This window comes from Melanotaenia boesemani, chromosome 4 (assembly GCF_017639745.1).
Source record: "Melanotaenia boesemani isolate fMelBoe1 chromosome 4, fMelBoe1.pri, whole genome shotgun sequence".
Taxonomy (NCBI): Eukaryota; Metazoa; Chordata; class Actinopteri; order Atheriniformes; family Melanotaeniidae; genus Melanotaenia; species Melanotaenia boesemani.
The window spans coordinates 31759771-31810568 of NC_055685.1; the positions used below are offsets into that span (position 1 = coordinate 31759771).

A 50798-nucleotide genomic window follows, 5' to 3' on the forward strand; every position below is an offset into this window, starting at 1 on the left:
GAAATTGATGCATTACAGTGCTATTTTAAGGGAAAGCACACTCACAGACACACACACTATTTAACCTAGTCAATGCAGTTCCAATGAGGTCATCACTCCATCATATGAGTAACACTGGAGCCAGACACTGCAGTGGAGTGGAGTGTGGATTGCCATGCAAGCACAAGTAGATCATGCTAACTCCACAAAAGAACCCACCACCTGACAAGCAGGTTTGTTTTTGTTTTGTTTTTTCTGTTTTCTTCCTTCTGCTAGATCCCCATGCAGTCTCTTAAATTTAATTGTCCATATTTGTTTTCTGCTCACTTTGGACGGACGCTACTTGTAACCTCCTACATATTCAAACATGTTAAACAGCTTTTACTGTGTAAAGTGTTTCATCCTTTTAGGTAGGCAGCTTAAACAGTTTTCAGAGCAAATAGCATGGCTTACTTTGATTGAAAGGCAATTTGAAACCAAACACAAACAGTGTGCACCAATAATATAAAACCCCTATATAATAATTGTAAATTACTTATGTTTTAAAAAACAACGTTCGCAGTCAGCAACAGATTCCATTAGATTTAACACACTTATCCTCTGATTTATCACATCAGAAATAAGACATCTGAGAGTTCTTGAGCTAAACTGTCAGCCAATCAACAGGCAGTGGGGATTATCTTCTGTTTTTCAGAGATTACAGTATTGTTGGTCTATATCCATCCATCAGCTCAGATAAATATGTATTAGAGTTGGCTCAGATTTCTTCTTTTCCATCACAGCAGGACTTATCGTCACCTCCTAAATAATCAGAAACAAGGAAGTGTTATATGCAGATAAATAAGATAATCCTCTTTTAGTCCCTCAGATTGGAAATGATCTATAAAATAAGCCAAGGTTAAGCTTTCAAATGTTCTTCCTTACCTCAGTTTAATTATTCTGTAGCTTTTTTTGTTTCTTTGTTGTTCTTGTGTGAGCACGTCTTCTGACTATCCAACACATCAGTCTTCACCTGACCCAGAGTTTGTAGCAAGCACATGGTGTCAAACCCCTCTCCGCCAGCCTGTTGCAACAACTCCAGCACCTGTTAATGACAAATGTGAACTTTATGTCATAAAAAAAGCTTCAGTAAAAAACAAGTGACTAAACTGGACCTAAAGTGTTAATGTTGAGGCTCACCTGCAGGCACTTATATGACTTCAATTCGCTCAGATTCTCTCGCAGAAACAGCAAATAGATACTGAGATCGTTGTAAATGGGTGTGACCACACCCAAAGCACCAAATCCAGGCAGCATTTCATAAGGTCGAAGGAAGCTGGAGCTCTGCCTCGCTGGTCCAAGAGCAGCATACACCACCAACGGAGTGAGGAGCACATACACACCCAGGTTGATGTAGCTGAGCAGCCTGAAGACACCCACTGCGATAAGCTTGCACTGAACAGCAGATGGCACCATGCTGTCGTTCTTCAGGACACCTGTCCGCAGGTCACATGGAAACTCGTCGGTGAGAGAAGCCAGCAGGATGTAGTAGGCGAGGAACAGGCTTGCCAGCAGGAGGGTCAGCAGTGTCAGACCCCGACACGCCATGTACTTAACTACAAGGCTGCGAGAGAAGCGTTTAGTCTTCAGATACTGCTCCACTAAAGGGTATTTAAAGCAGCCTTCAGTCAGCTCTAAAGCAGCGCTGCAGAAAAATGGACATAAAACAAGAGGTTAAATTTAGCTTAGCATACTATGTTTAAGTAAAACAAGAACTAACTGAATGCTAATTAAACTGTATCATCTTTAGAACTGCCAATGAGGACAACAAAGACTGAGAAAGTCCAGCTGTGCTCATTTGCAGATGCAATGCGATGCTGTTTTCAGCTGTAAGAATCATCTGTGTGCAAACTGTTGTAAAGAAAATGTGATTATCTGTGATTTTCTTATTTATTCTTAAGTGCACCATCACCAGGTTATCTCATAGTCTAATTGCTGTGAATATGCGGTTGAAGATAAACTCTCTTGTCAGGTTTTTTTGGGGTCGTTTTCCTCATTTTGTCTTTTATTTGGGTCAATATGACCTCTTATCCACTTCTTTTCCCCATCTTTCTGTCTTATTTAAGATTATTAATATTCTGCTTTTGTGTTTTTCAAATGTCTTTATTTTGCATTATTCTTTTCAAACTATTTAGAAATGTCAGAGATTTACCTTGGGGTGTCTTCGGATGCATCCTTTCCATCTAATGACGCAAGATTCTTGGCTAGTTTAATGGCACGATTATAAAAGCGGTCCAGCTCCTCCATGATGAAGCTGAGGTCAGAAGAAAGGTGCGGAGCTGCAGTGAAACGCCACAGCAAGGCAGGGATGTACATGAGGATGGCCAAAGAGAGCAGGATGTATGGAAAGAACTGAGGGTGTTAGAGAAAACAGAACACAGGAAGGTGTTAAAGGGAAAAAAAGCCCAACTTTGATTTGTAGAAATAATTTTATGCATTATGATTTTAGCTTGATGAAACAGACCATATCTAAAGCTTTAATCTTAAAGTTTTGTTATGTAATCTTGATGTAATGATTTCAACTTTGTCCATCCATAAATTTTCTATACCAGTTTTATCCTATGTAGGAGAAAAGGAGGCTGGAGTCTATCCCAGCAGCTATCAGGCTGCTCACATTCACTTCTAGGGTCAGTTTAAAATTATAAGTTAACTTCATGTGTATGCATGATGACAGATGCTGGAATATCCGGAGTCCAGATATGGACAGGGAGGCATCCCAGCTGAGACTCAACCCAGGCTATTTTAAAATTTGAAATAAAAAAAAATAAAAAAAATTAAATTTGATATTTTTTTCTCATTTTAGTTGGCTTCGCATTGGCTTCTAGTTTTATTTTGAGCTCACGTTTGTCCTTCCTCATTTCTGTTTCTTTGCTTCACACCTGTTTTGTGTTGATTTGAACCCCCACTTCCATCCACACCTGGTTGTAATCAATCATCACTCTCTCTCTACAGATTATCCCCAGTTTCTGCTGTTCTTTTCCTCAGGTGGAAATGATGGGTTGTTCCTTCCATGTTGGGAGGGAGTCTGTGTCTTGAGGAGAAGAGTTTAAGTAACTTGGGCTCTTGCTCATGATGGGGGCAAGGGAAACAGTGAGAGAGACTGGGGCAGCTACCACAGTTATATATATGTTATATCTGCCATGATGAAGCTCAGTCACCTGCACCTCCACTGAAAGGAGCCATCTTGGGAGCCATCTCCAGCAGGACTGTGGCCCTTTGATCCACTCCCAGACCACGGGCAGAAAAAGGATGGATGATTTCTGTTTACTCTGCCAAAGTGTCTGTCTCATTGCTTCCTCATGTGTGATTGACCTGTTTGTTTCTGGTTTTCATCTTGCTCTTGCCTGTGTAACGCATTCCTGGATTTTATTTTATTTTTTATTCTTTTAACACTTTTAACACTAATGCTATGTTTTTTTTTTATCCTGTTTTCAAATTCCACCTTGTGGACTAATTACCTCTACTCTTTGATGAATCTAATCTTCCTGGATTGTACACTGACAGTGTCCTGCACTTGGTTCTTCCTGACATCTATCTATCACGTGCATCTTTACAGATGTATACAGTTGCAGTACGGTTATACAGTTATGTTGGTGCCTCATAGCGGGCAATTCTCCTTCAAGCCTGTACCTTGTGTAGCCATAGTGGTGAACTGTCAGCTTGTTGCTGCACTGCAGCCCAACAAAAAGAGTCCACATATGCAGCTTGTCTCCAAGAAAAGTTAGTGGGAGCAAAGCAGCTGATCTGGGTACCTGTGTAAAGAAAAAAGGGAAAGCATGAAACAGCAGGCACCTTAAAAATTTTGCAAATAGAAAAAAAAAACTGTCTGTCCTCATGGCCTGATTTGTTTCTGGATTGTTTGCAGCATACTGTGCATCAGTAATTAAGCCATCCCCAGTTACAGTGAGGGTACAATAGCAATTCAATAAAGCATGTACAATTCACAAATGACCTAGATTCTCAACACAAAGTTTTTATTTAGGCTGCTATAAGTGGTTACTATCTCCACAATGAGTTCCTATCTATCAAATGTTTTGGACATGCAAATCTCAGTGTTACAGCATTCATTTTGAGCTCCTGTTGTTAATGTATTAAACTTCTAGCATTCTCACATCCCTGCCAGTAACAAGATTTTCACTGTCCATACTCATCTGTGCCCAGTTTCTTGATTAGCCCTTCAGTATATACACAAATACTAATGCTCAACCATAAACTTTACACCATGTTATTGTTGAATTTATGTAATCGAAGAGCAATTTACTTTAAGAAACCCTAAAAATAAAATTAAAAGTGAAAACTGCTCCTGATGTCTGCCACAAACATTTTAGCTGTAACCAGCATCACTGGGTTAAACATTTTCTAAGTAAAAAAATAGCAATAAAAATTGACATTCTATAATTTCATATTTCATATTTCATGCACCTCCACTGGAATCTAAACTCTGCACCTGTGAGGGATGAAATTCCCTGTGTTAAAAAAGGAGAGAACAAATCCTGACACACTGGTAGGAAAAGCACAAAAACAAAGTTTTAGAGAAAAGGCTGAACTGCTCAAGCAGTCACCACAAGTGACAACTTAAGTTACAGTTAATAACGCTGAAAAAACACTTTTAAAATAGTTGATTTTACTCAAAGCAAAATTTCACATTGCCAGTGAAGCATAAGTATGTCATTCTAAGCATACGAATGGCAATAAAAAGAATATCATTGCCTGAATGCTTATATAAATTTAGCTTTACTTTTAACATTAAATGACCTCAGTTGTAATAATCAGTTTATTATTTCATCCAATCTGAACCACTCACCCATTTCCTTTTTAAAAGATCTCATGTACACCCCTCCCCAATCAAAAAATTTCTAGACTGGCCCCTGCAGACTCTGGTTCAAGGGAAATCTTAGCATCTCTGCATCTCATCCTTAATGGTTGCTTTAGTGCATTTGCTTGGAAGAAATCAATGCAAGAACTTGACCACAACATAATTCATTAATGGAAAGATGAAGGCCATTCTCTATCGCTAGAATCATGGAAACATGCTGTTTATCTATAGATACTCCAGCTATAGCTGGACTTTGCTTTATACAACGCCAAACTGGCTATTCTCTAAAAATGTCACCTAGGTTTGTGAAATGTTTATAAACATTTTCAGCTCATACTATGAGCCATGAAAGTAAATTTAATCGCGTTTGTGTGATATGTTATCTATCTCTTTGCACAACAACTTCATATTTCACCGGCTGGGATGTAAGTAGAAGCGTTTCTATAATCAGCAGCGGCTGTGCTATGAATCATGTCTGGGCGTGAAAAGGGTGGAGACAACCACAACTTCTCCACTTTTCACACCTCCTTACGCCCGTGGATAGTATCACATTGCTTCGCCTTCCACAGCATGTAAGTTTAAGTTAAACTGAATTAAAAGATACTTCCTTGCATTATTCCACATGAAACTGAAGATGCTCAGAATTCAACTCACCTACTGACACCTCCTGAGCGAAAGCGAGCGAGATGAGAAACAAAGGTAGTCCCACCGCCACAAACGTAACTATTTTGTCCACTGCTCGCTCCAGACGCACCCCTTTGTACTTCGCCTCCGTGGCATCTTTTAACAAAAAATCGGAAAAGACGTACTCGGTGGCTACAGTGGCTATCGCCATGGTGACTGGAACAAAAAGCCGCTGCTTACTGATTGATAAAAGAGGCAGCTTCCCCCCGTCTTCTTTTTTTCAGTTAACCGAGAGCTAATTTCGTCTGAGATGTACTAGCTTGTCGAGATAACCCACGTGGAGCAGAAATAACGATGATGAACGCAGGGGTGGAAGTATTGTTTGCCTTCCTCTGTTGACTACATCAGGATAAACGGTGCACCTGCTGTCCCGTTACTAAACCCAGACATCAGCGCGCGGGGGGTGTTACTCTGGGTGGTTGCCAACCGCTAGAGGGCGCTTCTCATCTGTTCAAGCACCTGTTAGACAACAATGCGGAATTTGTTTTGTTTTCAACCCTTTTTTGTTTTTTATTTTTTTGTTTGTTTGTTTTTTTGTTTTGTTTTTTTTGTTTTTTTTTTTAACCGAAGTTATTTCCAAAAATGATGGGACGTTGTGTAAAATGTAAATAAAAAAACGAATGCAGTTATTTACAAATCTCATTAATCCATATTTTATTCCCAATAGAACATAACTCTGAGTGGTCAATATTGATAGAAAAGCACCTTAGAAGTACAGTCTATTTACTCCTTATTTCATATTATCTTGCTCTCAAGGAGCCAGATGTTCTTCTAATCTTTTAAAAGGGTCTTGAGCAGTAATTATCTAGTTTATTATAAATTATAATAAAGTTTGTTTAAGACTATGTTGAAAAATAAAGGCAGTCATTCTTGATATTAACTATCGAGATCAATAGAAACAAACAAATCTGTTTTATATACTGTATGGGCTGTTTTCCTGACAATAAATAAATGAATGAGGAGTGGGTTTTTACACTACACTATGTTGAAATTGGAAAAAATGTAAAATGGAACTGTTGTCAAAGAATATTCTAACCTCCTGCATATTGTGCGGTAACTGCACAAAATATACAATCTCTAAAAATAGATAAAGCTAGTAAAATTTGATGAGTCACTTTGCATGTTGAGTAATTTGATGTCAAATACAATAACACTTAATAGACTGTGCAAATTTTACAGTATTTGGGATCCTTTTATTAAATTGTTGTTGATACAGAGAAAAAAACTACCAACAGGAGAAGTGTATATGATCTTTGACATTTGTTATTATCTGTGATTATGGATGAGATGGGGTTCTATGTCCATTTAATCCGTGTGTGCACTAGAGAGAGCATGTTTAGGTGCATGTGTGCTTTGACGTGTGGCTAATGCTTTAAAAATGCAAAAAAATGTTTTTTTTTATTATGTGAAGCACTTTGTGCTGCAATCCTATATGAAAAGTGCTATATAAATAAAGTTTGATTTGATCATTACATCAAAATACTCCTTTAAAAACATGGTTCTAAAAAAGGTAAAAATATTCTCTGGTGTCATTGTATTTGCTACTTTACCCCTTTATTACTATATCACCAAGATATAATTGCACCTGCAATCCGGTTGCATCATTCCGATTACGTTAGCTGTTGTTACCCAAAACTCATTAAAAAGGCCTTATCCCACGTGAAATTAGCTTAGTTTTTTTTTTTTTTTTTTGTAAACAAATCTCTCCTCCCCTTAAATATTAAAAAGTACAACAAAAAAAAGCATGACTCGTGGATAGTTCTAATGTGTTGTGCAGGCTTTTATAAAAGTCGTAACGAACAGCATAATTTACGACAGCTGATCCTACTTTCTGGCAGCTGCCGGTTACAAAAATGTGCGCGTTCCTAAGGAAACGAACAGAAGGGAAAAGATCTTTGAGGAAGATGTGAAAGAGGAGGCCTTTGCAGGTATATAGTTAAATTACTAACCGCTGTGAAATTTGGATGCTACCATAAAATAATGATTTTACCATAAACATATTTAATGGCTGCGACAGATGGCAGTTATTGTATATGGCTGGTCGAGCTAAAGGAATTGTGTTGTTAGCCAAAACAGCTACATACAGGTAATGTTAACTTTGTTAGAGAGCTCATTTCGGTTAGTAGGTAGGCAAGCTAGTTAACAGATACTAACAAAGTTAGCTCAAAAACCAATAACCTTAACTAGATGGTGGTTAACTTAATGTCAGGCGTTCGTTTTCATGGCTTGCTTTGAGAAACCCTAGCCTAGCTGTCGCATCAGCTTTATAAAATCATTCCAAGTTGCTATGTTTGTAAACGCGTTCAGCATCGAAAATCCTCTGTTGATATAAAGTTGTCCACGGAGCTGTGTTACGTCAGACACACTAACTGACAGACTTGTAAAACGAACCAAGGCTATGTATTCAGTAAGACCTACAATCACACCCATTTTCCAGTGCAATACCAAAGAACTTAAGTTAACCTTTCGCCGTCTTTACTTTGTATAGGAAAGCATGAGAGAGACTAGAGATGAAGGTATGGTGAAAGACCGCTGTGGTTTGTACGATGAAAGGACTGGGAAAGGAGAACTACATATGCAGCTCCAGACCTATCCCATGGCTCAGTGACTCCAAAACAGAGGCATCGACCCTGCTATGGAAACTCAAAGACTGCTTCTCCACAAACGAAACCGCATCAGCTCACCAGACAAATAAAGGAGTAGGTATTCATTCGTCTGTGGACATTTAAAGTGTCTGTACACAAATTTAGAGCACTGAGATTGAATGTTTGAGACTTCAAGAGTAAAATTAGAATATTTTAGGTACATTATTTGAGCATTTGTGTAATTCTTGTGTACAAATATAGCTAACATGCTTTACTTTTGTGAACATGTCTAAAGCTTGTTTGTTTTGTAGTGTAGTGAAATAAAAACTATATTTCAGTGGAAATGTAAAATCATTAGAAATATATAGTGAGCAACCATGATAACTGTAAGTAATGGGACTGTTAATTCAAAGACATTTGCATACAGTGGGCTTCTCTAAACACCAAAAATGCTCAAAATAGTGTGTGATGTGAGGCTGTTTGGACCTAGTGCTAATGTGTCTTAAATGATCTGATCACACAGAAATTGCACTACATACATGTTTGAATACACTCAGGAGGAATTTAAGGATGTAATGTGTATATATTTCCTTCCTGCTCTGCATCATTGCCTGTGCTGTTTCCCATTACAAGTTACTCCTTAAGAACCATTTAATTTTCTGTACTGTGTTCACCCATCACATGGCAGCTCCTTACTTTATTTGGGTTCAGCTGACTAATGTGAAGCCATTCAATATTTTTGAACAGTCTTTAAAAATCCACCAGACTAACTCTTGTGGTGTTTTTTGTTTTTGTGTGTGTGTGTGGGTTTTTTCCCCCCAAATATACATTTTAGAACAATTACATGGACAACAGAACGGGAGTACTGGAACTAAAGGATGTCCCTCCTCCGCCACACCCCCCTTCCCCTTCCCAGTTATCCCAGCCCTTCTCTGTTGCACCTCTCCCTCTGCCTCCTCCTTGCTTGCCGCCTCCTCCTCAACTTTCACAAGACTCCCACCAACAACAGCAAGAAGGGGTTTACCCCAAAGTAAGCATTTGCACCCACTGTGACTATTGCACAGATGGCAGTGGGTTGCTGGGTGGAAGAGGTGTTGGGCGCAGTAGCGGCATTGCTGAACTTGTTTCACATCATATAGCTCCAGGCTCTCAAGGTACACCCATCAGTAGCAGCAGGCCTGGGACTTGCTCTGGAGCCTCATCTGCTAATAATTTTAAACGTAACCTAAGTTTTGGCAGTGGAGTTGACATTCCTGATTCCTTGCTCAATCATGCTTATAAACCTTGCCTACCTTTTGCTGTTGCTACCTCTCAGCCTCTTTCATCACAACCCTACCATTCCTGCTGCTCAGGACTTCTACAAACCTGCTCCGTTGAGCCTCTTTCATGCAGTCAGCCCAGCATCTTTCCGTCTTCATCTTCTCTGGCTTCCTCTGTTTCCTCTTTACCTGCACCTTTGCATGGCTCTTGCTTGGTTTCTTCTGGTTTTTACAACTGTGGTGTGGACTGCAACCCATCACCCAGAAGATCCCAGAGAAGCGTGCACAGTGATCACCCAACTACCACCAGTTTTACTACTTCAGCCACCCCAGCACACTTTTGCTCTAATCCTTTGCACCTGAATGTAGAACCCACAGTTTGTGTGAAGGGGGCACACTACTGCCAGGAATGCTCATTGAAGGTTGGTAGAGTTTTTTATTCATAGTGCCTTTCTTTGTATTTGTGTTTCTGTATCATACATTTGTAGGTAACTATCTTTTACCCACTGGTGACAAAACTACATAGATTAACCAAGGTTTTGTAATCGAAGCAATATTTATACTTTTAATGTGGCGTTATATCCTGTAATGTTTAAATTATTTTCCTTATTTTCAGCCAGTGAATGGTGTGACTTCAGGGCTTGATAAGGTGTGGTCCAATGTTCCTATCCCTCAGACTGCTTCTGTCCCTGCCCCTATTTGTAATGGCTGTGGCACATCCTCAAATGGCAATGTCATCCTGTCTTCCACCAACCTTGGCAAGACTGGGCATAAATATGGTTAGTGAACTTTATAATCCAATTTTTATTTTCCACATGTCTTTGTGTTGAATTTACTGTGCCAACACTAAAATAATTTCAGTGATACTGTTAAGATTCTTAAGGTGTTGTTTAAACTGTCGGGTTCTTATTAGGTTCTCTAGATAGTAGTGGTCCTGAGAACATCCCTCCAGTAGGTGTATTTTGGGACATAGAAAACTGCAATGTGCCCAGTGGACGCTCTGCTGGAGCTGTGGTCCAGCGTATCCGCAGTCGTTTTTTCCAAGGACATCGTGAAGCAGAATTCATTTGTGTCTGTGATATCAGCAAGGAGAGCAAAGCTGTCATCGAAGAGCTCAACAACTGCCAGGTATCAGAAAAAAAAAAACAATTTCTCTCTATATGCGCCACTTAACAGGCACTTTAGTTTGGTTGGAAGACTTATTTTTACTTTTACAGTTCTTACATTAATCCAAATTGTGTATAAAATTAGCCCCTGTACATTGGAGGTTAAGAAAAAAATAATAAATTGCCTTTTTTATCAGGTCACTGTTGCACACATTAATGCCACATCAAAAAATGCAGCGGATGACAAGCTTCGTCAGAGCCTCCGACGTTTTGCTGAAACCCACACTGCACCTGCAACTGTTGTTCTAGTATCATGTGAGTTTTTAAGATGAGCTACAATCAACTGCAGCCATATCGCATATATGCCTGTACCTAATAAGTCTTTATTTTTTTTCCATTGTCAACAGCGGATGTGAATTTTGCAAGTGAGTTGAGTGACTTGCGTCATCGTCATGGTTTCCAAGTAATTCTGGTCCATGGCACCCATACGTCTTCAGCTCTTCTGCAGCATGCTCACTGCCATGTGGCCTTTCAGGAGATCACAGCTGGTCTACCACCACGAATGCTTGTGAAAGCCCAGGTAGGCCTCTCACATGGTCTTATTAAGGCGTAATTTCGTCTTTTGTCTTTTCTTTTTTTAATTTATGCTTAGTTTAATAAGGTAAGTAGATATTGCTGTCCAGAGTAACAAAGGAGAATATTGTAGCATGGACACTCCTAGAGGGTGAGGTAGTTTCAGCTTTCTCTTTAAGATTTTTTATTTATTTATTATTTTTTTTTTAAACACAGTGTTGACAGAACGTTTTCAGACCCTTGCCATTCTTGCATTGGGGTAATCTTCTTTGTTTATTTCCCCTCAAATTAAATTTTTGCACAATGTCAGAGCAAAACGGCTTCATGTTCTGTGTTGCCACATGGGCTTTCTGTGGTGAAAAAAATGTAGTGACAAGAGTTAGAAAAAAAAAAAATCTATGTTGAAGTATTTACACAAACCACAATGGATTTGAGTTGTTTTTAGATGGCAAAGTCGTCTTCTATTGTGCCTGAACTGAGCAGCAGTTGGTTTGGCTCATCCATCAGAAATCGTCCCTCAATTCTTCTAACTGGGATCATGCTAAAGCCTGTTACACACTCTGCAAGAAGCGAGAACTTTATTCTTGTTCTCGATGCCACGAGAGGTGGTTAGGGACTTCTGGCGGCTTGTTATCGATGCTTCTGCTGAGCAGAACTTTGGTCTCGTGGGGCTCCAAGAAGTATTTGTTAGACATTTGAGGTGACCGTGGTTAACATGGGAAGTTGTTTCTTCTGCATTTCTGCTGATGCAAGGTTGAACGGATAGCTTTAATTAACAGCTGATGGAGGTGTTGAAGGTACAAAAATTAATACAACATGCGGTATATAAATACACTGACATTACATACACTGACTGCATGCACAACCCTGCCTTGCCACGGACACTTTGAGTTTGAAATCACTGGGGTCAGTTACACATAAACACACAGACCCCCTCCACATTCCTCGCCCCATCGCAGACAAAGCTTCTCATGGAGTATGAATTGACCAGACCAAAACAACCTTTTTTTTTTTTTTTTTTTTTTTTTTTTTTTTTTCTTGTTCTTGTAGCCTTGAGAATAAGAACATAGTTCTTGCTTCTTGAGAGTATTTAACAAACTTGAACCCAGTATACTGGAGGTAAGATACTCAGTGCTGATACTTGCCTCATACGGGAATGATGCTACAATACAGTTTGACTGTAGGGGCATTATTAATGAAGCAAAGCCCATTCTCTGGCGTCCTCTGCTCACACATTTTTGGAAATTGTGGCCAAATTATATTTTTTAATCAGATGAAAGGAAAGGATGAAAGGTTTGAGTCATTAAGCTGCAGGCCACTTTGTCTTAAATGTCTCATTAATCTGTTACACAGATTGTTGTCCTCTAAATTTTTCATGTATCTACCAAAGAAAGCAGGCTCTTACTCATAATAACCACTGAGTTTATTTAGACTTCCCTGTCTAAGCCTGTTCATCTCCATTTACTGTGAAATTGGGCAGCTAGATCATGCCATTATGCATGGTTACAACCATACATACTTCTTTCTTGCATATATATATATATATATATATATATATATATATATATATATATATATATATATATATATATATATATATATATATATATATATATATTTTTTTTTTTAACCATCAAAATGGTAAAAATATAAACTTATGTCCTTGCTTTGTCATTGTGAAATATTGTATGTAAATTTATTTATTAGCTCATTTTGGCAGTTTAAACTGAAAAATTAGAGTCTGAAAACCTGCATATCATTGTCAGCCCTTCAACTCTTTTTTAAAATTTTGTTTTAAAGTAATGCAAACCAGACGGGCACAATGTTTCTTCCTCCCCTCCCTCAGCCCAGTTTCAACCTCCTCTATGTGCACAACCTCCCTGTCATCTGTGACAAGAGCCTGCGGAACGCAGTGAAGCTCAGGCTCCGCCGCCTGTCAGACAACTGTGGTGGCAAGGTGCTAGGCATGTCCCAGGGCACAGCAGTCCTCCGTTTTGGCAGCCCTGAGGCAGCGACACGGGCCCGCAAGCGAATGGAAAATGAGGATGTTTTTGGCCACCGAATCAGCCTTTCTTTTTCTCCAAGACCCAAAGGCGATGCAAGTGCTGAGGCTGAGCTCCAGTCTCAACCCCATCACTTGCCTCAGTCTCATCCCCAGACCTACCAAACCCAGGATTCAGTGTTCATCCCTCCCCCATCCATATCCTGCTTCTCTTTTTTTCCCCTGGAGAAGCCCAGGTCACCCAGGAGGCCACGGCGGGCAACCCGCCCATGCCTCACCCCTGGCCAAGTGCCTGAGAGGCCCTACAGCCCCAAGAGGGGGTCCAGTGGGCCTCCCGGTGGTGCTCCAGCCAAGTCCCATCAGGTCAGCAGACTCATCCATGCCTGCTTCCCCTCATCCTCCACTGCCCTCTGTCCTTGTCTGGGCTGCCATGTAAATCGCAATAACCCCCCCTCCCCCACTCTCCCTTTAATTGCTGCTTTACCTAACAACTTGCAACCGCTTGCTTGCCTTCATTTGTCTGCCTGTGCTAGTATGTAGCATGTATAATTTGTTGTTCATGCTTAATTTATTCCCTCCTGTCTTGCATGTTATTGGTCATTAATCATATTAATGTGTGAGTTGCTATATAGCTTTTATTATTTTATTTTTTTTGTGTGGCTTTTGTCCAGTATATCTGTACTGACATTTTTCTACTTTATGAGTAGCTACTTTTTGTCTAATGTATGATTTATCCTTCCACTTAGAGTGGTAATTTAGCATGTGATCATTTCAACCACATATTGCAGCCAAGGAAACCAATCTTAAACACTGGAGAAATCTGACAGATAAATCAATTAACTAGGGATGGGTATAGATTTATTGTATTATCCCATGGACTACAGTATTTCATTAAAGTAAAACAAATTCCCCCTAATTTTTTTTTTTTTTTTTTTTAACATTTTACAGGTCAGTATTTCCCACTGATTAAAAACTTGTGTGAATTAATTTTTGTTTTCAGTGTGTAAAACCCATCTGTTTCTCAGTTTGGTTTTATATGCCCTTCCAATTCTTACTAATCATTTGAGCATATGCATTTGTATAAACTGGTGCAAATTATCCAGAAATATGAATATCTCTTCCCCTGTACTTAATTCAGGAGCTGGTTAACACAGAAGGCAAGCCCAGAATGGGTCTACCACAGCTGGACAAAGGACGTGCTGCTTTCTTGTCATCCCACAGTGATAGTGAGCCAAGAGCACTGGAGTCCAAGTCTGGCCTCACTGGAGAATCCATGTACAGGAAGAGGTACACATGGGAATGTAGATTCAGGAATGCCTGATAATGAGATTAATAATTTTCGTCATACCTTACTCATACCTAAACCCTCCAGGAGGGTTATAATCCAGGCACAAAATATAGTGTTTATTCTAAGACTATATGATAAATCCTTTGAGTGATTCATGATAACACAAATGTCACATTTTAAAGAAAGATTACTATATCCATCATGTTAAGAGACCTCTATTATGTCTTGGAAATTATGATCTGATAACTGAGACTGTCCTGAAAAAAATGTCTAGATGTTGACTGCTTCAGAGAGTGGAGTTTCTTACATGCAGTTTTTTACCAAAAAAAAAAAAAAAAAATCTGGTGGAGCAGAAATAGCAAAAAAATAGCTTTGAGTTTTCCCAGAAGGACAATAATTAATCAACATAACTGTATGATATATCATAACACTGCAACATTTTGAATCCTGCTAACCCCCCCCAACCCCCAATATTCCTGTGTAGAAGAGAGGGCTCCAATCCTCGAAGTGTAACTGAATCGCCTGTAGAGAAAGGAGATAAAAGTTCTGGGGAGTTCCAGATTAGCACACCTTCAGCCTTCAGCAAGTTGAATCTTCACAGGAGCTTCAGTCCTCATGTTTCGTCTCGGGGCTCCTGGTCCTCCAGGTACTAATGCAGATAACATTTTCCAGCCCACCTTGAAGTAACATTAACCATGTACTTTAACCATATTCCATTCCTCCAACAAAAGGAGTGCATCCCCCTGCCTGTCCAGCCGCTCCTCTCCTCTTCTTGCCACTCCTCGAAGTCCTTGTCCAGAAGGCCCTCCTGAGCCTTTCTCAGAGGGGGCAGAGGTCCAGGTGGCCAATCTGGACTACAGAATGTCGCGTATGGATCTGCAGCAAACCCTGCAGGACACCTTCTCCCGATATGGACAGGTAAAGCTGGCTCTGTGGACACCATACAGTGTATGAATAAACCAAATGAAAGTTCAAAAGAAGACTGTTAATATGAAAATGCTATGATGATGGTTTATTCTTGTGGTCTGTGTTTTGTCTAGGTGAAAGCTGTGGAGCTGAGCCCCCACACTGACTATCAGCTGAAGGCCACAGTTCAGATGGCTTCTCTGCAGCAGGCTATTAGTGCTGTTAGTGGCCTGCACCGTTATAAGATTGGAGGCAAACGTATTCAGGTGTCTCTGATCACTGGAAGCAACAACAAATCTCTTGCCTTGTTCAGGTGAATATATTAGTCATAGTTTTAAATTTCAGGACTTTTGTGTTTCAGCCATGTTGTCAAATTTTACTTTTGTCATTTTACAGCACAGAGATCATCTGTATCCTTCAGGATGCTCCAGCCAATTGTCTTCCTCTATTCAAATTAACAGAGATCTATGAGAAGAAGTCAGTACCTATCCTAGCACTTTCACTTGAGCAATTCTGTCCCTTTTCGGCACTTGGATTCTTGCATTCACAAAATCGTAAAATTTGTCTCTTTTTTTTTCATATTTAGATATTCCCGTAAACTGGCAGCTGGTGACCTGTACAGACTACCAGATCTGGTTTCAGTGCGTGAACAGGGAGGCTCAAAGTTGGTTTGCCTTCTGCCCAACAGCCAAATTCGTCAGAGTCCACTGGGATCCTCTCAATCACAGGAGTGCTCGTCCTCTACAAGTGGGAGCCCTGTTGTGTTTGAGGAACTTGAGTACCATGAGCCTGTTTGTAGACAACATTATGGACAGCAGGACTTTTGGTATGGAAATGTGCATAAAATGTCCGTAGTAGGGATTAGCAGCCTGTCGCTTCTTACCACTTTACTGATTGGGATATTTTTCTTTTTGCAGTGAGGCAGACTTTGACCCAGACTCCTATAAAATCCCATTTGTCATCATGTCTCTGAGCACTTTGGCCTCTGAGGTCCAGAGTCTGTTGCAATCACATGACGGGACCCTTCCGCTCCTCAGGTAACAACCAGCTTCTTAGTCTGTGTATAAGTTTACCAAAAAAAAAAACATATTTATTTCCACACATTATAAAATAAATTTGGGTGTTTTTGTTTTCTTTGTTTTTCTTTTTGTTTTTATATAGTTTCCCTGACTGCTATGCAGCTAAATTCAGCCCTTTGCATCTTGGCAATGAGACACTGGATGGTGGTGTTCCCCTGGAGCATCTTATTACTTGTGTTCCTAGTATCACAATAGTCACAGCTCAGAATGGTTTCAAAGTCATAAAGTGGATCCACAACAAACCACCAGCACAAAACTCTGGTAAGAATATTTACAGATATCAGAATTTGGAGTTGATTGAAGTTAAATTTGTAAATTTCCGTTGGTGCTATGTCTACATAGTCTTTTATCAGATATGTGTTTCAAGCATTTGTGGGATAAAAAGTGTTTTCATGCAGAGCCATGGATTCAACGCTGCAAGAGTCCAGTTGGGAATCCACAGCTCATCCAGTTCAGCAGAGAGATTATCGACTTGTTGAAGAGTCAGCCATTTTGTATCATGCCAATCAGCAAATTCATACCATCATATCACCATCACTTTGCCAAGCAGTGCCGTGTCTCAGACTATGGTTTCTCCAAGTTGCTTGAGCTTCTGGAAGCTGTACCACATGTCTTGCAGGTACTGCAGTGGGGCTCACCTTTGATAAACACTTCAGTTTATACATTTTATTTTCACATTTGGTTTGTTTTATTTTTTAAATTATTATCTTCTATTATTAATTATTATTTTCTATTAACAACAGATCTTGGGTATGGGTACCAAGCGTTTACTGACATTGACCCATCGAGCCCAAGTGAAGCGCTTCACCCAAGACCTGCTTAAACTGCTTAAATTTCAAGCCAGCAAGCAAGTGGCAATCAAGGACTTCATGCAGGCCTATCATTGGTCAGTAAACATTTTTCTGACATTTTGCTGATGATGAGTATTTTGTGTTGCTTATTTTTATAATTTTTTGTGTTATCAGGTGCTTCTCCAGAGACTGGAGGGTAACTGACTATGGCGTATGTGACTTGATGGACCTACTGGCAGAGATCCCTGACACCACCATCACCATCTCACACCAGACCACTGACACACTCATCTCTGTTCCTAAGAGGGGTCAGTTAAAAATAGTTAACTCTTGATTTTGTTGTGAAAATGGGAACTGAGAGCGATAATGTTTTTTAAATTGCTATGTTGCTTACTTTAGTGTGTGTGAAGGCTTCTTTTACTTTTACTTTTGATTAAAAGTAGTTGCTTCTTATTTGCTAGAGCGTAGTGTTGAGGAAATGGAGCGTACCAAGCAATTTGGGAAGGAGGTGGTGGATCTTCTTCGTCACCAGCCTCACTGTCGAATGCCCTTCAGTAAGTTCATCCCCTCTTACCACCACCACTTTGGTCGTCAGTGCAAGCTCAGCTACTACGGATTCACCAAGCTTGTGGAGCTCTTTGAAGCAATTCCTGACATCCTGATGGTAAGTCATTAATTCTGCTTTGTGTTTTTGACCTAAAGGAGTGTATTGTGGTAACATTAATTGCATTAGATGCAGTTACAATTACCAATTCAGTCTGTCTTAAGTTAGTTTTACTAGCATGTGTTTTTCTCCATCAGGTGTTGGAATGTGGTGAGGAGAAGGTGTTGAGTCTGACTGAAGTTGAACGTGTCAAGGCTCTGGCAGCTCAGCTGGTCAAGCTGCTCCGGGCTCAGAAGAACTTCAGTCTCCCCGTCAGCCAGCTTCTCCCCCAGTACAGCAAGACCTTTGGTTATGGTATGCGCCTTCAGGATTATGATGCAGCCTCCCTGCCTGCTCTGCTGGCCAAACTCTGTCATGTTGTCAAGGTAAGAAGACAACAAACTGAATGCCTTCAGAGATTTGTCCACTTACTGGTTACATTAGTAAAAGTACCACGTACATACAGTGTTGTCACCAGACACTTCCCAGAAAATGCTTTGATTTTATTTATTTATTTTTTAATCTGAAAGGTTTGTTTTCCAGTGAGTAAAGACTACCAAAAGGTAGCTATTTGTCATGCCTATGATAGTCTGGGGGACTCTGTTTAATAAGGTGTAGAACACTGAGAAATTTTTGTTTGCTTTGACTCTGCACTTTTACTAAAGCGGATCAAACCGCTTGGACAACGTCCCGCCATTACAACTGCTCATTAGAGCCAGTATTTCCAAAATGACTGCTAACCAAGAAGCGGGGAAAAAACAGGAAGAAAACCCAGCTTTTTGATTGGCCAGGACCAAAAAATTAGCAAGCTATTACATTATCAATTGCTACACGCCAAATTTTTGTCACGTCGTCTGTGCTGTCCTATGTTCACTTCGCTGTCCTACCCACAAAGGCAATCACGGAAGTGATTGAAGTGCTCCTCAATGCACGGTTTTCCCCAATCAGAAGCCATGGGTAGACAGCACAGTTCTGTTCCTGCTAAAAGCCTGGGATGCAGCCTACAGAGCAGGAGACAAACTGGCTTATAGAAGGGCCCGTAAAGAACTGAAAAGAGGCATTCAGCTGGCAAAACGTGGGTACAAGCAGTGCACTGAGGAGCACTTCAGTGACAACATGTGTAACATGTGGAAAGGCATCAAGACCATCACAGATTTTAAGTGCAGAGACCAGCAGGTCAGCCATGACCCCACTCTGCCTGACGCTTTGAACAGCTTCTTTGCACACTTTGACACTCCAAGCAGCAGAAGTACTGTCCACCCTCCACTTCCAGAGGCGCAGCATCAGCCTCTTACCCTGCAGCTGCACCAAGTGACCTCCACTCTGAGGAGGATCAGTATCTACAAGGCTGCGGGTCCAGATAAGGTGTCAGGTCGGAGACTAAAATCATGTGCAGACCAACTGGCAGACGTTTTTCTGGACGTCTATCTGAAGTCCTCCATCATTGTGCATGTCCCAAAAAATCAGCCATTACCTCCCTCAATAATTACCGCCCTGGCGCTCTTACCCCAGTCATCATGAAGTGTTTTAAGTGGATCCCCCTAAAGTACATCAAGGACGGCATCCCTGCTGGCCCGGACAGTCTGCAATTTGTATTTTAGCAATCCACCTTTTCATCCCCACAAAACCAGGGATTAGCCTCCATGAAACCGATCATGTCTGAAACCAGGTACCAAGGTGGAAAGGTTTGAAACCTCACAGGAGCAAGCGGATATATCCTTATTTGCACATGTGTTTCGTCTTGTTATAGCTTGGGAGTGTTACTCTTTAATCACAATAGCGCCTCCCACAGCCTTGTTGTATGTACTACAGTGGTTTCATGGAGATGGTGAAGCCTTTCTCCTAGTTTCCGCCACCATTTTCACACCTGAACCAACTTCGGGAACATGTAGACATAGCATCAGACAGCTTCTTCCCCAGGGCTGTGAAAGCAATACCCCCCCCCCCCCCCCCCCCCCCCCCCAAACTTGGCAAACTTGGCATTGTTGATGTAGGAGACAGATTGTTTATAGGGAAGCTTCCTTTTATCCCTCGCAGCAAATGAGAACATTTTTAAGTTATTTTTAATTTAATTAATTAAAAATAAATTAATTATTTTTATTATCCTAATTATTCAGCCTTTAAGAAAAGAGAAGCTACTCAAAATAACTTGCCAGCTGGCACGTACCTGTTTGCTCAAGCAGACTTTTTCTTTTTTTGGGCCAGGCAGTGTATATGCCTTAACAAACATCCATTTTCTTATCATTTTCAAGGTGGTTGATGGCTCAGAGGGTCGGGAAGTGCAGTTAATCAACAGGAAGTCTCTTCAGCTGCTAACCTCCCAGCTGCTGGCTCTGCTCATGTCCCAAGAAAACAGCCAAATCTCCAAGGGTATGAAGGTGGAAGAGCTGAGCCAGCATTATCTGACTGTACACGGAACCCTCCTAAATCCTTGTGAATATGGGTTCCTCTCTCTGAGTGAGCTACTCAAAAGCCTCCCATATCTTGTTGAGGTTAGATGACGATCTAAAAAAACTTAATGCTTCTTTTTAAACAGAAACAGCAGTTAATGTCTGTAACCTCTCCACTTTTCACTCTTCTTTTTTTTTTTCTTCCCTCATCCCCTCTCAGTTGTACTATGAAGAAAGTGGTGAGGATGGTAAAGCTGGTAGTGCTGCTGGTTGTGGTGATGTTGAATGGGTGAGGCTCACTAGGCTTTACCAGTTTGCCTGCAAGGTTCGTGAATTGCTTCACACCTACCATTACAATCAGATCTTCCTGACTGAGTTCCAGGGTGCTTATAACAAGTTTACAGGCTGCAGCCTTGAACCGTGCGCTTATGGATACATCAGCACTGATGAGCTGCTCGGTGCCATTCCACAGGTGAAAATTTGTTTTATTTATCTTTTGTAAACATGGTGCTATTGAAATCTTTTCACACATCTCATACCTTTTTGTATGGTGTTGTCTATACACAAAATTATCCTTGTTTAATTCTGTTTTATTTTGGGATGTATTGTCAGGTGGTCTGGATCAAAGGGCATGGTCACAAGAGGATTATTGTTTTGAAGAAAGATATGAAAGGTAAAGGCATATTCTTCAATAGATGTTCCGTTTAAGTCAGTATAATTTTAGGCCACCAAGGGATCCAGCTCAGTACGGGACAGGATGCATTTTTTGCATTTCTGAAGGCAAAACTGGGGAGGGTGCCAGAATATCTGATCTGAGCTGTGCTACTTTTTTGAGACCTTTCTGTTGGGGTCCCAATCTTACCGATTCAATCTTTACGGCTTCAGCTTGACACACTGCTAGCCATAAACTGATCCAAAGAACCCCCCCATTCAATTGCAATAAGAACAAAGCAGAAATATTGCCACATTTAAATATACGAAGGTCTTGGTCTTTCAGTGTTAAGAACTTCTCACGGACTATGTGACAATTACTCCGCTCTATTACCTCTTTGCTGCCACTCGAGCGAGCCGCAGTAGAACTGGGCAGGAAGTTGAGACTAGTTCGTTTTTCAAACTTAAGTTATTTGCAGAGCAGTGTCACATTTCCTGAGTACAATTTAACGCTCTGTTTGTCTGTAAATGTGCGCAGATATAGACTTTATGTTCATATCGATTCATTCATACAATATAATTTACATTTGAAACCTCTGAAAAAGAAAAAATTCTGAAGGTATGACGGCTTTTATTTTGCTGTGGCGTTGTACCACGATCATTTACAAGTAGCGGAATCCCTGCAAAGAATGAAGCAGCGAAAATTTGGATGCACCTGAATTTTTTTCTGGTGCACCCAAATTTAAATAAGTTAGGTGCATCAATCCAACCAATGCGAAGTTAGTCTGGAGCCCTGCCCCCTTGCTGAAGAAATTATGACCAAGTCATTACAACATATGCAAACATGATAATACACGGCCTGTGTGTGTGTGTGTGTGTGTGTGTGTGTGTGTGTGTGTGTGTGTGTTTGTGTTTGTTTTTAGCTAGAGCAAGCTCTTCAGTGCCCAGCAGCCCTCAGCCTGGAGAAAGCCCGAGAGACAGTCCTGTTAGCAGTGCAACATCTGGAACACAGAGTCCAGGTAATGCAGGATTCAGAGTTTTTATACAGGATGGCTGCCTTACTGTAGATTTCATATCTGTCCATCAATATCTACGCACAGACACTGCAGAAGTAGCTCGTTGTCTTCGTCATTTTTCTAAAGTAAACAGTGACAAATAAGGCTTAAAAAAATTTAAACTGAATGTAAATCACTGCTCTGGTGGGGCTGTGATCAAGTTTACAAAAATGTTTCTAATTTTCATATCAAACTGTTCTAAGCAATTATTCGATTTATTTTTAATGGAAATACACATCTTCAGTTTCTTTGGTCTGGGATTAGGGGGAGACTCAGATTGTGCACGTCCACCTTCACTGCTCAGTGTAAGGCAGAAGACACAGTGGTGGACACCGCAACGTTTTCAGTGTCAACGTATGACGCGAGAATTGCTTCTTCAGCTGTGAGGGAAGGATACATTTGTTCAAATTCCCAAAGGAAACTACCATTAGACAGCAATGGACTGAGTTTGTTTTTGGGAGCCAGACACAGATTTGCACCAGCATTTGTATTTGTGATCGGCACTTCACCGAAGACTGCTGGATGAATAAGGGTCAGTACAACGAGGGATTTGTGACCTCGCTTTAGCTGAAAGGAGGGTCGGTTCCTACAATCATGGACCACATTTCCGATCCTGAACTTCAAGCTAAAAGTAAAACCGAATAAGTTGTCTGTTTTAATGTGTGTGTAACTGTCAAACTAAAGGAATTAACCCGAAAGTTAGCGATCAACACTGTAGATGGAAATGCTACAAATGTAACAACCAGGCTAAAAAGATCCAGCTGGGTAGCCACGTGAAACAATAGATGTATATGGAGTGGCTAGAAGCACAGCTAACTATATTGTAACAATGCATGAAGTTTTAGCAAATAGCATCATTAGCGTATCTATTTCTTGGCAGCAGACTTCCACCTCTGTTGGCATTGTGGTGCATTTTCCACATGTACGCTTATTAACAGGGGCATGTACAAATATATGACAGGTGAAGAACAGTGAACGTTATATCGGACTATAGCTGGTAAGCACAGTATTTACCAAACAGGTACGTCCTGCTGCATTTCTTGCTGCATTTTTGGGGTCTGATTTGGGCTTGAACATGTACCGTTGTGTGTTTTGTGTTGACATTGTTTACCGAGTATTTATATGATTTTGGTTTATGAGTTCTGTTGTAGTTGTAGAATCGAGTAATCGGGATGGTCCTAGTCTGTATTAAATTGACAGTAATTTAAGCACCACTGGAAAAACATGGGCTTCTTTAGTGAGTTTTTTTGTCTTTTGCCAGGCGGCGATGCAGCTTCAGAGTCAGAACTGCTGTGTCTAACGTCACCCGTTGATCTGTTGTGCGGTCCAGTACCATCCTGCTTACCATCACCTCAACTCTACCCAGACCCAGTTGTCCCTCAACACTTGGACTTGATTCACTTTGAGAAAACTCCACCGCCACATCTACCAACAGGTCAGTTTTAACATTGCAAATGTGTTGCTTTTAATTAATGTTGTATAAAAATAAAAGTCACTATGCATTTATGTCTGACAGAGAGCGTTGAATCTGATGAAGTAGCTGCAGATGATGCACCTGAGCAGCCTGACAGCACAGCTCACCTGGGGATCACCAGACCTCCACCGCCTCCTGACAAGAAGAGCCCTCTGTCCATGGACAGTCCCAGCAGAAAAGCTGCACGCAGCAGAATCAAACTAGCTGCCAACTTCTCCTTCACAGCAGGCCTCTGATCCTTATCATCCACATCACTCACAGAAATGCCACTACTCACATAGTGTAACTCTACATGGAAGAGTTGACAGACATTAAGTACACTACACAAAGATGGCCCTGGAGGGTATTTGTGTTGTCCCTTCTGCATCCCAACAAGGCTGCTGCCTTTTTTCTTCTAATTGGCAATCTTTCTTTATTTTTCGTAGTTCTCAATCCTCCACTAATGTTCACCAAGCTGTGATCCACTCCTTGCAGATTGTCTGCAGTTCTTTAGTTTGCCAAATTAAGACACAATAAGCTGTTTTTTTTTTCCATCACAAGAGCAGTTGATTTCCCAGTCTGTGCATCCTCAGTTTGGAGCCACAACCGTTGTATTAAGAAACTCACACTTGTATTAATCAAGTTAGTTGTCACTGTATCCAGAGTACTGTTCAACAGTGTGGGAAGAAAAGCTAATAATGAATAACTTGGCAATGGAAATACTGTTGCACACATTTTCAGTTTGCAAAAAGTTTTTTTTTTTTTTTTGAAGAAAGATTTGTCAGTAATTCATGTCAAGACCATGTCTCCCTGAAAAAAATAACTGCCATTTAAACATCATTTCAACTTCGGAGGATTTTCTTTGTAAGTAACCCCAAATATGTCAAGCAACCAAGCATCTAGCCCCTGACAGTCTTATTCTTTCACATTTGTTTAAGAAATAGCTTCTCTCTGAGGTATACGGTCCTGTGTTGTCTCTGTAAAAAAAAAAGTGTAAGGATACTGTTTTTTAGTTTCTTCTATACTATGCAGTGTTTGGTTGTCTGTGGAAGAGTTTGGATTCTATGTTGTGGAATAAGGGCAAAGATGGGATTTAAGAGAAACGGTTTGAGTGGTTTAAAGGTTTACATCAAGAGGTTTTGACTGACTGTTGCATTAATAGGTGCTCTCAGGATTTTTTATTGTGGTATGTTCACCTAATTTAATGCAGGGATTTTGACTTGTCTCTCTTGGGCCAGTAATAGATGCCCAAAAAGGAGAGGAGTGGCACTGAGTATTCCTGTTGTATGTGCTTAGGCAGCAAAAACTAACGTACTTTTAATGTCTTTAGCCAGCAGTCAGTGTGTTTTGTGTTCTTTTAGCTGTGTTTTGTCTGTGTGGTTTACACTGCGGTAGGTGGTGTGAAATGTGCATGGAGTGCATAACTGAGTTTATGCAAGGTGTAATCCCAGGAGGAGCAGACACGAACAGGTAATAGCAAGACGTTTAATAGCAGCCTTTATTTCCACCGCAGTTTATGGATCTCAGAGTTGGCGTTACTCTCTTGCAGTTGCCTTAGAAATGCTCAAGGTTTGTTGAATTAACCTTTGCTGCTCATAGGCACTGTGTCAGCAGTGGTGTCCACACTGAGTTCAAGAGTTTGAGGAGGTAGGCAGGAATCCTGAGTTTGATTTTTAATGATGCAACGAATTGATGAATGGTTTTAGGAGAAAGAGGATGGGATGGAGGTGATGCGTTCAAGGACCAGACTGGGGGCTTTGGGAAGCCCCTTAAACAGATAACATCCACACAGAGGATCCTCTGCAGTTCTCTGGAATCTGCCGGGCTTTTACAATGGCTTGTATTGGCCACGGAGCTGAACGATGCCATCATTCCTCCCCACCCTCTTACATCTCACATGAAGTAGTTTTAACTTCCTGTTGTGTGCTAGTTTCTCAACTTCACTTTGAGTGTTTAATTGGCTGCTGGCTGTAGAAATGCCATCAAATGTCTGCTACCTGTGAAATTAAGCACAGCCCCAGGTGCCACTGAAGTTGTAGACTGATGATTGTGTTCAGAGGTAATGTTTAGAGGATGGGTAACAGCCCATTTAATCAGTTTGTTTGCATTTTGGAGTGGATTTAGTCTGCATTTGTAGTATTTTGATACACGTTTTCTTTCATCAGACTGGATGTCAATATGTGAGGAGTCCACCTGCCATCTCACTGGACTGTGACATGCAAATCAGAATGTTTTTAGGGCTGTTACAGCTCAAGCTGTTTTATTGACCATTAGGAAAAAATACTTTAAGGAGTTGTTGATTCAGATTAATTATTTCTATTTGTAAATGGCTTAAAATACTCCCAAGAAATGTTTGGATTTAAATTAGAAACTACTCCGTACTGCAGTGACAACTAACTCATGTTTTGAGTTCTTGCTTTGTGTTTTGGTTAAATCAGTAAGAAGCTGTTGTACCTGTTAAAAATATGCACTTTTGCATAGTTTTGTTTCATGAAATAACACATTTGCAAAGATGTTTGAGCAAATTATCTTTGCTTCTTTACCTGATCGTGTCTCCAAGTCGGTGGTTTTGCAGCAGGTTTTAAGGAACTTGCTTATTCAGCTGTGTCCTTTAAAACATTGACTTGTGATGAATTTCTGTTTCTGCTCAACAACTGTCTTTTTCCTGTGGAATCATCTGCCCCCTCAGTTGCATTTACTGCCTAGCTACACCAGAGGCGGTTGTAAGTTATTGTTGAAGGGACCAAAAAGATTTCCATGAATAAATTTCACAAGCATTAATTCTTTTTTGTGTGTGTGAATCACATTAAAAAAACACTCTCAGCACGTTCCTGAAAGATGCTCTTTATTTAAACACATATGTACAAGTAGTTTCAGCTTATTTTCTGCATATTTGTTCAATATTCACAGGACCCTCATATTCACTACAACAATAGAACGCTAAGTTATCAGTAGGAAGGAAAAGTGACGAAGCAACACTTTGCTTGACACAAGTCACTGCTGTCCTAAATACACTCAAACATACACTGTCTATTGAAGGCATTTACAAGAGTTGCATTAATTTCCTGGTAAATTATCTTTTGTTTAAGAAAAAAAGCAAGACTAAATTCAGAGGATGCAAGTTGCTATATTCATTGAATGAACTCGTACTACCACAACTAATATTTCCAAGTATTTGATTTTGGAGTGATGTTGACCGCAGAGTGAGAAGCATGATGACAAAATAATCTGATACGGTTGCATACAGGCATTAAATCAGGATTTAAAGGTACAGAGTGAAAGAATTACTGACATCTAGTGATAAAGATACCAAGCACAGTTATGAATGGATGGTGGCCTACAGTAGCCAAAATTCTTCCAGATATAAACACGTTTTCTTCTGTGAGTGGCTCCAGTGGCCTCCGGTGCAGCAACTGCACTACAGGTAACTATTTGAACATTTTGAACATGTACACTGTCTTCTGTGTGCCTTTTAAGGTGTTATTTCTCCCAAACAAGCTGTAGCACCTATCAAACAAAGCAGATACTGGGGGTTCTCCCTTCACACACACAGTTGTTTGTCCATTCAGAGACACCAAAATAAAAATGGTAGCACAAATATGGCAGCTGCATTTTAAGAGAATAAAAACATACTGGTAATTTTAGTAAACTGATGAGGTGCAAACAGAACAGGCATTTAATAAATTACATTGACCTTTGATTTAGTTTCTCGCTGCACCTTTTAAAGATAAACAAAAACCCAACAACAGTCATTCATAAGTGGCTGCATTCCAGTTAGCAAAATTTTGTCCACATTGTAGTGTTCTCTAATTAATTTATCTTTTATTACTACACTGTATTTGTGTATTGAATAACTTGATCCAGAGTAGTGTTCTGGAAATTAGCAATTTGTTGTGTTTTGATGGCTCCGATTCACTTGCACACCTTTCGAAATCTCATTCTTACACCACAAGAATCTTAATTGCCACTGAGCCTTGTATAATCCAGCTTTGTCACAGCATCTGTACTGGTGTGTTACTTTATTCAGCATTTAGTCCTCGTTAAGTTTCTCTGTTAATTTCCAACGTTTTGTAGATTACTGCAGATTTTGTCTGTAAACCCTCTTGAGAATATTGCTCAAGTGTACAAAAATATCATTTGATGGCCAGGCTTCAGCATTTATAACCCAGTTTGCATAAATGACTTATAGGGAGGCCGTTTTGTTCTTCACAATGACCCGTGTTTTCCTTAACGGGGAAAGAAAATGCAATAATGTCAACTTTACCACATCAGACACAGAACCCTAACATCTACTTCAACAAGTGTATATTGTGCTTATACAATCAGATGCAGCATCATCATCAAGGAATGAAACAATGAAATGATCCCACCTGCCTCCAAATCAACAGACTGAATAAATATATCAATATATAATAATCAGATTTTATTTACATTTCTGTTTAAAGCTTCCCCCTCTTCACTTACTGTAAGGAGTTTCTGTTTCCCTTGAATACTGATCAGGGATCAGTTTCCAAGCGCCTGCAGTTCAGACATAAATCTGATTCCTGAGCAGGTTCAAGGGCAAATGCTGCTAGCTGTGGTTCTCTGAGTAACGGGAGGTGAAGATGTCATGTGAGTGTTGTGACCGAGTCGGAGCCGTACAGAGGTCGTTGTTGGTTACATTACAGCACACTGGGTGGCTCCACAGCAGTCCTTAATGATGGCCACTCCTGACTTGGTGATGGATGGTTTGTTGGGAGGCGGCTCTGGGATTTGTCGCTTGGGTTTTGGAGGATCTTTTCATTAAAAAAAAAAAAAAAAAACAGAAAAAGGGGAAATCATAAGTGGATGTGTCCAAAACATGTTGTTTCTTTCTGACTGTATATATGAACCATTTTAAACTTGACACTCACGCTGTGTGACTTTGAGCTTCTGCTCCAGAGGCATCAGCTTCAGCCTGAGGAAGTCCGCCATCTCCTTGTCCTCCTCTTGCTCCCTGAAGTGCAATACAATCACATCTTGAGTGCAACTCAATAAATGTCTGCAATTGTTTGATTTTGAACATTATGGCCAAGTCCCAGTTTGTATATCGCATGTAATATTAATGCTGTTATTAATGTGTTTATCTAAAAGATAAATCTGCTTGTTTTGCTCTGCAATGTACAATGAGACGTTTCTAAAACAAAAAGATTTTAAAGAATCAAATGCTGTTTATGTGATTAAAAAACATAAATGAATATTATTTGCAACCCATATAACCCTCTGAATTAATTGAAAGTTGTGAAAAAATACCATGAAAACAGACATGATTTCTGAAATATGTTGTTTGGATGTCGACTCTGTGTGTGCAAACACACAATATATAAGGCAAAAACATTCCACAAAACAAGTTAGATGCATCTCCCAGAGCTGTATTTCTCCTGTAGGTTCAGTCTTCCCAGTTTCCCAAGAAGATATACCAAGTTTCTTTAATAGCTTTTTGGAAATTACATTGTTGGTACCAAAAATTGATTTTTAGTCATCAAACTTTGTTATATTAGACATTTCTCATGAAACTGAAGAAATGGGACCAAATTACAGTATGTGACTTTGTGGCAGGCTGCTAATGACAAAATGTTGAAATGTTAAAGTCATTAAAATATTCATTTAAAATATCTAATCTATATAGTTAACCTGTTAATTTCAGGAGCAAGGCCACACCTGCACCACACACTAATCACCTGGTGAGCCTTCTCATACGGGGTTCACCCACTCAGCACTTTTCATCTTGTTCTCTCGACCCCCCCCCATCATATCCACACTGTGCTGCTTACTGGTAAAAAAAAAAATAAAAAGGTATATATGTCTTTTAATAAATTCTTACAAGAAGTTTTTTTCATTTGTGTTTGCATGTATTTATCTTGCCAATAACATTCCCACTTTTTCTCAAAACATCCTGTGTGTATCCCAGTATCCCTGTAAACGTAATCTCACAGAGCCATCGTACCGGATATTAACTGTGTTCAATACTCTACCTTAATCTCTCCACCTCTGCATCATCGACCAGGAAATCCCTTTTCTGCACCAGTTTATGAATCTTCAGGATCAGCTCCTCTTCCCTCTGCTTGTGCTTCTTGTTTTTTTCTTTCTCTGAAGATAAGACAAAAGTAGCTGAGTTTATATCCAAGCTGGTTTTAACAAACTGACCTCACAGAAGACTCAGCTGGCTCTTAAACACTGAGTCACATTACAAAAAGGCCCTTAATTCCACCTTCAAGTGTTGTTTACAACAAACGAAATGCTGATTTAATAATGCAAATGCAAGGGAGCGCTCTTTATGTGTTTTGTTGGGTGAGGGAATATACATTCTCAACATCCATTTCACCTTGCTTTACCTTCACACATAAAAGCGCATATAAACACATGTGTTCGTGCAGCTGCAGAGGGAGGTTGTCTGGCACTGCTGGTATGTAAAACTGTTTGGAGAAAGGCAGTTGAAAAATGACTGCACACATCAGCTCTTTTTACAGTCTGGAAATAAAGTGGAGCAGTGCAGCTACAGAAAGTACTCCCACAGGGCAGCCAGGACAACCTGAAGGGTACGAGACACAGTATGAAGCAGGACCAGTGGGGAGGGCTGTTTGTCACATGGCTCTCATTATCCTAGACTTATGTAACCAGATGCCAGGAGCTCCCAACCAATGCAAACATGAGGCCCTGCTGGCTCATGGTAATGTCCGAGATGAGGTCTTTTTATGTGGCAAGTGCAACAAATGAGTGTAACATAAAGGACTAATAAGCCCACATGGGTGGTAAGTTTGATTAAATTATGGGGGCAATTTATCATAATCTGAGTATAAGTCAATTTTATGGAAATATAACAATCCATCAGACAAGAAATGTAAGATGAACCACAGATGGAGTCATTTGGCCACAGTAACATTGCACATGTTTTGGTGCAGGCCAAAGAGCTTCATATCCAGAGAAAATCTTGTGGTTTGAGGTTGCTTTACAGCCTTGGGGCAGCTTGCAGTCATTGAATCAGCCACAAATCCTTGCATCAAAGAGGGATGCAGTATGTCAGACCATCTGTCTGAAAAAGTAGTTGAAACAGAGGTGGGTGAGGACACACTGAACATGAACCAAAAAATGGTTTGAAATGACAAAAAGGGTTGTGTGAAGCAGCTTGATGGCTGATTTGAAAACAACATCTGACATAACTGTGCCCAGAGGAGTTATGATAAAATGTCAATATGAATGTCAGAGACTGGTGAAGAAACCTTTAACTGAAGATGCTGTCAATCAAATCAATGCTTTAGCATGACTGTATACTGCTGAGCCTACTGAGTGACTTATTTCTGCTTCTGCAAATGTTAAATGACAGTAATATGCAAGAGTTTTTAACTGCTCCTCGGTGCTTCATGTAATGCCAGGAAAATGGAAAATAGCTGCAGCAATGTAAACATAAATGGAAATTTGTAGCAGACATGATAACAGATCTATTATTAAACGTGCAGATGACTGTGTTATTGTCAGTCTACTACAGGAAAATGAGTCCAGCCATGGCCCAGTAGTGGAGGATTTTGTACACTGGTGTAAGGAGTCCTGCCTCCAGCTTAACATTTTATAAAACAAAATACATTATATTTGATTTTAGGATGTAAACTCACATGCATGGAAACACTTTAATCAAAGGTTAAACCAGTGAAGTAGAACAATCCTACAAATATCTGGGGACTGACATTGATAAAAAATAATGTCAACAAGGCAACTGTGAAGCTGTATTGTCAAAAAAAATGTATCTTCACATTGGCTGAACCATAATTACTATGTTTTATTGGGATTTTATTAAATCAGTTTTATCTTTCTTTGGTGTCGTGAGCTGCTCATGCATCTGATTGGTGGATCACTTCTTTTACCATCATCCTTGTAAACCAGACAGTTAGAGGATAGAGTCTCATCTCTTAAATAGCAAGTTTGAGCTTCTTCCCCCATATTCATTCATTCATTCATTCATTCATTCATTGAAGGTTTTAAAATGAGTTATTAATCTAGATTGTATACAAATGTGTTTGTTTAAAGTATTTTAATTGGTGGAACTCTGGACATTTTTTTTCACATTTTTCATTCTTTTATTTTGGGTTCTTCGTCTTGTTCTATGCTGCATTTGTTTTAGAATTTGTATATATAAATGTATGAATTAAGGTCATCTCATTGCAAAGCGATGTACAAATTTAAGGATAGAAATAAAGGAACCTGAACCTGAATAAAGTGCATGAGGCCAGTTGCATCTCTCAGGTCCTCTGCCAGGTCTTTTGCAGGATTTTTTCCTATTTCTTCAAGACTTTCGGATACTATTCATCTGCTGTTAGTAGTTTTTTTTAGTATTACCACTTCCTAACTCCACCTACCATGTTAACCATTGCAAGTTGTTTTTTTTCTTGGGAATCACTTTGTTGAATGAAAAGCACAATTTTATGCATGTTGAACTGCATTTTCCAAGATGTAATGAACAAAAATGAGGACAAATTGTGTGTTTTACAAAAAAAAAAAACTGCTTGTAACAACCCAGATATCAAAAAATGTTTGGCCCAAATATGGCCCAACATTTCCAGTTTTATTTGGTCCATGCTTGGCCTTGACTTAGTGTTGCATCCGAGTGTGTGTGGCTGCCAAAACTCAGTCACAAGATCACCACATGTGGCCCACAAGGAAATTGCAGTGATCTATGTCGAGGCTGGCTCGTCGTACTTGGACCACTTCTGGCCAGCTGAAGCTATGTATGAGCTCCATTATGATTAGGCCCAAACACATCTGCTATCTAGGAAACTGCTTTAAACTACATATTAAAACCTTTTTTGTTGTTACTGTTGTCTGTTATGTGTTGACACAAAACCTGTTCATTACTTGAGTTAAGTGTCGTTTTTATGCTTGAATGATTCATTAGACAGTGTAAAGCTGCTTAAAAAACAAATCACGTATTCCTCTGAAAGTGGTCAGGTAAGTCCTGGACTTGAATGAGTTAAAAAGCAGCCTATGTCAAAATAAATAAAGAAAAGTCTGACTGCTTGAAAGCAAAACAAAAAGAATTGAGAGCTGAGTCAAAACTTGCATAGTTTTATGTTTTGTGTTGGGGTTTTTTCTTGGGTGTTTAGGTTATTTTCTTCACAGTGCTGGCTTGTCAAATGCTTAAATAAATGCACCCAGTGTTTGAGACGTCACTGTTGTGTCTTGTTGCAGCGTGTGCGCGTCCTTGAACACAACACCAGCCCCTCCTGCATTCACACACTCTGACACATGATGTACATATTCTTTGAGGAGGCGTGTTTTCCCCTGCTGTTGCCAGGTTCTCGTTATGCACTGCTCCATGTACCATATGTGTTACTATGGGCGATGCAGCTGACGTCAGTGAAGCTGCCGCATCTCAGATAACTGCAGAGTTACACTTGTATTTGTGTCACAGATGAAAAACAGGAAAATTCATGGAGTTAAAAAAAAGTGGTGTTAAATGCATTTAATTTGGACATTTTCCACGAAAAGCATCCCTCTGCTTGTGATGCTGCATGGGTGTTTGTCAGCTTGTCCCTGAGACTTATGATCAACCCTGCATTTCATGTAACCAGACCTCCTATAAATTACAGCGGTATTTGCAGTTATTACTGAACTGCAGAAAAAGCTCTTGATTGTCCTGAAACACTGACAGTGAAGCTCTTAATCATTTTTATTTGAAAGGTAAAATGAGTGTGAATGTGCGTGAACTGTACCTGGTACTGCCACAATCTGTCTCAGCTCCTGCTTTAAACTCATGATGTCTTTGCAGAGCTGAATGTCATCCATCCTGATGAAAAAAGGAAAACAAGAGGAGACAGAACAACGAATCACTGGTTTCCATCAGATTAGAGAGCGGCCGATATTATTAGCTGCTTCTACTTTGGATATCTGACTGAAATGATGTCAGACAGGCTTGTATTGCCTGTGAATCCTGAGAGAAAAGAGGACAGAGCTGAAATTTGACTTTTTCTTTTTGATGAGGTTAAATATTTAACTTTAAGACAACATTATTAAATATTTAACCCACATTGGAAAACCGCCAATATCCAACTTACCTGCACATTGAATGAGATAAAGCAGCAAGGTGGCCTGAATGTTGGGGATCATTCTGGATGAATGACTTTTTAACAGCTATTAAAACTGTTGCTAATTAACCTCTTTCACTCAAATTGCCTAATTTGTCAATTAATTAAAACGTTTCATTATTTTTTAGTCACATTTTGCTTAATTGAACTTGACTCTTGCACTTGTAACTCTTTCACAGCAAACATCAGGTGTGTGTCTGTGCATGTTTAGAAGAAAAAAGGGCAACAGAAATCCGCTTTTGTTGATGCCGTCTCAACCTCCTGCAGATTCGGAGTCTCTCCCTCGGGTACATTTCCTCTTCCCCCTCCCTGAATTCTTCCCTCTCTGACGGAAGAGAAGTGACAGCTACCACTGATTTAATTCTCCTTGTGATAGATCAGGCTGATGACTCATCCACAACCTCCCTCATCCCCCTCCTCTTCCTCACTGTTGCTCCGATTTACACCTCCCTCCCTTGTTATTTCCCTTCACAGTCCCCTCCCTTCATTCCTTGATTTTCTTGCTCTTCTGCCATGTGTTTTACTCTCTTAACGCTATATGTGGCTTTCAGCTGCTTCTGTACTCTGACGCTCGCACACTGTGTGCTTGTGCATGTGTTTATGTGGCGACTTGAGTCACACACAGTCTGTCATTTGAGATGTAAGCAGCATGCGGGCCTAATGAAGCCATCAAGGGAGTGTGTGAAAAAGTGAATCAGTGTATTAGCGTCATCGGACACTTTAACCATCACACTAACAAAAAAATTGTTTACATCGATAAGTTACGGAGGTGAGGCAAAGTTATACTAGAGATACAGACATGGTTTAATTGTCACTTCAGGTTTTAAAAAATGGAATGAATTATATTTTTGAAAATGGATTTCCACATCACATGATATAAAAAGAACAAGAAAATAATCCTAAACAACATCAAATATGTTTTGTCTTGCTTTTTCTTTCTTTTTTGTCTGTCTTGAACTGTTAAAGTTTGCTGTAAAAATACTCAAAAGTTATAGTTCAGTATTAAAAACAAAGAAATGATTTTTTTGTCATGATCTGAAGTGCCATGCTGCACAAAAGGCTTGAGCAAGGAAAAAAAAGTCTACACCCGGATTTAACTATGCAATTAAGCCTCCCAATGGAAAAGTGCTGCAATGATAGAAATGTCTCAGCAGCCCACAAGTTATTTAACCCTGAGTAGCTTCTCATTCATTAACCTTTTTTTCCCGTCCAAAATGATTTACCCAAAATAAATGGAGTACATTTCCATTTTGGCAGCATATGTGCCATTTCACCTTTATTGAGTTCCACACAGGAAAACTTTCTAGGATCGCTATATATTCCCTGGTACAAGAGGCTTTCATGATAAAAAGGTTAAACAACCATGCCAGAAATCACATCCTCTTTTGACCTATTTATTTCTTTGAATAATGCATTTTAATCAACATTAGCACCTAAAAAGCACAATGTAAACATGCTTGATTGTAGCAAAGAATGCTAATTACCATCCGTGGTCTCAGCATGTTAAGAAGACAGAATAAAACAACACCATGCAGAAAGAGATAAAACAATAAAATACAAATAAACATACATTAGATATTTATAGGCAACACAAAAAAGTTGAAGAAAAGATGTTAAACTTTTTCATGATGGACAAATTGTTAATTAGCATCAACTAAGGAATTAGCTGAAATGAGTAAAATTGGGTTAGTAAATGCCCAAGACATTATTTAAGTCTGTTAGCAACGAAACATCCCCTTTGAGGAAGATGTGAGAGGAAAATCTTGAATGACTGGAGATCACTTAAACATATTAAGTGTAATCAAATCAAAGGAAATCAATGGTCAGATTAATAACTGTGCTGAGCATTTTCACCCACATGCTAAGAGAGCTCCAGGTAACAGAACTGAACAGCTGTGTGGTCTAAAAGTAAAAAAGACTATAATTTGGCAAATGTTGGACTCTTGAGCAACTGAGAAAGGTCATGTGGTTTAAGGAGTTCAACTTCCTCCTGTTTCAGTGGGAGCATTTGGATAAAAGTGCAGCACCCAGCATGACTGCAGGGGCAGTTTTATGACCTGGGCTGGTTTAGCTGGTCTGGTTGAAGTTATGTACTCAAACAATGATGCCAGCTGACAACTGTAGATTTTTATTTATTTATATTTTGTTGGTTTATTACTTGGGTTGCTCAAGATGACAATGCCAGGATTCATCAAGTTGTGAAATAGTGACATTATTTTCATACATGGATTTGCCACCACAGTCAAATTTTTTTTTTATGTTCAACTCTCTCATTATCAAAAAAAGATCTTTGTAAGAAATCAATGCAACTCCACATGTAAATCTGTGTTTTGACATTGCAGATGCCACAATGAATGTTTGCTGTAGTCAAAGCGAACAAAATATTACAATATTTTGGCCAATCAGAGTAGATACACTATTTCATCCCAAACACTGAATCATAATCCCTGAGGCGTTTGTTGATGAGGAGCCTGTGAGTTCATCATTGTGACTCAACTGCTGTCGGCATGTTTAGCCCTCTGAATAATCAATGGACATTTTCAAACAGCCGACTTACTGTAACTCCAAAGGAAGCAGTGCTTTAATGTCTCTGCAGGGGGTCACGGCTACAAGATAAAGCTCATTGACAACCACAGAGAGAGTAGGACTCACATGAAGCGCAGCTCAGACTCTCTGCGTACCAGGACTTCACGGAGGCGCTGGATACGAGCCATCTCCACCTCGATCTCCTCTGGAGACATAGTGCTCTCTGCCATGGACACATCTGAGTGACCTAAGAAGCAGAATGGGGGGGGGGGGGTTAAGAAGAAGGGATGAGAAGAAGGGAATAAGAACCTCAAAGAAGCAAGCAGAGCTGGTTTTTACAGTTGGTTTTACAGACAGAGCTCCCTCTGCATTACAAATTACAGGCTTCAGTAACCTAACAGCTGCATCTAATTCAAGATCTTAATTATAAATATTTTTTCTTTAATTTCTGACTTTGGGTTCTTGAAAACCATCTGATGTTGTTAGCTTGTTTACAAATCTGTTTCTTGTCTATTTCTTGTATGACGTGTCTTCTCAGCAGCAACTAGAAGTGTGATATTCAGATTCAGAGATGAGCATGTGTGAGGAAGATGTGGGATTGAAAGACAGAAACTGAAATGATGCAACATGAAAACACACTATAGGCACTCTGAGACCATGTTTAAAAGAAGAAGATTGAAAAGACCTCGAAACCAGCATTGGCCTCTCTAAGTACATCTGCCAATAACATGCAAAGACTCTGCAGCCAGCAACAACAACACAAGCCAACCACTTAATGCACTAATCAATGGACTGACAGCTGAAAATGTCCCAGCATCTGCTTGCAACAACCATAAGCATCGCTGTGACCTTTTCATCATACAAACAACAGCATGGATGCTAATAAGCCTAAACAAATTCAACCAGTGCTGTTAAGTATGTACCCAAATTTCCCTGAGGGCTCTCCAAAGAGATTAATAAAGTATTTCTATTCTATTCTATTCTATTCTAAGTTAAGGATAATATAGTGTTGTCCTGTGTTTTCCTCTGAAGAAAAGCCTGCTGCATCACAATCTGTGGACTTTGAGAAGATGTAACATCCATGTTTACTGGGCAGGATGAAGTCTAAATATGCTTTTGCTTCAATTTAGTCCTTTTTAAGATGAAAAAAAACATCTTGTAAGTCCCAACCTGTCAAACATTAATGTCTTTAAATATAATGTTTTTGTCCCACCAGTAGTCCAAAACCACAATATCTGATTTATGAAGATAGTCATAAGAAAACTGGTAAATATTATCAAATGAGAGGCTAGAACCTGAGATTTTGAGACAGAAGGTGGCTGTAGCCCAAGGGGAAGGGCAGTCATCTACCAACTGGAAAGTTGGTGGAGCGATTCCTGGTTCCCCTGACTACATGCTGAAGTGTCCTTGGGCAAGACACCCCCTGATGTGTCTGTCGGGGTATGAATGTATGTGATAGAAGAAAGCACTTAGTATACATAACAATAGAAGATATGTTTATATTGTGTGTGTGTGTGTGTGTGTGTGTGTGTGTGTGTGTGTGTGTGTGTGTGTGTGTGTGTGTGTGTGAGGAGGGGGGGTTACACTACACATGTAGTGTAAAAGCACTTTGAGTGGTCAACATGGGACTAAAAAAGCACTATACATATAATTACAGTCAATTTATCCTTTTAATAATATCAGAAAATGACTTCGACTGCAGCTTCCAACCATACTTCATTCTTCATACTTCATTCATGACTTGTTTAAATAAAATGTTTTTGTCCCACCAGTAATCCAAAACCACAATATCTAATTTATGAAGACAGAGGGCTTCATTCATGGGGCGGCATGGCTCAGTGGGTAGAGTGGTCCCCCTGTAGCCCAAGGGTGTGCTGGTTCTATCCTGGCCCGGAGAGGTCATGTTGAGGTGTCCCTGAGCAAGACACCAAACCCCTAATTGTTCCTGATGGGTCATGGTTGAATGCCTTGCATGGCAGCTCCCAAAGCGATGCAGTATCTGACACTAGAAGGAGTGGTCTCCGACCAAAAAAAAAAAACTAAACTCAAACTGAACATTATGTAGGGCCTCATACATGACAACAAAGCCTGGTTGATGTTAATTCTGGTGTTATTCTTTTATTTAACAGGTGCTCACAAGCCAAAAGCAATTGTTTCCTCAGTGTAGGAAAATTTGGAGAGTTGCTTCCAACTTAACTATCTAAACAGAACAGAAGGGACTGACATGGATGTGAAGCAGGACCAGCTACCAAAACATAAAACAGAGTAAGTGGAAAATATTCAATCAATATATATTAGTAATATAACATTTTAACCTTTAAATGACCTCTGATTTCTTATTTGGTCATCTGATCATTAGTCTTACCCACACTGGCTGTGAAACGGTCCCCTCCTTAAAACATCACATGTAAAACAAGATCCTTCAAGTAAAACAAACCACTTTCATTTTTGAGCTTGAGACAGCAAATATGATGCATTATTTTTGTACACAGTGTGTATTGTAACATTAGAAGACCAGATGGATGGTTTGTCCAGCCTCCAGCACCAATACCCACTGCGCTCTGCATCTGTGCTGCTGTCCAGATTCCTTGCTGAGAATGGAGCTGACTCAACACAGCAGACAGAATCTGCACAAGAGGTTTCAGTTTGTGCCTCATTCGATGTGTCTGCTGACAAAAGATGCTGATGTTAATTCAAAGAGAGGATCATGGATCTGAAGCGTGAAGCAGCAATAAATCCCTCCTCGGCCATTAGAAACGGCAAAATGCCAGCTTAGTAATATCCTTATGGCTGCTAGGGAGCACAAACTGGAGCCTCGGGTTGTCACACATTTCCTATTTCCAGACTGAATTTCCAACATTTCTCTGGTCATTTTTGCTCTGTTTTTTAAACATAAGCACAAACATTCATTAAGATTTTTAGGAAATGGTTTTGAACTACAGGCAGCAAGGTGATGTGGTGGTTAGCACTGCTGCCTCACAGGAAGAAGGTCACTGGTTCAAGGCTTGAACAGTGGCACTTCTGTCTGGAGTTTGCTTGTTTTCCCTGTGTATGTGTGGGTTTTCTCTGGGTCCTCTGGCTTTCTCCCACCCTCCAAAGACATGCATGTTAGGTTAATTGGTCACTCTAAATTCTCCCCAGGAGGGAGTGTGAACAGTTTTTTGTCTCTGGCCAGTTCCAGTATTTTCCATTAAATTTTGTTAACATGAAAAACTGGATGGCATGCTCATCAGCATTTGGAATTATGTACATCCTCCAGCTTTGTGTAGGTTCAGAGTAATTAACATAATTTCTTTAGCACTAAGACATTTATAAGGTCCTTTAAATATACAGAGCTTTTCCTTATCAGTTTGCTAGAACAGGTTAATTGATAAAGAAAACATTCACTTCATAGAAGTGGACTAATATGTGACCCCAAGTCCAATATTAGTCCAGATCTACAGGGTGGATGGACGCTATTATATACTTTGCAGTTGTTTCTGTTTAGATGGTTATCTTTTGGCATGGAGGTGATAAAATTAATGCTGTTTGTAGACTCGTCTAAACGTCCAACCATCTAAGTTTGAGAGATCTGTTTTTGACCACACAAATCTCACACGAGGCAGTGACTCAGATCAGTAATGACGTGGTCTCAAAAACCATGGTCAGAGTTAAAACATTTAGCTATAATCCATGAGGTGATGCTTTGTCCATCTTTTATATGTTATCTATGTAAAAGGTACAGAGCTTATTTAACCCCTTGATGCTGAGTATTGGAGATTCCCGTCTTTGTTTATTCAATTTCTTTTTATTTTTTTTACTTTTATATATGTATTTTTTATATGATTTATCTATTTTTATTTTTTTTATATTTCATTATATATTTTTATTCCAGCATTTTTCTTTCTTTCTTTTCTTTTCTTTTTTTGTTTGTTTTTTAATTGTAAAAATATTCGGGAATTAAGGGGTTAATACATTTATTCTTTTAATTTGTTTTCTCTTTTTTAATGAAAGAAAATTGATGTAAAATAGTCTGGAAAGGCATATGTTTTACATACAGGCGCCTGCAGCATCTGACACAAACACTGCACCTCCTCAAGATTTGCAGATGTGAACTTGCCTCCACACACAGATTATCAGTCTACTTGAATTATCCCAGTTTAATTAAGACAAATGAGGTGCTCTTCAGGATAATGACTTAATGAGTCAGGATTGGGTATGCTGCAGCAGCCACATGTGGCTTGACTACATGAAAATGTCAGCATCTGTATGACACCCAGTGCTGGCACCCCCTGACACATCCTGCAGTCCTGCTGCTGCCAGACCACACCCCCTCTCCTCAGGAACATCAGATAATGAGCATGGAATAAAAAGTGCAACGCCAACATATATATTGTTTTTGCTTTGCTTTAAAAATGAAAGGACACAAACCTGCAGGGAGCAGGCTCAGTACTTTTGTGTTTCTGGGAGAAAAAACAACAAATGAATTTGACTAAAAATAACAACTGCGTCTTTTTCTGCTCAGACTTAATCTGGCATATTCTTCAAACCTGTCTTTTATGTGATGACTTATCCTCGAGATAACATGTGATATATGTGCATTGCATCTGTCAACACATGCGTCACTCATCACTCTTTATGGGAGAGGTGAGGAGGACAAAATAACAGGAACACCCAGTGTGATTGAAACAACCTGCCTTGTTTTGTTTTTCAACCTAATCATCACTCTTGAGGTTGTAGTTTGTGGTACTAAAACAACAACAACAACAACAACAAAACATAAAACAAAACAACACACACACACACAAAAAAAAAACAAATGTAGATTGAATTTATCAACTTGTTACAGGCTTTGCCTTGTTAGGACTCTTCACGTTTCTATGAATAAACATTTGGAGGAGAAATAATAATAATAATAATAATAATAATAAAAGATAACAGAATTTGGAGCTCATTCTAATAAGCTAAGGCTTTTAAGGACGCATTTTATGTAACTTTATTACCACTTCTGAAGGTCTACTTTGTGTTATTATCTTAATCTAATCTGATTAATGCACTGAAAGTCACACAGTGCTCCATCTCCCTTCTCATGAGTCATACAGACAACCATCAGTAATTTCTGTGACAATTTGGAAAAAAAGCTGTTCATTATGAGCTCAGCTGCTGATAGTTCTTCCATTAATATAAAAATATAATTGGAGATCTAAAATCTGATATATGAAAGATATTGAGCAGAGGATCAGTATGAGGAGCTTATCTCAGTGGACGTTTCAGCTTAGTCTGAATCAAATGTTTCAAGTTTGAAAATGCTTTTGTTTTGTTTTTCTTAAACTTATTCACAAATCTTACAATACCCAAAGTGTGCATGTAGGGGAAGTAAGAGGCCTTCTGGCTCCGAGATAGCCATACTGATACAACCCAAACCTTTTATGAGTCACACATTAACCATTTCAGCTCTGCTCTCTGAGGCTCAAAAGCGCTGGTGAGGAAAAAAAAACAAAAAACAAAACCGACGTTTTGTTTTTTGTTTTTTTTAACCACGCGGCGGTGAAAAAGCCTCAAATTTTCATGCATGATGCCCACCTTTGTCCGTTGTCCATGCCGTTTCTGATACGGCGCCGTAGCTCCTGAGCGCGCGCTCGGTGTCCGAGATAGATTTCTTCAGTTCCATGTGTGCCCGCGCGCCCGAACCCGAGAAGCAAGTTCAGTGAAATGTAGACGTCTCCTATGTTTTGCGCTCTTCCAAATAACTCCGTTTCACCCGGTAACATGCGACCAGCGACCCGAACCGCTGAGCATCTTTAGTTAAGCCGTGAGAGTCCGTGTGGATGGAGAGGATAAAGGGAGCATGCGCAGTGCGGGCAGAGATGTGAGGACTTGGGAGGCACCCACTAGAGCTGAGTGATAATACGACTAAAACGACAGGCACACAATTAGAAAGAAATGTGATTATTATCTAATAGTTAAACTGAATTTAACAATTAATAAGTGATCACAAAAGCTTGAAGGGAGTATTTAGCAGCTGCGAATAAGTAGTAGGTGTTTTCATAGTGGGTCTGGTTGCATAAAGCAAAATTAGATAAACTTTTATTAGAGCTTTAACAATATCATTATTGGCAGCCAAAGTTTAATCTCTCAAAGTACAGGCACCATAATAAAGACGAATTTGAACAAAAAGCTCATTCAAAGTGCAGAATGTACTTGATATTTGGATGCAATTCCTTCTAAATAATAACATAAATAAAAGAGTGCATATATGTAATATTTCTGAGAACACAAGCCAAAAACACACAGAGAAGATACCTTTAACACCTAATGTGTTGTTCAGGTCAGCTGAGAGCACAACTTGTTGCAACACTGCAATAAGGGAATTCTGTTCCTTGAGTTCTGCAATAACACATTTAATTTGTGTCGCTCCATCTACTGTGCATGGTCAGAGCATGGGCACGAATATGTTTTTTGAAAGAAGAAAAACAAACACTGTGCAAACCAATTCCCGAATGCGTTGATAATATTACCCAACAAAGACAGAGAAATTTCAATGACTTGACATCCCAGGTCCAGTGTAACACTTCAGCATACAAATAATCAGTAAACAGGAAATCCAGAACAGACACTGTAAAACTACAGATATTAAATTACTATACCCAGGTTGACAGTTAAATATGGAAAAAAAATAGTTCTTAGTAGTTCTTATTAGTAGTAAGTAGTTCTTATTTTTTTTCTGCACACCAATTCAGACAATTGTATATATTAATATACTGACTTGTTAGAAACATTAAATATTAAATATTATAATCACACAGTATCACATGCTTTGTTAATTATCGGCCTGAAGCAGAAAACAGAAGTATGCTTTTAAATTTTCCAGCACAGTATTTATATATATATATATATATATATATGTGTGTGTGTGTGTGTGTGTGTGTGTGAATGAATAACCAACAGCTTTTGTATTATTGTTGCATTTTAAGAATCAATGTGAAAAAAACACCTAAAGTAGCATTAAAATTCTCAGAATAACTGTATTTTAAAAGTATAAAAACATTAAAAGGAGACAGCGGATAGTGCTTGGCATAAAGTACAGAATCAGCTGGGCAGCATTTCAACTGTGAAGTAAACCTAATAAATATGATGAGACACAATGAGTAATCCTATGTAGTAACTCATTACTGCAGCATGTAGATGGGAAGTTTTAATGGATCAAAATGTGGAAATGATAATAATAATAAAAAAATGTTTAAAATTTTAATGTTTTTCTTGAGTTTGAGTGATGCATTAAAAACAAACTTATAATCATGTTTAGTTGGCACCTTATGATCCTTGTATTAAAAATACCTACCAATCATAGTAACACACCAATCAATTTTATATTATAGATTATTAGCACCAACATGTACACATGACGTACCAGTCTGTAAACCTAAATCAAAGTCTGTAGTGATCAGGATGAGATAACAAAGTAATCTTTAAAAGTTTATACTTCTACACAACTTTATAAAGCTAACACTCTAAGTTAATCAATTAAATACCATTCCACATGGTGGAAGTGATTCTTTGTTATATATTAGTTTTGTTCTTTTTGTTTTATCCTGATGTAAAACATCAATAATTACAAATTCTGTCTCAGACGAACTGCAGCAGTCAGAAATCATTCCAGCGTTTTAGCCTGGTCCAGCTGAAAAAGAGACCTGTCTGTAAATATAAGAACAAACTGCAACCTGATGAGCCGTAGATCATGGTGAATACTCATTAAAATGTCAAAGGACATGATGAATGATAATGATTGTTGCAGAATACTTGTATATTCCATGTACATTCAGTGTGCTGGGGTGTCGCTTCCCAGAGAACCCTGCACCATCATGAGAATACACATCTAAACCTGGCAGTGTTTGTGCAACATCAACCACTGAGCTGGACCGGACCAGACCAGACAAGACGGGACTGCCAACCTCTGGACCTGCTGTGTCCTGATTAGACCAGTTTTACCATGTTTTTACCCTCCTTACCCCCTCCACAACAGCGACTGATTCAGCTACTGAGCGGGTTCAGATGTTGTAGTTCCCTCTACCTTCGCTTTTAGTCTACTTTTTCTTTAGTGGAATCTGCTTCATCTTCTTTAGGCGGGAACATCCACGCCAAAGCAGCAGCAGCTGTGCCATCTCCAGACTGACGGGAGAAGCACAGGAAGGTGGCCCATATGAAGGCGCAGCAGCCAGTGAAGGTGGTCCGAATGTACAGAGGCACCAGGGCGAAGTTCAGAAACTGAGAGAAAACAGACAGATCTTATAGTTTACTTAAGATTGTTTACATAACTAGAATGCTATTACAAAAGTTTACTCATTAATACGTTTTTTTTTTTCTTTTATTGTTTGAGCAATTTAACTCCTTATGCCTGAATTTTATTTACAATTGTTTTAAATCAAAATTAATACAGGGACAAAATCAAGAAAAAAAAAAAAGAAAAAGACTGGAATTTATTATTAAATAAATTAATAAAAAATAAATTAGGCTAATAGGAAATCATATAGAAGTAATGAGTGGAAGCAAACAAATAATAAATAAATAGAATAACTAGAACAAACAAAGCCCACGAGTGGTTAGATGCAAATTGTGACACCAGGTGTTAAATATCTGTTGGTGTTTGTCAGTTCCAACTAACAATTCAGAGAGATCTACCTTCTGAATTTTGCAGAATTCATCATATTGTAAGTAAATGGAGCTTTAAAATGAAAAGAAATATAAGAATCCAGCATCAGCTTTATTCTGAGACTGAGATACAGTTTGCTGAATCTGTAGTGAGTGGACTTTAAAATGTAAAATTCCTCGTGATTTATGAACATTCCTGTACAGGTTAATATTTACCTGCATGAAAGGCCAGAACATCAGCCCGGTCTGAAAAGGGAGAAAAACAGAAAGCGCACCTTGCATTAGGAGACTCCAGACATGGAGAAAGTCAGAGTTTTCTTCAGGTCCTTAAAATCAAATAAGTGATGACAGACTAAATGTTTGCATAACATAGCTGTGGATGTACAGTAAGCACACACTGAGCACCAGTTTTAAATATGAGTGAAGGAAGCAGCTTCTGCTGCTGGTAACTGTCATAAGACGTCAGCAGGCAAGATCCGCCCGTCTCTGCTCTGACTCACCTTATATGTGTTCAGGAATTTTTCCCTCCAGTCCTCCATGATGTCTTCTTTCCCCTCCAAAAGGCTGACACCTGGATGACACAAGAGATTTCACTGAGGAATAATTTACAGAAGTGGAAAATTAACTTTGCATCAACACAGTATAACAGAAAAAAAAAGACATCGTTATGGAAACCAGTAAGTCATGTGTCATGCTATTTGAGCTGTGTTACTGATACGGAGATGGAAACAGACTATCTTGAGAAAGTTCACTAAACAACCACAACACAATGTTGTTAGGATTGTAGAGCTTATGCCGAAGCTGTGTGTTAAACAGTTCAGTACTTATCAGAACTACTACAAATTTCTGATATTTACCCTTCTGATTATACCAAAAGGGTTTCCTCCAAGTTTTTATTTATTTCTCAAGACTTCAAACATGGCCTCAAACCTACAGCAATATTAGTGATATTACAGGATAAAATTATTCCCAGTTTATTTCCAACATGACCTACACTGTAATTCTTTATCCCACAGAATATTCTAAATGGAAATTTAATTACTTAGATGTGTGATGTGTTTTTTAGAGTAGATTTGTTCTGTTTCAACATAGCAAACTTTGTGATTTAAAATCTCATAGATTGTAAATATAAAAATAATAATAAAAAACTAAAAGGTTAAAAAAAATAGCACTTTTGAACCGCCTTAATTTTTCTTTGCTAATTCTTGTTTTTTTACAACACATTTACATCTGATTAACAAATAAATGCTTAATGCCAGTTTCTCTCAAGTTTTTTTTTTTAAAAAAAAAGGAAAAAAGAAAAAGTCATACCCTTATTTAATTCTGGGCTGTAATTTATTTTTACTTTTGTGTCAGTCAGCTTCTGCTTTTTAATTTTCAACTTCTCGAAAAGCGATGCAGTCAGACACTTCTGCCACATAATACTCAGGTTTAGCTCCTTTTCTCCTCGTTACTTTTACGATTTGATTTTAAGATCTGAATGTTTGTTTTTATGTTATTAACCTGGTCAGTTCCTTGCATCTCCCATCTTCTACTTATGCAAAATCCTTAGAGATCATTGATGTCAGCTTCTCAGATATTATTAGCTGTACCAATTCTCAACATTTTAAAACCATTTTTAATAACTCCGTTTTTTATCCTTTGTCATTTAAATTATACAGAGTTTTTCTAATGTTATCTTGTATGTTTAGTCCAAGTTGTTTTTAAATGCGCTCATCAGTAAATTCGCTGAAAAATACTGCATTTTACTTAGATCCACTTTAATGTTTCAGTCAAATGGATTCAGAAGCCCCCTGGGTCTTTTCTAAGTCAGCTGTTCTTCAAAAATGACCTTTCACATAAAACTAAGTTACATTTGTCCACTTCTTATGGCTATTGCTGAACATTGTTATGCACCTTTTATTAAAAACGTCCGTTTGGAGTATCAGTCAATTCTGATGTTAACTGATGTCTTTAGACTGACGTCTGCTGGTTAAACTGGTGCTGCACAGGACTGTGACCAGTTTGGCTCTCGGGATTTTTACACCACATAAGAGGGTCACAGAGAGGGCTTCGGACCAGTTACAAACTGACAGATAAGTTGTGTTTCCTGTTAATTATTATTCTGCTACCGTCTTTCAACCACTGACCTGTATAGAAGACGCTGGTAGCCAGGGGCGCCGCCGTCGTCTGGTCCAGGAACAGCTTCTTCAACACCATCCCGATGGAGTTCCCGGGAAATCTCCGCTCCAGAAAACGCATCCAGAAGAAATTAAAGTTGCCATGGAAACTGAATGCGACCACGGCGACGTTGCGCGTTTGCTTCCAGTCCATTTTTTCCCTCCGGGAGAACCACTGGTGGACGCAGTCCCCGCCGGCGAACAGACAGCCGTACAGTGTGACGTTCGTGACCCACGGAAACCGGCGGACATATTTCAGAAACGCTTGACGCATTATTTTATCTGCTGCCGGTCCGTGTGTTAGATGTCTTCGAGCTGACGAACTGGGCTTGAATTAGCTAGCTAAATGTTGCTGATGGTTAAAACACGAGCGTCCTTTCTACATGAAGGTCTTAGCATCACTAAATGGAACGCGGCTGTAGATTTCTGAACAATTTTCGACAGACGGTAAAGTGTATATGTTTCTGACGTAGTGGAGCTTATAAAGTTATATTATTTCCCACAGGATAGTCTACTGGCTTGTCAAACTCCATCCACCATCCGGCACGGAACTGTCAGTGAGTCTCCCACCGGTGAACTACGTATAGTTATTACGCCCTCTTTTTACGTAAAAAAATGAGAGTAGAGTTGAATGGGCGGGGCCACCGTGAAGGGCCGAAAGTCAATGTCAGTTGTACCTCAAGTAGCTGCTGTTCGGGACATGTCAACTCCAGGGTTGTCAAGCATACGGCCAAGGGGCCAAATCCAATCCAAGAGGTCCAGTCTGGCCGGCGGGATGGATTTGGCAAATGTAAAAATGACACAGAAGACATTAACTGCCATTTTTTAAAAATAAAAGTAACTGTAAGTCTGAATTTTTTCATGTGAGGGTATTTTGTTTATGTTTAAATATAAACTGTTCATGTTGTAATGCACTGTAATGTTTTCTAAAAAGACAATTCATTAAAGGTAAAATCTTGACAATGCACTTATACTTTTTTCTGCTAAAACACAGACAAAAATGTAGAGTTTTTATTATTTATAAGTAATTCTGATGTTATTTTACCAGTCGGATCCACTTGAAATCAGATTGCACCAAAAGCGTTCTTTATGTAAAAATCCTGATGGTTTCTCAGATAATAGAGGGGCATGTTAAACCTGACTCCACTGAAGGTTAATGTTGATTCAGTTCAGCATTTATTGTCATTGTAGAAAACAATGAGGTAATATATCTGTTACTTAATTTCTAATTAGTTGAATGGAAAGTGTAATCTAAATATATATGTTAGTTTATTCATATTTAGTACACAACTTGGATTTAGAGTTAATTACATTTTTGTTGTCAAATCTCAAGCTTTTGCCCAAATTAAAAGAAAATGCTTGCATAAATGAAGCTAGATTTTACAGGTTTGTGAAGAGTACACCCTCTGTCTGTTATAAAGTTTTACATATCAAAGTATAATCCAAAAGCTTTATCTTTCTACCAGCTCTTATAATTAAATCACTACAGTATCATATGAACAGCAGATGTCATATTATAAATGATTTATTTAGCAAAAACTAAATCAAATTCAGTTTATTCCTTTTTTAAAAGGGACAGTAATAAACATCAAATGTAAACATGCATGATTATAGCAAAGCTAATTTTCATCTTTACTCCCTTGGCAGACCAACGCAATACAACAACAAAATAAGAATAATAACAGAAGGATATAGAAGCAGTATGTGAAAACTAACTGCATCTTTCTTGATTAAAACCACATCTTGCTAATTAAACGTACTTAAATAATTGATCATTAGTGAGTGCGAGCACCTCTGTGATTCCAGATGTTTTGGCAGTGTGCTGGTCTGAAGCACACAGATGTATGTACTATGAAATACATAATCAATGACTTTAGATAAGCATTTATTATTACATGCTGTATCAATCTGGGAGTGCTGGTAAGTTAATTTGGATGAGTCCATCATTCTACAGTAATACAAATTATTTACAAGCACAAAACATTCAAGACAGCTGTAATCTTTTGTGGATTTGTGGATGTCACAGCAGGTTCACACCAAGGTCAGAACGTGCATACTCAGAAACAGAAAAATAAATAAATAAAAAAACAAACAAACAAACAAAAAAAACTTAAGAGCGACATCTCAGACGTTCCAGGAATCAGCTAGCATGCTAAAGATCAAGACTAAAAGTGGAAAAGGACTTTATAAGTAATTTTGTTTGGAAGAATTACCACAAGAAAGCTTCTTCTCTTTTAAAAGACCAGGGCAAAATCAGTCTGAACAAAACCCAAGAATTCTGGAACTACCTTATGTCTTTTGGACAGACCAGATCAAAGCGGAGATGCCTGACACACATAATGCACAGCGCCATATTTGCTGAAAACCAAACACAGCACATCCACGGAAGCGCCTCCTATTAACTGTCAAGGTGGTGAGCTGATGGTTTGGACTTGTTTTAAAGCCACAGGGCATGAACACTTTAGTTACTGAGTCAATCATCAAATGTTCTGCATACCAAAATGATCCAGAGCCAATCATGAGGCTGTCTGTCTGACAGCTAAAGCTTGGCCTAAATTAAATCTGGGAACAGGGTGATGAGCCCATACACACCAGTAACTCTACAACAGAATGACTGAAAAAGGAAAGAATCAAGGTGTTGCAATGACTCAAAGTCCAAACCTCATCTTAACTGAGCCTACCAATCCACGCTCACAAAACCCGTTTCCACATTATACAGTTATTTTATTCACTGCAAATGAGAAGATCATACATGTTAAAAGAATGAGGGAAAGGGAATCAGGAATAGAAATTTCAGAGGAAGCATTTGGGCAAATCAGTTGCTTCCAGTGATCTTCAGCTAACTCCATGGAATGGAGAGAACACAGCTGGAAAAATATAGTAAGATATTTTAGGACCCGATATCACGACCAAATGCCAGGGCTTGACCCAGAACTGCCATAGACAGAGTGGTATAGATGAAGCAAACCACTTTCATATTCTTTGGAACTGCCCTAAACATACCCAATACTGGACAGATATTCATAAAGCATTAAACATTTTATTTAAGACTCAAATACCTTTGAGTTTTTATTCACTCTATGTGGGTTTTGACATTGAAAAAGCTTCAGGCCCTGTTAGCAGTGAATAAAAAATGTAAAACTAGGCTATGATTCAACCCAGCACCCCCTACATTAAAAGTGGCCCAACTCAATATTGGAAAAATATCAAATAGAAAGGATTACTCTGTCTTTTAGATTCCAGAAGGATAAAATCAAGTGGATGTAGGAAAACTGGATAGAATTTGTAACTCCACTGCAGGCAGACTTTGTTTAACTAAATGTCAAGTACTCTTCTTGTACTACAGCTGTATGAGAGAAATATAAGCTACCTTTGTTTTACTTACTTAAATCTGAACTTGTTGTGAAAATGTTGCATAATTGAAAATGTGCTCCTAACTTAAAGTAACCGGATGGTGAGACTGTGTGTGTACATGATGTGGACAATCACCTACAGCAGAGAACAAGGGGATCCAGACCTGAGGTTTTCCCAGGACACTTCAGGAAAGCAGAGCTGGCCAGCTCTCTGTGGATGATTCCTATACATTTGTGTACTTGTACATTTGTAAAAGTTACAAAGTGAAATTATGTCCACTGATTTGCTGTTTCTAAAAAAATTTAAATGTCAAAAAAAAAAAAGCCACGGTGGGATTTTAGGAAACCTGTGTTTACAAACCTGAATGAAGTGTAGCAATTTTGTAAGAAAGATTGGGCCAGAACTGGATCACATCACAGAGAAAATACTTACTTTAAGTTACTATTGATAGTAGTAGTTCTACAAGCTACTAAATCATGGGGTGTAATTACTTTTCCCCACAATGCTGCTGTATTTTGGCTTTGGTTTTGTAAAATAAATAATGACCCGGTCTAATTTGTAATGCAAAGCTGAAATTTACCTGAATTGTGCCATCTGAATTTTCCAGACCTTAAAAAACAAACTTATGACCAGTGTCATTAAGCAGGAAAAGAAAGGAAACTTTAAAAGTAATCTGTACTTTCACATCTGCTCTGATGCTGAATTAAAGACACTAATCTGGGGTGCAGATGATAAAAC

General features: G+C 39.1%; 4 protein-coding genes across 9 annotated transcripts; 1 reads left to right on the plus strand and 3 right to left on the minus strand.

The window, feature by feature from the left end:
* Positions 1 to 753: 753 nt before the first annotated feature.
* Positions 754 to 5911, minus strand: LOC121638121 (pannexin-1-like). The gene is made up of 6 exons (XM_041982622.1): positions 5489 to 5911; positions 3649 to 3770; positions 2171 to 2370; positions 1159 to 1663; positions 904 to 1063; positions 754 to 780 (listed from the first exon to the last, which is right to left on the minus strand). Exons 1-5 carry the CDS (start codon positions 5667 to 5669, stop codon positions 914 to 916), a joined length of 1158 nt encoding a protein of 385 aa, XP_041838556.1. The 5' UTR covers positions 5670 to 5911; the 3' UTR covers positions 754 to 780; positions 904 to 913.
* On the plus strand, positions 5358 to 26080 carry LOC121638116 (meiosis regulator and mRNA stability factor 1). 6 transcript variants are annotated; one of them, XM_041982613.1, is made up of 27 exons: positions 5358 to 5406; positions 8007 to 8217; positions 8939 to 9784; positions 9979 to 10141; positions 10276 to 10490; positions 10666 to 10783; positions 10876 to 11048; positions 12888 to 13406; positions 14182 to 14330; positions 14816 to 14977; positions 15063 to 15249; positions 15372 to 15550; positions 15634 to 15714; positions 15824 to 16063; positions 16155 to 16274; positions 16399 to 16577; positions 16715 to 16935; positions 17060 to 17202; positions 17282 to 17415; positions 17569 to 17771; positions 17909 to 18136; positions 20003 to 20242; positions 20361 to 20612; positions 20753 to 20813; positions 21715 to 21810; positions 23108 to 23281; positions 23363 to 26080. In XM_041982613.1, exons 2-27 carry the CDS (start codon positions 8065 to 8067, stop codon positions 23554 to 23556), a joined length of 5430 nt encoding a protein of 1809 aa, XP_041838547.1. In that variant the 5' UTR covers positions 5358 to 5406; positions 8007 to 8064; the 3' UTR covers positions 23557 to 26080. The 6 variants fall into 6 exon arrangements, with proteins under 6 accessions (XP_041838547.1, XP_041838546.1, XP_041838549.1 ...); XM_041982612.1 differs by lacking the exon at positions 5358 to 5406 and adding an exon at positions 7352 to 7446; XM_041982615.1 differs by lacking the exon at positions 5358 to 5406 and adding an exon at positions 7352 to 7446 and having other exon boundaries at positions 13275 to 13406.
* Positions 26081 to 27021: 941 nt separating this feature from the next.
* bmerb1 (bMERB domain containing 1) lies at positions 27022 to 41743 on the minus strand. Its single transcript, XM_041982631.1, has 6 exons — positions 41482 to 41743; positions 36046 to 36166; positions 33022 to 33095; positions 29293 to 29407; positions 28192 to 28274; positions 27022 to 28074 (listed from the first exon to the last, which is right to left on the minus strand). The coding sequence occupies exons 1-6, from the start codon at positions 41567 to 41569 to the stop codon at positions 27956 to 27958; spliced, it is 600 nt and encodes a 199-aa protein (XP_041838565.1). The 5' UTR covers positions 41570 to 41743; the 3' UTR covers positions 27022 to 27955.
* A 645-nt stretch (positions 41744 to 42388) lies between these two features.
* Positions 42389 to 47315, minus strand: LOC121638125 (mpv17-like protein). The gene is made up of 4 exons (XM_041982632.1): positions 46677 to 47315; positions 45048 to 45118; positions 44764 to 44793; positions 42389 to 44163 (listed from the first exon to the last, which is right to left on the minus strand). Exons 1-4 carry the CDS (start codon positions 46978 to 46980, stop codon positions 43978 to 43980), a joined length of 591 nt encoding a protein of 196 aa, XP_041838566.1. The 5' UTR covers positions 46981 to 47315; the 3' UTR covers positions 42389 to 43977.
* Positions 47316 to 50798: the final 3483 nt, after the last annotated feature.

Coding starts and splice junctions, on each gene's coding strand:
- LOC121638121 (XM_041982622.1), bottom strand. CDS start 5,669: ATGGCGATAGCCACTGTAGCCACCGAGTACGTCTTTTCCGATTTTTTG. Junction 3,771..5,488: donor CGCTCAGGAGGTGTCAGTAG/GTGAGTTGAATT, acceptor TTCTTTACACAG/GTACCCAGATCAGCTGCTTT. Junction 2,371..3,648: donor CACCACTATGGCTACACAAG/GTACAGGCTTGA, acceptor TAACACCCTCAG/TTCTTTCCATACATCCTGCT.
- LOC121638125 (XM_041982632.1), bottom strand. CDS start 46,980: ATGCGTCAAGCGTTTCTGAAATATGTCCGCCGGTTTCCGTGGGTCACG. Junction 44,794..45,047: donor AATTCCTGAACACATATAAG/GTGAGTCAGAGC, acceptor CTCCCTTTTCAG/ACCGGGCTGATGTTCTGGCC. Junction 44,164..44,763: donor TGTTCTGGCCTTTCATGCAG/GTAAATATTAAC, acceptor GTTTTCTCTCAG/TTTCTGAACTTCGCCCTGGT.
- LOC121638116 (XM_041982613.1), top strand. CDS start 8,065: ATGAAAGGACTGGGAAAGGAGAACTACATATGCAGCTCCAGACCTATC. Junction 11,049..12,887: donor GAATGCTTGTGAAAGCCCAG/GTAGGCCTCTCA, acceptor CCCCTCCCTCAG/CCCAGTTTCAACCTCCTCTA. Junction 15,715..15,823: donor ACAGAGATCTATGAGAAGAA/GTCAGTACCTAT, acceptor TTTCATATTTAG/ATATTCCCGTAAACTGGCAG.
- bmerb1 (XM_041982631.1), bottom strand. CDS start 41,569: ATGGAACTGAAGAAATCTATCTCGGACACCGAGCGCGCGCTCAGGAGC. Junction 33,096..36,045: donor GAGTCTGAGCTGCGCTTCAT/GTGAGTCCTACT, acceptor TTTTTTCATCAG/GATGGATGACATTCAGCTCT. Junction 28,075..28,191: donor GAAGCTCAAAGTCACACAGC/GTGAGTGTCAAG, acceptor TTTAATGAAAAG/ATCCTCCAAAACCCAAGCGA.